The following is a 72,089-nucleotide window of genomic DNA, read 5'->3' as shown; positions in this document are numbered from 1 at the left end:
CTTAAAAAGTTTGTCATTGTTTTCATTCATGACATACTTATTTACTCAAAGAATGACCAAGAACACGGTGAACATTTGAGAAAGGTGTTAGAAGTATTGAGGAAGGAAGAATTGTACGCTAAGTTTTCAAAGTGTGCATTTTGGTTGGAAGAAGTTCAATTCCTCGGTCACATAGTGAACAAAGAAGGTATTAAGGTGGATCCGGCAAAGATAGAAACTGTTGAAAAGTAGAAAACCCCGAAAACTCCGAAACACATACGCCAGTTTTTAGGACTAGCTGGTTACTACAGAAGGTTCATCCAAGACTTTTCCAGAATAGAAAAACCCTTGACTGCATTAACGCATAAAGGGAAGAAATTTGAATGGAATGATGAACAAGAGAAAGCGTTTCAGTTATTGAAGAAAAAGCTAACTACGGCACCTATATTGTCATTGCCTGAAGGGAATGATGATTTTGTAATTTATTGTGACGCATCAAAGCAAGGTCTCGGTTGTGTATTAATGCAACGAACGAAGGTGATTGCTTATGCGTCTAGACAATTGAAGATTCACGAACAAAATTATACGACGCATGATTTGGAATTAGGCGCGGTTGTTTTTGCATTAAAGACTTGGAGGCACTACTTATATGGGGTCAAAAGTATTATATATACCGACCACAAAAGTCTTCAACACATATTTAATCAGAAATAACTGAATATGAGGCAGCGTAGGTGGATTGAATTATTGAATGATTACGACTTTGAGATTCGTTACCACCCGGGGAAGGCAAATGTGGTAGCCGATGCCTTGAGCAGGAAGGACAGAGAACCCATTCGAGTAAAATCTATGAATATAATGATTCATAATAACCTTACTACTCAAATAAAGGAGGCGCAACACGGAGTTTTAAAAGAGGGAAATTTAAAGGATGAAATACCCAAAGGATCGGAGAAGCATCTTAATATTCGGGAAGACGGAACCCGGTATAGGGCTGAAAGGATTTGGGTACCAAAATTTGGAGATATGATAGAAATGGTACTTAGAGAAGCTCATAAAACCAGATACTCAATACATCCTGGAACGGAGAAGATGTACAAGGATCTCAAGAAATATTTTTGGTGGCCGGGTATGAAAGCCGATGTTGCTAAATACGTAGGAGAATGTTTGACGTGTTCTAAGGTCAAAGCTGAGCATCAGAAACCATCAGGTCTACTTCAACAACCCGAAATCCTAGAATGGAAATGGGAAAACATTACCATGGATTTCATCACTAAATTGCCAAGGACTGCAAGTGGTTTTGATACTATTTGGGTAATAGTTGATCGTCTCACCAAATCAGCACACTTCCTGCCAATAAGAGAAGATGACAAGATGGAGAAGTTAGCACGACTGTATTTAAAGGAAGTCATCTCCAGACATGGAATACCAATCTCTATTATCTCTGATAGGGATGGCAGATTTATTTCAAGATTCTGGCAGACATTACAGCAAGCATTAGGAACTCGTCTAGACATGAGTACTGCCTATCATCCACAAACTGATGGGCAGAGCGAAAGGACGATACAAACGCTTGAAGACATGCTACGAGCATGTGTTATTGATTTCAGAAACAGTTGGGATCGATATCTACCGTTAGCAGAATTTTCCTACAACAACAGCTACCATTCAAGCATTGAGATGGCGCCGTTTGAAGCACTTTATGGTAGAAAGTGCAGGTCTCCGATTTTTTGGAGTGAAGTGGGGGATAGACAGATTACGGGTCCGGAGATTATACAAGAAACTACCGATAAGATCATCCAAATTCAACAACGGTTGAAAACCGGTCAAAGTCGACAAAAGAGCTACGATGACATTAAAAGAAAAGATATAAAATTTGAAATTGGAGAGATGGTCATGCTTAAAGTTACACCTTGGAAAGGCGTTGTTCGATTTGGTAAACGAGGAAAATTAAATCCAAGGTATATTGGATCATTCAAGATTATTGATCGTGTCAGACCAGTAGCTTACCGACTTGAGTTACCTCAACAACTCGCGGCTGTACATAACACTTTCCATGTATCGAATTTGAAGAAATGTTTTGCTAAAGAAGATCTCACTATTCCGTTAGATGAAATCCAAATCAACGAAAAACTCCAATTCATCGAAGAACCCGTCAAAATAATGGATCTTGAGGTTAAAAGACTTAAGCAAAACAAGATACCAATTGTTAAGGTTCAATGGAATGCTCGTAGAGGACCCGAGTTCACCTAGGAGCGTGAAGATCAGATGAAGAAGAAATACCCGCATCTATTTCTAGAAGATTCGTCAACACCTTCAACAGCTTAAAATTTCGGGACGAAATTTATTTAACGGGTAGGTACTGTAGTGACCCGAACTTTTCCATGTTTATATATATTAATTGAGATTGATATTTACATGATTAAATGTTTCCAACATGTTAAGCAATCAAACTTGTTAAGACTTGATTAATTGAAATATGTTTCATATAGACAATTGACCACCCAAGTTGACCGGTGATTCACGAACGTTAAAACTTGTAAAACTATATGATGACATATATATGGATATATATATAGTTAACATGATACTATGATAAGTAAACATATCATTAAGTATATTAACAATGAACTACATATGTAAAAACAAGACTACTAACTTAATGATTTTTAAACGAGACATATATGTAACGATTATCGTTGTAAAGACATTTAATGTATATATATCATATTAAGAGATATTCATACATGATAATATCATGATAATATAATAATTTAAAATCTCATTTGATATTATAAACATTGGGTTAACAACATTTAACAAGATCGTTAACCTAATAGTTTCAAAACAACACTTACATGTAACGACTAACGATGACTTAACGACTCAGTTAAAATGTATATACATGTAGTGTTTTAATATGTATTTATACACTTTTGAAAGACTTCAATACACTTATCAAAATACTTCTACTTAACAAAAATTCTTACAATTACATCCTCATTCAGTTTCATCAACAATTCTACTCGTATGCACCCGTATTCGTACTCGTACAATACACAGATTTTAGATGTATGTACTATTGGTATATACACTACAATGATCAGCTCTTAGCAGCCCATGTGAGTCACCTAACACATGTGGGAACCATCATTTGGCAACTAGCATGAAATATCTCATAAAATTACAAAAATATGAGTAATCATTCATGACTTATTTACATGAAAACAAAATTACATATCCTTTATATCTAATCCATACACCGACGACTAAAAACACCTACAAACACTTTCATTCTTCAATTTTCTTCATCTAATTGATCTCTCTCAAGTTCTATCTTCAAGTTCTAAGTGTTCTTCATAAATTCTACAAGTTCTAGTTACATAAAATCAAGAATACTTTCAAGTTTGCTAGCTCACTTCCAATCTTGTAAGGTGATCAACCAACCTCAAGAAATCTTTGTTTCTTACAGTAGGTTATCATTCTAATACAAGGTAATAATCATATTCAAACTTTGGTTCAATTTCTATAACTATAACAATCTTATTTCAAGTGATGATCTTACTTGAACTTGTTTTCGTGTCATGATTCTGCTTCAAGAACTTCGAGCCATCCAAGGATCCGTTGAAGCTAGATCCATTTTTTTATTTTCTAGTAGGTTTATCCAAGGAACTTAAGGTAGTAATGATGCTCATAACATCATTCGATTCATACATATAAAGCTATCTTATTCGAAGGTTTAAACTTGTAATCACTAGAACATAGTTTATTTAATTCTAAACTTGTTCGCAAACAAAAGTTAATCCTTCTAACTTAACTTTTAAAATCAACTAAACACATGTTCTATATCTATATGATATGCTAACTTAATGATTTAAAACCTGGAAACACAAAAAACACCGTAAAACCGGATTTACGCCGTCGTAGTAACACCGCGGGCTGTTTTGGGTTAGTTAATTAAAAACTATGATAAACTTTGATTTAAAAGTTGTTATTCTGAGAAAATGATTTTTATTATGAACATGAAACTATATCCAAAAATTATGGTTAAACTCAAAGTGGAAGTATGTTTTCTAAAATGGTCATCTAGACGTCGTTCTTTCGACTGAAATGACTACCTTTACAAAAACGACTTGTAACTTATTTTTCCGACTATAAACCTATACTTTTTATATTTAGATTCATAAAATTGAGTTCAATATGAAACTATAGCAATTTGATTCACTCAAAACGGATTTAAAATGAAGAAGTTATGGGTAAAACAAGATTGGATAATTTTTCTCATTTTAGCTACGTGAAAATTGGTAACAAATCTATTCCAACCATAACTTAATCAACTTGTATTGTATATTATGTAATCTTGAGATACCATAGACACGTATACAATGTTTCGACCTATCATGTCGACACATCTATATATATTTCGGAACAACCATAGACACTCTATATGTGAATGTTGGAGTTAGCTATACAGGGTTGAGGTTGATTCCAAAATATATATAGTTTGAGTTGTGATCAATACTGAGATACGTATACACTGGGTCGTGGAGTGATTCAAGATAATATTTATCGATTTATTTCTGTACATCTAACTGTGGACAACTAGTTGTAGGTTACTAACGAGGACAGCTGACTTAATAAACTTAAAACATCAAAATATATTAAAAGTGTTGTAAATATATTTTGAACATACTTTGATATATATGTATATATTGTTATAGGTCCGTGAATCAACCAGTGGCCAAGTCTTACTTCCCGACGAAGTAAAAATCTGTGAAAGTGAGTTATAGTCCCAATTTTAAAATCTAATATTTTTGGGATGAGAATACATGCAGGTTTTATAAATGATTTAAAAAATAGACACAAGTACGTGAAACTACATTCTATGGTTGAATTATCGAAATCGAATATGCCCCTTTTTATTAAGTCTGGTAATCTAAGAATTAGGGAACAGACACCCTAATTGACGCGAATCCTAAAGATAGGTCTATTGGGCCTAACAAACCCCATCCAAAGTACCGGATGCTTTAGTACTTCGAAATTTATATCATATCCGAAGGGTGTCCCGGAATGATGGGGATATTCTTATATATGCATCTTGTTAATGTCGGTTACCAGGTGTTCACCATATGAATGATTTTTATCTCTATGTATGGGATGTGTATTGAAATATAAAATCTTGTGGTCTATTATTATGATTTGATATATATAGGTTAAACCTATAACTCACCAACATTTTTGTTGACGTTTTAAGCATGTTTATTCTCAGGTGATTATTAAGAGCTTCCGCTATCGCATACTTAAATAAGGACGAGATTTGGAGTCCATGCTTGTATGATATTGTGTAAAAACTGCATTCAAGAAACTTATTTTGTTGTAACATATTTGTATTGTAAACCATTATGTAATGGTCGTGTGTAAACAGGATATTTTAGATTATCATTATTTGATAATCTACGTAAAGTTTTTTTAAAATCTTTATCTATGAAATAAAGGTTATGGTTTGTTTTAAAAATGAATGCAGTCTTTGAAAAACGTCTCATATAGAGGTCAAAACCTCGCAACGAAATCAATTAATATGGAACGTTTTTAATCAATAAGAACGGGACATTTCATATATATATATATATATATATATATATATGAAAGTTGATACATTAGATTTGTTATTATTGTCCATATTATTATTACCATTGTTAATATCATTATAACTAGTAGTAAAAATTATAATTTTAGTTATTACGATTAATATTAGTATTATCATTTAGAATCGTTATTACTATTATAGATTATCAATATTATTATTATTATAAAAATAATATAATTTATTAATATTATCATCAATAACATTATTATTAACATTTTTATTATTTAATAGAATATATTTATATTTATATACGTATAATGAAAACAGATATATCCAAAATCTGTTTCCTTTCCTTATCTTCTTTTTCCTAATCGATTCTTCTGTCCATTTCATCTACATTAGAGATCCAAAATCTGTTTAGAGTCAATTTCAACTTTAATAAATTTGTCTGCTCCAATAATTTTATGACAATTCATTATCTGATATAAATCAAGCAGCTCTATTGTTAACGAAACCATCAACAAGCATTAGACTCTCGGTTCATAATCACCTCCTCTCAACTATCGACCACAACAAACCACCATCTTCGTTACCACTAATTGATGTTCTGTTCGAATTATGTACCCACAACTATACACGATCACTTGTTTGAATGGACTCTGTACAACCATCGGTAAACACGCCTTCGATTTTTATTATTTTCTTCCTTACTAAACCTTTATCAAACCCACTTCCATTTTGCTTTCTTGTTCGAGAGCAACCAATCACCACCACTTTGATCATCTCCTAGAACCACCATAGTTCCATCACTTTATTTATTTTTGTGTCTTTGTTGTTTTTCGTTTAAAGACCATCGAACCCCATCAACTATGAGTTTCTGTGTCATGTTGCAATACCGTCACAAACAACCATCATCTACTCAATACCTCCTGTGTAAACCACGACCTATCGTTGATGTATGAACTACTATCGTGGTTGTTTCTGTTCAAAGAAAATAATCACCCTCATCAATCGCGAATACCACACAACCATCACAAGCAAACTGTTGTTATTCTTGGACTGTTTTTGAGTAAACCGGAACCAAAAACCATCTTCTCCTTCATCATACAACCCACACAAACCCATGATTCAACCTCATCACCAAACACTTGTTTGTTTTCTGTTTCTATCTCCGCCGTAATACACCACCATTAAAACTCGATAAAAGCATCACCACCACATCGTAGAATTGTGCTATTCTTTTCTTCTCTTGCTCCTTTCGCGTTTCTATATTTTTGTATCGGTCCTCTTGTTGCAGCTATTGCTCGAGATCGACTATTTCTATTTCAATTTCCTGGACATGAGCAAGTCTAGTATAACTATAATCTCTCTGTGGAGAAACTTAGCGAATAAAAAAAATGGAGAATATGATACAGATTAAAGTGGAGCATAATGGATGTTAATATATATAATGATGTATCAACTTTGCAAAAGTGGAACAAGTTGATTAATTGGCCGACCAAAGGGGGGCACGTAAAGTGGCACTTCTTATTTATTTATTTTTTTCTTTTTCGTAAAGCCTATAATCATGGGGATAAGATATATAGAACTAAGTGATATATTCGATAATGATAGCAATAGATGACGATAATGGTGGTTAATGAATTTATAAAGATAATTTGATGATGATGTTTCAAAGGTGATAGTAACAGGTTATTAAGAAAAAAAAGATGGAACGGAAAAAGGAGTTAAATAAAATCAATATTGAGAATTAGAACAGAAAATGAGAAGCAGCATAATGGTTTGGGTGTGAGTTGGGTTAACAAGAGGTCACGGGTTCGAGTCTCGTCTGGAGCATTTCTTTTTAGAAAAACAATTAAAGAGGGTATACACTTTTGATCTCTTTTCCATTATCATTATAATTATTATTATTATTATTATTATTAGCATTATTATTACTAGTATAATTATTTTTATGTTATCATTAATGTTAAAATTATTATTACTACTAAATGTATAAGTATTTTAGTATTATTATAACTACTATTACTAATATATAAATGATATATATAAATACATATAACATAACAAAAATTAATATTTTTATATAAAAAAAAATGAATACATGAAACATATATATTATATATACTATTAACATAAAAGGGATATAACTAATAAATTTATATATATATTTGTTCAATTACAATTATGTATATTAATAAATATACAAATGATATAGGTTCGTGAATCCGAGGCCAACCCTACACTTGTTCAATGTCGTCATATGTATTTTTACTACAAAATACAGTATTGTGAGTTTCATTTGCTCCCTTTTTAAATGCTTTTGCAATATATATTTTTGGGACTGAGAATACATGCGCTTCTTTTATAAATGTTTCACGAAATAGACACAAGTAATCGAAACTACATTCTATGGCTGGATTATTAAACCGAATATGCCCCTTTTAGCTTGGTAGCCTAAGAATTATGGAACATCTCTAATTTTGAGAATTAGTGCACCCCTAATTGACGCGAATCCTAAAGGTAGATCTACGGGAACTAACAACCCCCATTCTGGAATTTGAAATGCTTTAGTACTTCGATTTTATCATGTCCGATGGGTGTCCCGGAATGATGGGGATATTCTATATGCATCTTTTTAAGGTCGGTTACCAGGTGTTCACCATATGAATGATTTTTATCTCTATGCAATTTGTGAAATGCCTGATATGAGAATGATGTTTATGAAATATGAAAATCTTGTGGTCTATTAAAATGATGAAATGATTGATTATGATAAACTAATGAACTCACCAACCTTTTGGTTGACACTTTAAAGCATGTTTATTCTCAGGTATGAAAGAAATCTTCCGCTGTGCATTTGCTCATTTTAGAGATATTACTTGGAGTCATTCATGACATATTTCAAAAGACATTGCATTCGAGTCGTTGAGTTCATCAAGATTATTATTAAATCAATTATAGTTGAATATATTATGAAATGGTATGCATGCCGTTAACTTTCGATGTTATGAAAGTTTGTCTTTTAAAAATGAATGCAATGTTTGTAAAATGTATCATATAGAGGTCAAGTACCTCGCGATGTAACTAATTGTAATGTATTCGTCCAGATGGATTAGGACGGGTCGTTATACAAATCTCTCCCATTTTAGTGTAATCCTTGATTTACTAAAAACTTGAATAAACAGAACAAACTAATGCATAAATGAAAATGTTTTAGAAATTGAATTTTCACTTAGTATAATATTTACGAGAATTTGAGTATCAGGGTGTTTCAGAAATTGAACCCTTCCACTCATATGAAGACTATAAAATACTATACACATCAGTTTCTTACACCTCCCTAAGATAATCTTGACACTATTATAAGCCATGTGTCCCAATCCTTCAGTGAACATATTGGCAGCTAAGTCCAAAGCTCCATTGAAGTAGCAAAACTTCATGTTCACATAGGTAGCTCTTTTAGTCTTGCACCCGCATATGCAATTTTTCAAAAGAACTATTAAGAAGTTAAACTTCAACCTAACTCCACTTACGGGTCTAAACACATACTTTGGGATCAGTATATTTATGTATTTCAATCTTCAGAAAGTAAGCTTACCTCATTGAATTCAGCTCCTAGCGTTGTACTAGAAGGGAATTGGGCGTCTCACTTTGGAAGATTTGGTTGGACTTCAATCCCATATCATTAGCCAACTTGTGCGCACTTCCGGCTAATGCTTTTGTCAAGTGATTTAGTCGGACTTTGTTGTGACCCAAATAAATCCACATACATCACTTCATTCGTGATCAAAACACGAAACACAATTTGTCTAAGGCATAGTTGTCTAGACTTTCACTTATATACATGCCTTAGTCATATCACATCCCATAACTAGGGATCACCAAAACTTTAATCTTATTCATTATGACTTCAATCAATTTCTATTCTTTTGCAATCCTTTAAACCGAGAATTTACCAAATTCTTATTTACCATAAGAACTTGGGAGTACTCAATTCAATTGATTGATCCGTCATTTCACATGTTCACTTTCACAACTCACCAATGTAAACCTATAATTTGTACACCCTTGATAATTGATCCTTACTATCATTATGCACAAAATTATTACCATTACATTAAATAGTGAGATTATTGTTATAAACATACCTTAGTCAATCCACTTCTAGAAACAAAAAGTAATGACAATTAGTTTATAATCAATATTCTCAATATCAATCCTTTGATCCAAGATACCTCATCTATATCAAGTGTTAAATCCAACAACTTGTAGATGTATAATCCTCTTGACCAATAGTAAACTCAATACAATTTCAATATGCCTTAAGGATTCACATTGTGAACTAAACCATAGATCATGGTTAGCTTTTACAAGTACTAAAGTACTTAAGTCACATCACAATAAAATTATCCTAGACATTGCTTGGTCATTCCAGCACCATGCTATATTGGTCACTTGATGTCATCACATACATCATACCACCAATTCCTAAAGCATACTAGTATTTGATAACAATTAAGCAACATCTAATCCTCATTTCATATTAAACATATTTGTTCCATTAACTTGTACCATGTTATACAACACAACCGTCACAAAAGAAGTACTTGCAGTAATGAAAGAGTTAGAGAACTCATGATAGATTAATGCTCATGATTTATGTCACATTAACTTTGATCGATATGTAAGATCAAACGTATCCCAATCTCAAAGGACCGAGTGTTAAAATGATTATGCATTAAGGCCTCTTCAAGATCCATTTTAACATATCCTTTTAGTGGTTATTTTCTTATCGTCCGTTATCCGTTCCATTTGCAAAAATTGTTGAAAGTCGATCAGTGTTCATCACAAAGTAAACCAAGCGTACGGCCATCTATTCTTCTATTCTTTTTGTTGAATCACGTAAAATACACAAAGTAAACCAAGCGTACGGCCATCTATTCTTCTATTCTTTTTTGTCCCGTTTCACATATTCATCTTTATGATCATCACCAAATACTTTATAGATTTGTTAGAAATAAGGTTTAGAATTGACTGCCGGATTGATTCTTGAATCGTGTGTTCACTTTCTCTATAAAGTATTTCGACCCAACGATTGCCGTGGTTTCACAAAATCTTTACATGGATAAGACAAGAATCCAATTAGTGTTTTTGGCAATGAAATCACTAATCAAATTATCAGAGAGAATGTATATTTTATGTGTTTTAGAATGAAAGAAAAGTCCTCTATATATAAGAGGTGAAAAGGTGTGACGAAAGGATGTAACCCTTCAATGTAAATATGCAACCTTTCAACGAAAAGATGCAACTCTTCACTTACATCTTTTAGAAATAACATCACTCTTCATGAAGAGATGTAACCATTCGTGGTTACCTTCCCATGAAAAGATATAATTTCCAATACCTTATTGAATTAACTCGAATGAGCGTACACTCCACACTCTCCAAACTCATCATTGAGCTTAATTCGATAAGCCTTTGCTTTCTAGTAAATCCCAATTAACTAAAATAATTGTTGATAACACTAAAATCACCAACAACCCTAAATCAGCCTCCATCACCACTTCATTACACCATTAAACAACCACTACCTATGATAACCATAACCGGCCACACATCATCACCCAAAACCATCACCTTTTACTCTGGTTTGCTACTGCATCTTCGTTACTATTTTCGGGTTCGGTTCCACCACAACCACCATCGATACCATCTTCATTCACCAACCGTAAACACCATGAAACCTACTGCTACTACCATGTTCCTTTTTACATTCTTCATCTCTCTCCTCTCTCTCTCTCTCTCTCTCTCTTATTTCCGACTTCATTCGATCACCACTAACCATCGCCACCACCTTCACCCTCACCATTTTTCGTTTCCTGTTTTATCAAACTAAATCAACACCACCACCTGCATCTTCCTACTGTTCGAGACCTACTGCTACTATAGCTGTGGTTTCTGTTTCTGTCCAGTAACGAACCAAAACAAACCACTTGTTTGCTACTGTTGTATCGCGATTTGCAGCTAACTGAACTGCTATGATAACGTTTCTGTTTCAATGAACAACATGAACAACCTACTGCAAAAATCGAAAACCCAACACAATTAATCAACTTACTGTTCCAACGTGTGTCTTCTAAAACAGTGACCAAAGGATGATGAGAAGATGGCGATGATGATGAAAAATGAAGAAGACGATGAATAGTAATAGGTTACGATAATGGTGATGATATTACAGAAATGAGTCAGTGATGATGATGATTTCATGATTTTGATGATGATATGATGATGATGGTGAGCTTTGATAATGATAACGATGATGATGAAAGAAGAAGAAGAAGAAATAGGAACCAGAAAAAGATGTGTTATATATTTTTAATAAGGGTATAAAACAGAAAAAGAAGCAGCAGATTCATGGTTTAGGGTGTTGTCGGGTTACCGAGAGGTCACGGGTTCGTGCCCGGGCGACGACAGTTTATTTTTTTAAGCTTGTTTCCTTTAAAGGTAGTTTCATTATTATTTTTATTATATTATTATTATTATTATTATTATTATTATTATTATTATTATTATTATTATTATTAAAAATATCATTATTATTAAAATTATCATTTTTACTAAAATTATCATTTTATTATCATTAAAACTATCATTATTATTATTATTAGAATTATCATTATCAATATTATTATTTTTATTATCATTATTATTAGTAACATTATTATTATCATGACTATAAGTAATATCATTATTAAGTATTATTACTATTATTATTATTATAAAAATACAAATTTTTATTTATTATTAATATTATTTTATCAAATAAATATTAGTTACATAAAAATATATTTAATACATATAACATAATTATATTAATATTTTTAATAAATATTAATTATTTATTTAAAGTATATATAAAATAAATATATTTAATTAATTAATAAAACCTATAAATTGTTAAACATAACAATTATATCACTAATAATAATTTATGAATTTGTTCGATTACAATTATACGTGTTAATATATATATATATATATATATATATATATATATATATATATATATATATATATATATATATATATATATATATATATAAATGATATAGGTTCGTGAATCCGAGGCCAAACCTGCATTTGTTCAGTTCCATCGTATGCATATTTTGCTACAAAATATAGTATCGTGAGTTCCATTTGCTCCCTTTTTAAATGCTTTTTCAATATATATTTTTGGGCTGAGAATACATGCGCTGTTTTATAAATATTTGATGAAATAGACACAAGTACTCAAAACTACATTCTATGATTGGATTATTAGACCGAATATCGCCCCTTTTAGCTTGGTAACCTAAGAATTAGTGAACCAGTCCACTAATTGATGCGAATCCTAAAGATAGATCTATGGGCACTAACAAGCCCCAGTCAGAGAATTTGAATGCTTTAGTACTTCGAGGTTTATATATTATACAGATGGAATGATTCTGTATTGGGGATATTCTATATGCATCTTGTTAATGTCGGTTACCAGGTGTTCACTATATGAATGGATTTTATAGCAGTGAGCAGACCTGCAATTTGTACTAAAAATGAAATCTTGTGGTCTATTAAAATTATTGAAATGATTGTTTATGATAAACCTATGAACTCACCAACCTTTTGGTTGACACTTTTAAGCATGTTTATTCTCAGGTATGACAGAAATCTTCCGCTGTGCAATTGCTCATTTTAAAGATAATACATGGAGTCGTTCATGGCATATTTCAAAAGACGTTGCATTCAAAATTTTCATCAAGTATCATATTTGGAAATCATCACAGTTGTTACGTTGTAAAATATTATTTTTGATGATTGTCTATACGTAGAAGTCATCAGCTGTCAAAAACCTTGGATTTATATACGATGTGTCTTTTAAAAGAATGCAATGTTTGTAAAATGTATCATATAGAGGTCAGTACCTCGCAATGGGACCAGATGTTGATGTATTCGTCCATATGGATTTGGACGGGTCGCTTCATTAGTGTCTTTGTAGTATCTGGAACTCAGTTTTCTAACACATTTCAGGATGCCAGCCACTTGCATAATTCGTGTTTAAGATCTTGAGATAAAAAAAAACTTTTTGGTAGTGAATCTTTCGTCTTGCCAATAAATTCTATAGAATCATTATTCATCCTTCAAAATCAACAAACAAACCAAGTTATCACCAGATCCAAAACATCTTTCATTATAATCATAATCAATACCATGATTCATACAGATTAATAGTTCTAATATCAACGAACGCTATTTTATCTTGAAATTTATAACAAAACACTGATAAGTATTTGTATTTAACAGTCATAAGTAGCAAACACTAAAACAATCACATTGCAATACACATAACATTTAAATGGTAGGATTTCAGTTTATCCTAAATAAGATTCAGCAATATTTCAGTACGAAAAGAATATATTACCTTCAAGAACGATCTATCCAATTGAGATATTGACCTATTATATCCTTTAAAAAAATGATTTAAAAGGTTGACACGGTTTACCATGTTGACTAATTTAACTATACCTGTTTTGAAGTGTATTTATTTGACCCATTACTCAACCCACTCAATTTTGCAATTGTGAAAAAAGCTTTAAGTGAACTCAAAAACATACAAACTTCTAACCATGATAACCAGCTGATGTTATGCGAGGTGTATACGAAATAGTTATATTTTTATTGTGAAATACTATTAAATACGATACAATTTTACACAAGTTATTTATTTATTTATAGAGTGGATATACCTAAACCTTGCTACAACACTTATAGGCAGTGTACCTAATCGTACAGTAGTGTAGTTTTTAGTAAGTCCGGTTCGTTCCACATGGAGCTGGCTAAGTTTAACGCTATATTTTAAAAACTATAAATATATATAATTATATATAGTAATATTATTATAAAAGGGGGTTTTTACAGTTTAATGACCGGTTTGTCGATTTTAAATAAAGCGTAAAGATAAATGACGATAATATAAATGACAGAATTTAAATTGCGATAAAGTAAATTGCAGTAATTAAAATGACAGTAAATAAAGGTACGATGAAATATGAAATAAAAGTATTATGCTTATTTAAACATCTGTAATCATGATGTTTGACGTTTTGATCTTAATTTATTTATCTGGGTTAATTGTCCTTTGTCCTGAATTTATTTGATACCTATCTGGTTTTTGTCCATAATAGTCCATCGGTCATAATTATAAAATGCTCGTCAAATTAACCTTATTCCTGAAGTCAAATATTCCAACTAATTAGGGATTCAAACTGTAACAAGGTTTTAATACTTTGTTTAATAATTACACCAGGTTATCGACTGCGCGTAATTCAAGGTTTTAATATTTTGTTAACAATTACATCAATTATCCTTGTATGTAATCCACCCCTGTTTTAATGAGATATGAATATTAATTTACCCACTTGATCAGAATGAATAATCAATTACCCAATCCGAATAATTTATTAAATGATCGTAAAAGATGTCGTATAAACGTCACTAAATAGAACATACATAAACATTTTAATAATTATTAGATTAACTAATTTGAATATAGGTTCGACAGGTTCTAATGAGTTGTCATTCGATTAGACAATACCCCCATCTATTAATAGTCAATAGTCCAATGTCCACAAGTGTCGGTCTTTTGTCCAAACCTTAATTATGGTACAAAATCTAATAACCCAATCTTAATTTTTAGTCCAACATCACGATTACTTTGGCTTAAATAAGCATAATAATAACTTAGTTACGAGACATTAATTTAAAAAGGAAGAACATAGCTTACAGTGATTATTTATCGCGTAGCGTTATCCGGACAGAATTTCGACTTACAAACTTACAACATTCGCTAACATAACCTTATTATTATTAAACTTTATTATTAAAATTATAATATAAATATATATTTTGAGAGTAAGAGATAGAAAAAGATGTGATAAATTCGTCCGAAAAATGCTGAATTTATAGAATATGGCCTGCTACAGTAACTCATGCGGTCGCATAAGTTTTGTGCCTTCTGGCCATGCGATCGCATGGCCGTCATTTCCTGGTCACATACTTTTTGGCTCCTAGCTTGTCGACATATTTTTTTAATATATATAATATATATATAATTTTATATAAAAATATATATATATTATATTATATTCAAGTGCATAGTTGATTTGTAATTTTAGCTCCGTTGCGTCGCACATTGATAGTTGGTTCATGTCCCGGTTTCGGATTTTCGAACGTCCTTGCGTTCTATTTAATATCTTGTACTTTGCGTTTTGCGGCTTGTACTCTTATCATTTTTGGACGTTTCTCATCAATAAATTGAACTACTTGAATTATATCTTGTACATTTGAGCTTTTTGATCATTTGCGTCTTCAAATCGTCATTTTCTTCTTTTGTCTTCGCACTTATTTATTTAAACGAATTTTACATAAAAATAGAACAATTACAACTAAAAGCTTTACATATTGGAAGGATATTGCGCCTAAATATATGTTTATTTGGAGCACTATCAAATATCCCCACACTTGAGCGTTGCTTGTCCTCAAACAATACATAACTTGAAATAAATTCACACTTCACTCGAATCACTTTTTTATTCTCATACTTTATACATCAGTGATTTTGATACGGCGGTATAAACAATGATAGTAACAATGTGGTTTACAGTCCCACATGACTATGAAAATCTAGATCCTTTAAGGAAATTGGATCTTTATGAAAACATTTGATCTTTTGAAAATTCAATCTAGCTTTTACCCTAGATAAGTTTTCTGGAATAACCCTTCACCGGTGTTTGCAAAATATTTTTGTGGGTTTTGTGGGTTTCAGATTTGAAAATTTTAGCTCAAAACTTGTGGTTTTGTGTCACACACTTGCTAATCCTTGTATTAGGAAAGCACACGTCCAGTATACTTGCTCCGTATATTACCTTTCGGTAAACTACCGTCCGGTTGTAAAGGAAAGCATTGAACAAACAACTGTTAAGGCAATGTCTAATGACATGCATATGTTCATGGTCCACAACGTGTCGGATGCAATTACTATCCTTTGTAGGAGCAATAGTAAAGATCACCCTATAGTTTTTCGGTCTGGCACAGGGTCCTGCCTTCGATCATGCTATGCAACCACCGTTCTTATGGTTGACACCCGAATTGGTTCAGGTGACCTAATGAATTCCAGGTGAATTCCTAGAATTTTACGTTCAATGGTAATGAACGCATTGAAAATTGGGTTTTCAGAAAACAAATCGGTTTTAATTTGATCAAAATATTTTCTCGTTCAAGCTCGAGTTTAGATATCATTGAATTCCATGAGTTTGTAATTCTCAATCTTTAAAGTCAATCTCAAGGATTGAGTAATATCAGGCTTAAAAGCTGATTTTTAATCTTTAAGGAGATTATCCTTTCTGGAGGTCTGATTCATTAGTCTTATCAAGCTAATTTGCACGGCGCCCTCCCCATTTTACGAGACAGATCCTCTCATGGTTAGAATAAGTTTGACCACTTGGCGACCCTGTTTGATGTTGAGGTCCGTGGATTTCCTGAGGATTTTAGAGATGACTTTTCTAGATTTTTCGTCAACCTACAGCTGGTCTGGACGAGAACTTCCTGACCTAAATCAAGAAGCGCGTGTCTTTTTCGGAAGACTTACTTCCTTTTAATGATGGAATTGATTCATCGTGCAGATCCATCTTTCTTTCAAATATATTACAGTAAATTAGGTAAAACTGATTAAAATCGTCCAAAACAAAAGTACCTGTAATAATCTTGTACAAACATATGTGATATGTGTTTTAAATAACTTGGTAAATTCTTCTCACACTTAGCTTTTATTTATTTATTTTTTTATTTTTTTTATTCTCATCTATTCCATTTTAAATGAATTCTAACGTTTTGGGTTGTTTTTCTATTTATGTTCTCTCCGAGGTAACAATAATTTCAGCATTAACACCTAGTTTTATCATTTATAAATATGTGTAAACATGATTTTGAATTCATTTAGTTGAAAATTTTTCAAATTTTCACAAAATTTGGCAATTAAACTAAGTGTAAGCCTGAGAGAATTTATAACCCTTCCCCACACTTGAGATCATGCAATGCCCTCATTTGCATGAAATCAGACTATAATTATAAATTTATGAGGGTGATTAGTGTAGAAAAGTGATTAACAATACCCAGTTTGTAATTACTAAGGTCGTCGAATGATAGATGGCACGCCTCATCATTCATTCCTTTTGTTATAATTTCACATATGTTTTGCGTCTTATCGTCAAAATTAGTAGCTTTTGCTGAACTTTAATGTCAGTCTTTGAAAATGCGCTGTTTTACCCTGTTTTGTACATAAGATAAACTACAAACATATAATATATATATATATATATATATATATATATATATATATATATATATATATATATATATATATATATATATATATAAACCTTTATTTATTAAAACAATTTAAATGAATAATTTTTTTTTTAATTTTGTTTCCTTTTACTTTAGGTAGTTTCGGTATGTTTACCTAGTCCGTCCCTCGACAAAATTTAAAATTTGTCGTTTAAGCGATTGTTTTAAAAGTAAAGATTTTCGAGTTTTTTTTGGTATACTGTAGATCAATAAAATTAAAAATAATGATAACAAAATTTTTCGCCCAGCCCTCGGGTAAAGCAATTTCGGTTTCATGACCTAGTCTTCAACTTACGATGAATTTTAGAAATCATTTTTTAAACCTAATGAAATAAATTAAATGTTTGTTTTTTAAAATCACACAAAAAAATTAAATTTAAAAATGCGTATTAATTTAATACAAAATCTACAAAACAAAAATTCAGAATGGGGGGAGAAAACTAGTTCTTTAGTGTCAGCTAGTGGAAAAGACCAATCGGGTTCCATTCTCGGAACTACACGAGAACAGAACAACTAACTCTATACAGCATTTTCTTTTTAGAACATCTGAATCTCCCTACACTTAGGTAGCTGTGGTGTCGAATTTGTGATTAACTTCATTGTCAATTTCTTTTGGACCATAATCAACTTGCATATCTGTGACTTTTGCTTTAAACCATTGGTCGGATTCCTGTGTAATATCCACAAATTCAACTAGTTTTGCCTTTTCTTTAGGCGATAGATTGGATACTAACCGGTTACATAACTTAAAGTTCCCCTTGGTTCTAGCATCGCGAATCCGTTTAATAAGTTTCTTCATTGAACTATTAATAACGGGGTCATTTAATTTCGTATCAACAACGGGGTTCTTTGTTATCAAGTCATCATTAGGTGTTACTTCATCTTCCCCACACTTAGGCATTTTATTATTATTAAGCACTACTGTTGGAGTTGGTAAAACAATGTGGTTCTTACCAATCATTTTTGTTGGTTCAACGGTTTTAGTTGGTGGAGATTTAGACTTTCGACTCACAAAGGTGATCGATTTTTCATCATTACTAAGTGTCATTCTACCGTCTCTTACATCAAATAACGCCCCGGTGGACGCTAAGAATGGTCGACCTAAAATTAGAGGAATGTTTGGGTCCTCTTCTATGTCAATGACAATGAATTCGACTAGAAAGGTTAAATTACCCACTTGAACGGGTAGGTTGTCAGCAATTCCAACTGAGTGCCTAATGGTTTGATCAAAGAGTCGAACACTCATTTTCGTTGGACTTAACTCACCTACTCCTAATCTCTTATATAATGAAAGAGGCATTACACTCACACTTGCACCTAAATCTGCTAGTGCATCATACATGACACAATCACTAAGTAGACAAGGAACAATAAATTCACCCGGATTACCCAACCTTGGTGGAGGTTTTGGTGGAACTGTCTTTACCGGGTTTACTTTTACGATTTTTGTTTCTTGCACTTTCTTATTCTTCTTCTTCTTTCCAGAGGTATCACAAACTTTATTACATATCACTTGCTCATACTCAACTCCTTTTCTTGGAAACGGGATGGGTGGTCTGTATGGTGCCACCACTGGCTTTACATACTCGGGTGGTGGTGATGGTGTAACTTCTTCATTGTTACTCACATCGAAAACCTTCCCATCTTCTTGTGCTGGTTTTTCAGAATTCGTTGAAACCATATTAACATTCTCATTCCGAGGATTTACTTCAGTATTACTCGGTAGCTTTCCTTGTTCCCTCTCACTCATCATGCTAGCAAGAGTACCTATGTGTTTTTCTAGATTCAAAATGGAAGCTTGTTGAGTTCTTAATGACTGATCAAACCTCTCATTAGTTTGGGTTTGAGATGTAATAAATTGTGTTTGAGATTCCATTAGCTTTGCCATCATTTCTTCCAGATTTGGCTTTTTCTCTTCGGTTTGTTGTGGAGGTTTATACAAGCTAGGTCTTTGTTGATTGAAAGTGTTGTTTTGAGTTGGTTGGTTATTCGGACCTTGTTGGTTGTACGAGTTATTGTTGGGTCCATTTGGATTATAAAGAATGTTTTGATTTCGATTGAAGTTTGGCCTTGGCGGTTGATAATTATTTTGATAATTATCTCCCGGCCTTTGGTTCATGTAGGAAACATTCTCTCGTTGTTCCATCGTTTGCTCGATGTGACAATCTTGAATTAAGTGTGGTCCACCGCATTGCTCACAACTAATTCGTATTGCGTGAATATCTTTATTCATCTTTTCCATTCGTCTTTCGAAAGCATCTATTTTTGCGGAAACGAAATCAAAGTCATGGCTAGAATCGGCTCTAGCCGCTTTAGATGAACGATAAATATCTTTTTCCTGGTGCCACTCATGTGAATAGGATGCTATGTTATCAATAATTTTGTAAGCTTCAGTTGCGGTTTTCTTCATAATGGAACCACCAGCTGTTATGTCGATGTCTTTTCGTGTAGCAATGTCGATACCTTGGTAGAATATTTGTACTATTTGATAAGTGTCTAAACCGTGTTGAGGACATCCTCTCAACAACTTTCTGAATCTTGTTCACGCCTCATATAGAGTTTCATTTAGCTTCTGCATGAATGTAACAATTTCTCCTTGAAGTCTCACGGCTTTAGATGCCGGAAAGAATTGTTTAAGAAAATTTTCAACTAAGACATCCCATGTGTCAATCGCCCCTTCAGGTAACAATTCTAACCAATCTTTGGCTTCTCCCTTTAAAGTCCAGGGAAACAACATGAGATAGATCTGTTCATCCTCAACTTCCCTAATTTTGAATAGAGTACAAATCCTATTAAAGGTTCGAAGATGTTCGTTTGGATCTTCTTTTGGCATACCACTATATTGGCATTGATTAGTTACCATGTGTAGGATTTGTCCTTTGATTTCATAATCTGGTGCATTAATGTCTGGCTTAATAATGGCGTGACCTTGGCCTGTGCGTGTGGCTCTCATTCGATCTTCCATACTTAGAGGTTCCGTTACTTCCATAATTGAAATTGTTGAATACGAATCACTAGAGGATTCTGATTTAACGGTTTGTGGTTCAGGAGGAATGATTAGTGGTTCTGGATCTTGGAATTGTCCTTGAATATCCTTCGGGTTTTCAATTTTGAATTCGGGTTCAAAAAATGGATTATCGGAAATTTGAATTGGAGTACTTGGTTGACTAGACGTCTTGATCGAGTTACAGGTGGTGAACGTATGAAAGGTGGTGAACGTTTTGCTCGGTGCATTCACTGAATATCCTATTAGTTATAAAAGATAAAAATTATATAAGTTATCAAATTAATAGACTTTTCTGATTTTGCCCACGTTTCGAATAGCCAATAGATGCAGCAGGTAGCCAGGACCCTTTAAATCGGAAGCCCACAACTCGCCACTAACAAATCCAACTATTACTACGAACCAGAAAATTTTGGATGTCTATCAATTTAACCGCTTAAAATAATTTTTCGTTTTGAAATTTTAGAGAAGAAATAGAAAATTCTATGTCCTAAAAACTAGAGCGTCGAGAAATAAGAAAGAAAAAGAGCGCGTCGAAAAACGTCGAAAAATAAAAGGTTGAAAAATAAAAATAAGAAAATAAGCGTCGAAACTTAGAATTCTAAAAACTAAAAATTAAAACTTACGTCTAAAGGTATTAAAGCTTAAAAGGAATTCTATATCCAAAACGGCAATAACTTAAAAAGTACTAAAATCTTAAAACGGCGTCGCAAAATTCTAAAGCACCTAAATCTTAGTCTAAAGAAAAAGCACTTAAGGGATTTTACGGCAAAGCCTAAAAATCTAGAAATAAAAATAGCTACGGCAAAATACTAGTCTTAAAACTAATTATGAACGATAAATATACAATTTACGAATTAAACGATTAAAAAGATACGAAATATAAAAATAAAACTTAAAGTTTATAAAAGTACAATTTTTATAAAAATATTATTTTTATATTATTTATTTTATAAAAGTATTAATTTATATATTAATAAAACTAATTAAAACATAATATTACAAATTAATTAAAAAAACTAAAACTAAATATTAAATAATTAAACCCTAATCTTAATTAATAATAATAATAATTATTAATTACAACCCTAATTCGATGGATCCAAGGTACCAGACCTGTCATTTCAAGTCATGCGATCACATGAGTCTGAAGTTATAATTCCATGCGGTCGCATGAGTCATGGATCCAGGCCTAATTAGTTGGGCTGCTACAGTGTCGGCCCGAATACTTTTAATTATTATTATATTTTTTTCTGTTTTTATATTTATATAAAATATTTATATAAATTAAATAAAACTTATATTTAAAAACTAAAATAGAAATAAAAATACTTCATAATTTTATATATTTTGAACAACTCTTAAAAATATATATATTTTGTTTTTCTTTTTATATTTTTGTATTTTTAATATTTAAAACGTATTTTTACAAAAAGAAATTAAAACTTAATAAAAATCTTTTTTTTTATATAGCGTTTCGCTTTCGGGTCCCCGGCAGCGGCACCAAAAACTTGATGTTATGCGAGGTGCATACGAAATAGTTATATTTTTATTGCGAAATACTATTAAATACGATACAAATTTACACAAGTTATTTATTTATTTATAGAGTGGATATATCTAAACCTTGCTATAACACTTATAGGCGGTGTACCTAATCGTACAGTAGTGTAGTTTTTAGTAAGTCCGGTTCATTCCACAGGGAGCTGGCTAAGTTTAACGCTATATTTTAAAAACTATATTTGTATAAAATATATATAATTATATATAGTAATATTATTATAAAAGGGGGTTTTTACCGTTTAATGACCGGTTTGTCGATTTTAAATAAAGCATAAAGATAAATGATGATAATATAAATGACAGAATTTAAATTGCGACAAAGTAAATTGCAGTAATTAAAATGACAGTAAATAAAGGTACGATGAAATATGAAATAAAAGTATTATGCTTATTTAAACTTCCGTAATCATGATGTTTGACGTTTTGATCTTAATTTATTTATCTGGGTTAATTGTCCTTTGTCCTGAATTTATTTGATACCTATCTGGTTTTTGTCCATAATAGTCCATCGGTCATAATTATAAAATGCTCGTCAAATTAACCTTATTCACGAAGTCAAATATTCCAACTAATTAGGGATTCGAACTGTAACAAGGTTTTAATACTTTGTTTAATAATTACACCAGGTTATCGACTGCGCGTAATTCAAGGTTTTAATATTTTGTTAACAATTACACCAATTATCCTTGTATGTAATCCACCCCTGTTTTAATGAGATATGAATATTAATTTACCCACTTGATCAGAATGAATAATCAATTACCTAATCCGGATAATTTATTAAATGATCGTAAAAGATGTTGTATAAACGTCACTAAATAGAACATACATAATCATTTTAATAATTATTAGATTAACTAATTTGAAGATAGGTTCGACAGGTTCTAATGAGTTGTCATTCGATTAGACAATACCCTTTATCTATTAATAGACAATAGTCCAATGTCCACAAGTGTCGGTCTTTTGTCCAAACCTTAATTATGGTACAAAATCTAATAACCCAATCTTAATTTTTAGTCCAACATCACGATTACTTTGGCTTAAATAAGCATAATAATAACTTAGTTACGAGACATTAATTTAAAAAGGAAGAACATAGCTTACAGTGATTATTTATCGCGTAGCGTTACCCGGACAGAATTTCGACTTACAAACTTACAACATTCGCTAACATAACCTTATTATTATTAAACTTTAATATTAAAATTATAATATAAATATAAATATATATTTTGAGAGTAAGAGATAGAAAAAGATGTGATAAATTCGTCTGAAAAATGCTGAATTTATAGAATGTGGCCTGCTACAGTAACTCATGCGGTCGCATGAGTTTTGTGCCTTCTGGCCATGCGATCGCATGGCCGTCATTTCCTGGTCACATACTTTTTGGCTCCTAGCTTGTCGACATATTTATTTAATATATATAATATATATATATATATATATAATTTTATATAATTATATATATATATTATATTATATTCATGTGCATAGTTGATTTGTAATTTTAACTCCGTTGCATCGCGCGTTGATAGTTGATTCATGTCCCGATTTCAGATTTTCGAACGTCCTTGGGTACTATTTAATATCTTGTACTTTGCGTTTTGCGGCTTGTACTCTTATCATTTTTGGACGTTTCTCATCAATAAATTGAACCACTTGAATTATATCTTGTACATTTGAGCTTTTTGGTCATTTGCGTCTTCAAATCGTCATTTTCTTCTTTTGTCTTCGCACTTATTTATTTAAACGAATATTACATAAAAATAGAACAATTACAACTAAAAGCTTTACATATTGGAAGGATATTGAGCCTAAATATATGTTTATTTAGAGCATTATCACCAGCTTTAATAAAACTTTTTACTCAAATTCAAATCCTCCCATAAATAAAGATTCATTATTTGTATTCTTACTCACAGATCCATCACATAATTCACAATCTTTTGAAGGCAAAGTGACATTTATATCAATGGTTGTAGGAAGATGCACCAGCTCGGCTCTATTATCAGCGATTGCATCAACAATAGCCTTAGTTGTCGCTTTCTCACCACTATAAATAATATAAAAAAAATTAATAATGTCACATTTTTCTGAAGCCTCAATGTGATTATAATGAAATAAAGCTCACCATATATTCGAGGACGTACCTTCTTAACGTGTAGCTTTTCACCTGGTACTTGACTGTCCATGTGCCTCTACACATGGTACATCGTAACACATTCCATCCACTGAAAGTTTGACAATTCATGTGGTTTGAAGCACGATCAAAGTGAATTTCAGAAAGAAAAACGTTTTTGGTTTGGTATTGCTACCACGCATGACTTCGAGAGTCATGATGATATTATTGAGGAACGTCTTTATCAGAATATTTTTGCTATTGTCTTTTCTATCTTAAACACAAAATTATAAATCAATTTTTAGTTTAATCTCTGGGTGTTGTTTATATATTGAAAATATTCTTCATATGAACAATTGTAACAGAATAAGAAAGGTTGAAATGGTTATGTAAACAGTAAAAATAATGCAGTTGTTAATGATCGTGTAAGCAAAGCTTGAAATAAATCAAAATTTGAAAGATGATTATTCTAATTAAGATGTGAAACAAATGCTTCATACACAGTAAAGAAATAACAGGTAATGTACCTGGATGATAGTCTTTGAGCCTATAAAAGCTTCAATTTTCTTCCAATCACAGTCAAATCTGTAGATCAAAGTATCAAAGCTTCAATTGATCATGTCTTTGTTAATGCAATTAGACCCAAATCTTCAATTGTTGATTAGATTCGAGTTGCGAATTGAGATTTAGGGAGAAGAAGGATTCTCGTTGGGTAGAATTGTTAAGCTGAAGAAACCCTAATAACAAATATTAATCGAGAAGAAAATTAAAGGGATAAGGGTTATCCCGTTTTTTTTTTATTATTATTAGAGAGGGGTATTTTAGGGATGCGAGTATTTAAAATTGATTTATTACCTAATATTTTTAGGTAATGATTAATGGTCGTTGGATTAAGGGGTATTGTAACGTAATTTTTTAATCTAACGGTGATTATGGGGTGGTTTTGAAAACATTTATTACCTAATAAAGACTCTATAGTCTTTGAGCCTATAAAAGCTTCAATTTTCTTCCAATCACTGAAATGTCCCGTTCTTATTGATTAAAAACGTTCCATATTAATTGATTTCGTTGCGAGGTTTTGACCTCTATATGAGACGTTTTTCAAAGACTGCATTCATTTTTAAAACAAACCATAACCTTTATTTCATAGATAAAGGTTTTAAAAAGCTTTACGTAGATTATCAAATAATGATAATCTAAAATATCCTGTTTACACACGGCCATTACATAATGGTTTACAATACAAATATGTTACAACAAAATAAGTTTCTTGAATGCAGTTTTTACACAATATCATACAAGCATGGACTCCAAATCTCGTCCTTATTTAAGTATACGACAGCTGAAGCTCTTAATAATCACCTGAGAATAAACATGCTTAAAACGTCAACAAAAATGTTGGTGAGTTATAGGTTTAACCTATATATATCAAATCATAATAATAGACCACAAGATTTCATATTTCAATACACATCTCATACATAGAGATAAAAATCATTCATATGGTGAACACCTGGTAACCGACATTAACAAGATGCATATATAAGAATATCCCCATCATTCCGGGACACCCTTCGGATATGATATAAATTTTGAAGTACTAAAGCATCCGGTACTTTGGATGGGGTTTGTTAGGCCCAATAGATCTATCTTTAGGATTCGCGTCAATTAGTGTGTCTGTTCCCTAATTCTTAGATTACCAGACTTAATAAAAAGGGGCATATTCGATTTCGATAATTCAACCATAGAATGTAGTTTCACGTACTTGTGTCTATTTTGTAAATCATTTATAAAACCTGCATGTATTCTCATCCCAAAAATATTAGATTTTAAAAGTGGGACTATAACTCACTTTCACAGATTTTTACTTCGTCGGGAAGTAAGACTTGGCCACTGGTTGATTCACGAACCTATAACAATATATACATATATATCAAAGTATGTTCAAAATATATTTACAACACTTTTAATATATTTTGATGTTTTAAGTTTATTAAGTCAGCTGTCCTCGTTAGTAACCTACAACTAGTTGTCCACAGTTAGATGTACAGAAATAAATCGATAAATATTATCTTGAATCAATCCACGACCCAGTGTATACGTATCTCAGTATTGATCACAACTCAAACTATATATATTTTGGAATCAACCTCAACCCTGTATAGCTAACTCCAACATTCACATATAGAGTGTCTATGGTTGTTCCGAAATATATATAGATGTGTCGACATGATAGGTCGAAACATTGTATACGTGTCTATGGTATCTCAATATTACATAATATACAATACAAGTTGATTAAGTTATGGTTGGAATAGATTTGTTACCAATTTTCACGTAGCTAAAATGAGAAAAATTATCCAATCTTGTTTTACCCATAACTTCTTTATTTTAAATCCGTTTTGAGTGAATCAAATTGCTATGGTTTCATATTGAACTCTATTTTGTGAATCTAAACAGAAAAAGTATTGGTTTATAGTCGGAAAAATAAGTTACAAGTCATTTTTGTAAAGGTTGTCATTTCAGTCGAAAGAACGACGTCTAGATGACCATTTTAGAAAACATACTTCCACTTTGAGTTTAACCATAATTTTTGGATATAGTTTCATGTTCATAATAAAAATCATTTTCTCAGAATAACAACTTTTAAATCAAAGTTTATCATAGTTTTTAATTAACTAACCCAAAACAGCCCGCGGTGTTACTACGACGGCGTAAATCCGATTTTACGGTGTTTTTCATGTTTCCAGGTTTTAAATCATTAAGTTAGCATATCATATAGATATAGAACATGTGTTTAGTTGATTTTAAAAGTCAAGTTAGAAGGATTAACTTTTGTTTGCGAACAAGTTTAGAATTAACTAAACTATGTTCTAGTGATTACAAGTTTAAACCTTAGAATAAGATAGCTTTATATGTATGAATCGAATGATGTTATGAACATCATTACTACCTTAAGTTCCTTGGATAAACCTACTGGAAAATAGAAAAATGGATCTAGCTTCAACGGATCCTTGGATGGCTCGATGTTCTTGAAGCAGAATCATGACACGAAAACAAGTTCAAGTAAGATCATCACTTCAAATAAGATTGTTATAGTTATAGAAATTGAACTAAAGTTTGAATATGATTATTACCTTGTATTAGAATGATAACCTACTGTAAGAAATAAAGATTTCTTGAGGTTGGATGATCACCTTACAAGATTGGAAGTGAGCTAGCAAACTTGAAAGTATTCTTGATTTTATCTAACTAGAACTTGTAGAATATATGAAGAACACTTAGAACTTGAAGATAGAACTTGAGAGAGATCAATTAGATGAATAAAATTGAAGAATGAAAGTGTTTGTAGGTGTTTTTGGTCGTTGGTTTATGGATTAGATATAAAGGATATGTAATTTTGTTTTCATGTAAATAAGTCATGAATGATTACTCATATTTTTGTAATTTTATGAGATATTTCATGCTAGTTGCCAAATGATGGTTCCCACATGTGTTAGGTGACTCACATGGGCTGCTAAGAGCTGATCATTGGAGTGTATATACCAATAGTACATACATCTAAAAGCTGTGTATTGTACGAGTACGAATACGGGTGCATACGAGTAGAATTGTTGATGAAACTGAACGAGGATGTAATTGTAAGCATTTTTGTTAAGTAGAAGTATTTTGATAAGTGTATTGAAGTCTTTCAAAAGTGTATAAATACATATTAAAACACTACATGTATATACATTTTAACTGAGTCGTTAAGTCATCGTTAGTCGTTACATGTAAGTGTTGTTTTGAAACCTTTAAGTTAACGATCTCAATTAATGTTGTTAACCCATTGTTTATTATATCTAATGAGATGTTAAATTATTATATTATCATGATATTATGATATATTAATATATCTTAATATGATATATATACATTTAAATGTCGTTACAACGATAATCGTTACATATATGTCTCGTTTCGAAATCCTTAAGTTAGTAGTCTTGTTTATATGTATATAACTCATTGTTAATATACTTATGGAGATACTTACTTATCATAATCTCATGTTAACCATATGTATATCTATATATATATCGTCATGTCGTTTTTACAAGTTTTAACGTTCGTGAATCACCGGTCAACTTAGGTGGTCAATTGTCTATATGAAACATATTTCAATTAATCAAGTCTTAACAAGTTTGATTGCTTAACATGTTGGAAACATTTAATCATGTAAATATCAATCTCAATTAATATATATAAACATGGAAAAGTTCGGGTCACTACAATACCTACCCGTTAAATAAATTTCGTCCCGAAATTTTAAGCTGTTGAAGGTGTTGACGAATCTTCTGGAAATAGATGCGGGTATTTCTTCTTCATCTGATCTTCACGCTCCCAGGTGAACTCGGGTCCTCTACGAGCATTCCATCGAACCTTAACAATTGGTATCTTGTTTTGCTTAAGTCTTTTAACCTCACGATCCATTATTTCGACGGGTTCTTCGATGAATTGGAGTTTTTCGTTGATTTGGATTTAATCTAACGGAATAGTGAGATCTTCTTTAGAAAAACATTTCTTCAAATTCGAGACGTGGAAAGTGTTATGTACAGCCGCGAGTTGTTGAGGTAACTCAAGTCGGTAAGCTACTGGTCCGACACGATCAATAATCTTGAATGGTCCAATATACCTTGGATTTAATTTCCCTCGTTTACCAAATCGAACAACGCCTTTCCAAGGTGAAACTTTAAGCATGACCATCTCTCCAATTTCAAATTCTATATCTTTTCTTTTAATGTCAGCGTAGCTCTTTTGTCGACTTTGGGCGGTTTTCAACCGTTGTTGAATTTGGATGATCTTCTCGGTAGTTTCTTGTATAATCTCCGGACCCGTAATCTGTCTATCCCCCACTTCACTCCAACAAATCGGAGACCTGCACTTTCTACCATAAAGTGCTTCAAACGGCGCCATCTCAATGCTTGAATGGTAGCTGTTGTTGTAGGAAAATTCTGCTAACGGTAGATGTCGATCCCAACTGTTTCCGAAATCAATAACACATGCTCGTAGCATGTCTTCAAGCGTTTGTATCGTCCTTTCGCTCTGCCCATCAGTTTGTGGATGATAGGCAGTACTCATGTCTAGACGAGTTCCTAATGCTTGCTGTAATGTCTGCCAGAATCTTGAAATAAATCTGCCATCCCTATCAGAGATAATAGAGATTGGTATTCCATGTCTGGAGACGACTTCCTTCAAATACAGTCATGCTAACTTCTCCATCTTGTCATCTTCTCTTATTGGCAGGAAGTGTGCTGATTTGGTGAGACGATCAACTATTACCCAAATAGTATCAAAACCACTTGCAGTCCTTGGAAATTTAGTGATGAAATCCATGGTAATGTTTTCCCATTTCCATTCCGGGATTTCGGGTTGTTGAAGTAGACCTGATGGTTTCTGATGCTCAGCTTTGACCTTAGAACACATCAAACATTCTCCTAAGTATTTAGCAACATCGGCTTTCATACCCGGCCACCAAAAATGTTTCTTGAGATCCTTGTACATCTTCCCCGTTCCAGGATGTATTGAGTATCTGGTTTTATGAGCTTCTCTAAGTACCATTTCTCTCATATCTCCAAATTTTGGTACCCAAATCCTTTCAGCCCTATACCGGGTTCCGTCTTCCCGAATATTAAGATGCTGCTCCGATCCTTTGGGTATTTCATCCTTTAAATTTCCTTTTTTTAAAACTCCTTGTTGCGCCTCCTTTATTTGAGTAGTAAGGTTATTATGAATCATTATATTCATAGATTTTACTCGAATGGGTTCTCTGTCCTTCCTGCTCAAGGCATCGGCTACCACATTTGCCTTCCCCGGGTGGTAACGAATCTCAAAGTCGTAATCATTCAACAATTCAATCCACCTACGCTGCCTCATATTCAGTTGTTTCTGATTAAATATGTGTTGAAGACTTTTGTGGTCGGTATATATAATACTTTTGACCCATATAAGTAGTGCCTCCAAGTCGTTAATGCAAAAACAACCGCGCCTAATTCCAAATCATGCGTCGTATAATTTTGTTCGTGAATCTTCAATTGTCTAGACGCATAAGCAATCACCTTCGTTCGTTGCATTAATACACAACCGAGACCTTGCTTTGATGCGTCACAATAAATCACAAAATCATCATTCCCTTCAGGCAATGACAATATAGGTGCCGTAGTTAGCTTTTTCTTCAATAACTGAAACGCTTTCTCTTGTTCATCATTCCATTCAAATTTCTTCCCTTTATGCGTTAATGCAGTCAAGGGTTTTGCTATTCTGGAAAAGTCTTGGATGAACCTTCTGTAGTAACCAGCTGATCCTAAAAACTGGCGTATGTGTTTCGGAGTTTTCGGGGTTTCCCACTTTTCAACAGTTTCTATCTTTGCCGGATCCACCTTAATACCTTCTTTGTTCACTATGTGACCGAGGAATTGAACTTCTTCCAACCAAAATGCACACTTTGAAAACTTAGCGTACAATTCTTCCTTCCTCAATACTTCTAACACCTTTCTCAAATGTTCACCGTGTTCTTGGTCATTCTTTGAGTAAATAAGTATGTCATCAATGAAAACAATGACAAACTTGTCAAGGTAGGGTCCACACACTCGGTTCATAAGGTCCATGAACACAGCTGGTGCATTAGTTAAACCAAACGGCATGACCATAAACTCGTAATGACCGTAACGTGTTCTGAAAGCAGTCTTTGGAATATCATCTTCTTTCACCCGCATTTGATGATACCCGGAACATAAGTCAATCTTTGAATAAACAGACGAGCCTTGTAGTTGATCAAATAAGTCGTCGATTCTCGGTAGTGGGTAGCGGTTCTTGATGGTAAGTTTGTTCAACTCTCGGTAGTCGATACACAACCTGAATGTACCATCTTTCTTCTTGACAAACAAAACAGGAGCTCCCCACGGTGATGTGCTTGGTCGAATAAAACCACGCTCTAAAAGTTCTTGTAATTGGCTTTGCAGTTCTTTCATCTCGCTGGGTGCGAGTCTGTAAGGAGCACGAGCTATTGGTGCAGCTCCTGGTACAAGATCTATTTGAAATTCAACGGATCGATGTGGGGGTAATCCCGGTAATTCTTTCGGAAATACATCGGGAAATTCTTTTGCGACGGGAACATCATTGATGCTCTTTTCTTCAGTTTGTACTTTCTCGACGTGTGCTAGAACAGCATAGCAACCTCTTCTTATTAGTTTTTGTGCCTTCAAATTACTAATAAGATGTAGCTTCCTGTTGCCCTTTTCTCCGTACACCATTAAGGGTTTTCCTTTTTCTCGTATAATGCGAATTGCATTTTTGTAACAAACGATCTCTGCTTTCACTTCTTTCAACCAGTCCATACCGATTATCACATCAAAACTCCCTAACTCTACTGGTATCAAATCAATCTTAAATGTTTCGCTAACCAGTTTAATTTCTCGATTCCGACATATATTATCTGCTGAAATTAATTTACCATTTGCTAATTCGAGTAAAAATTTACTATCCAAAGGCGTCAATGGACAACTTAATTTAGCACAAAAATCTCTACTCATATAGCCTCTATCCGCACCCGAATCAAATAAAACGTAAGCAGATTTATTGTCAATAAGAAACGTACCCGTAACAAGCTCCGGGTCTTCCTGTGCCTCTGCCGCATTAATATTGAAAACTCTTCCGCGGCCTTGTCCATTCGTGTTCTCCTGGTTCGGGCAATTTCTAATAATGTGGCCCGGTTTTCCACATTTATAACAAACTACATTGGCATAACTTGCTCCGACACTACTTGCTCCGCCATTACTCGTTCCGACACCATTTGTTCCTTTCGTTCTATTAACCCCTGGTCCGTAGACCTCACACTTCGCCGCGCTATGACCATTTCTTTTACACTTGTTGCAAAATTTGGTGCAGAACCCCGAGTGATACTTTTCACACCTTTGGCATAGCTGCTTCTGATTGTTGTTGTTGTTGCGGTTATTATTGTTGTTGGGATGATTGTTGTAGTTGCTGTTGTTGTTCTTGTTGTTGGGCCGTTTGTTGTAGTTGCGATTGATGTTGCGATTGTTGGGATAATTGTTGCGATTATTGTTGTAATTGCTGTTGTTGTTGTATTGGTGATTCTTATCACCGTTTTCCTTCCACTTTCTTTTGACTTGCTTCACATTGGCCTCTTCAGCAGTCTGTTCTTTAATTCTTTCTTCAATCTGGTTCACTAGTTTGTGAGCCATTCTACATGCCTGTTGTATGGAGGCAGGCTCGTGTGAACTTATATCTTCTTGGATTCTTTCCGGTAATCCTTTCACAAACGCGTCGATCTTCTCTTCCTCATCTTCGAATGCTCCCGGACATAATAGGCACAATTCTGTGAATCGTCTTTCGTAGGTGGTAATATCAAATCCTTGGGTTCGTAACCCTCTAAGTTCTGTCTTGAGCTTATTGACCTCGGTTCTGGGACGGTATTTCTCATTCATCAAGTGCTTGAATGCTGACCACGGTAGTGCGTACGCATCGTCTTGTCCCACTTGCTCTAGATAGGTATTCCACCATGTTAACGCAGAACCTGTGAAGGTATGCGTAGCGTACTTCACTTTGTCCTCTTCAGTACACTTACTTATGGCAAACACCGATTCGACCTTCTCGGTCCACCGTTTCAATCCGATCGGTCCTTCGGTTCCATCAAATTCCAAAGGTTTGCAGGCAGTGAATTCTTTGTAGGTGCATCCTACACGATTTCCTGTACTGCTAGATCCAAGGTTATTGTTGGTATGTAGCGCAGCCTGTACTGCGGCTATGTTTGAAGCTAGAAAAGTACGGAATTCCTCTTCATTCATATTCACGGTGTGTCGAGTAGTCAGTGCCATTTCCTTCAAAATAGTCAAATGGAACAAGTTAATCATACAGAATATTAAGAGTAGTTAATAGTATTTCGTAGCATAATATGAACTCATTTATAAAAGCTTTTTCTTCATATTAGCGTTTTATAAGTTTAAATTCGGGTAGTACCTACCCATTAAGTTCATACTTAGTAGCTAATATACAATTCAACTACTACAATTCTATATGAAAAACTGATTATAATAATATTTCACGTTCAAACTTTTACACAATATTTTACAAACTTACAATACCGCTTATTTTACATATAGCATGAAATATAGCACACAATAAATTTGATACAAGATGGTTGTGAAGATAATTCTAGCTAGTACACAAGTCGTTCAGCAAAGGCAATAAAGACACGTAATTCATACGTCCAGAAACAAGTCATGCATTCTGGTTTTACTAGGATTACTTCCCATCCTTGGTCTTGTGAAACATAACCGTTATGGCCGTTGATAAGACAGCGTGTTGTAACGTCGTCAAAGGGACGAGGGTTACGTAATGTCCAACAGTCCCGTAACAATCTAAAAACCTCATTTCTTACCCCAATTACCGACTCCGTCACTTGTGGGAACGTTTTGTTTAATAGTTGTAGCCCGATGTTCATGTTCTCACTTTGGTGAGAAGCGAACATTACTAATCCGTAAGCATAACATGCTTCTTTATGTTGCATGTTAGCCGCTTTTTCTAAATCACGAAGTCCAATATTCGGATATATTGAGTCAAAATAATTTCTTAACCCATTGCGTAAAATAGCATTTGGGTTCCCCGCAATATATGCGTCAAAGTAAACACATCGTAACTTATGGATTTCGTAATGTGATATCCCCCATCTTTCGAACGAAAGCCTTTTATAAACCAAGGCATTCTTGGAACGTTCTTCGAATGTCTTACAAACTGATCTAGCCTTAAATAGTTGTGCCGAAGAATTCTGACCGACTCTAGACAAGATTTCATCAATCATGTCTCCGGGTAGGTCTCTTAAAATATTGGGTTGTCTATCCATTTTGTGTTTTTATACTGTAAAATAGACAAGAGTTAGATTCATAAAAAAAATACTTATTAATACAAGCAATTTTTACATATATCATAAAGCATAAGCACACTATATTACATATATTACACCACACGAATACAACTATCTTATTCCGACTCGTTTGTTTCTTCTTCTTCGATTTTGGTTCGTTTTGCCAAGTTTCTAGGGATATATGATGTTCCCCTAATACGAGCCGTCGTTTTTCACATTGGTTTAGAAAAACCTGGTGGTTTAGAGGTTCCCGGGTCATTGTTACAACTTAAGGACTTCGGGGGTTGACGATACATATAAAGTTCATCGGGGTTGGAATTAGATTTCTCTATTTTTATGCCCTTTCCCTTATTATTTTCTTTTGCCTTTTTAAATTCAGTTGGGGTAATTTCTAAAACATCATCGGAATTCTCGTCGGAATCCGATTCATCAGAGAATTGGTAATCCTCCCAATATTTTTCTTCCTTGGCGGAAACACCATTGACCATAATTAACCTTGGTCGGTTGGTTGAGGATTTTCTTTTACTTAACCGTTTTATTATTTCCCCCACCGGTTCTATTACTTCATCCGGTTCCGATTCTTCTTCCGGTTCCGACTCTTCTTCCGGTTCCTCTTCGGGAACTTGTGAATCAGTCCACGAATCATTCCAATTTATATTTGACTCTTCATTATTATTAGGTGAGTCAATGGGACTTGTTCTAGAGGTAGACATCTATCACATAATATCAAACGCGTTAAGAGATTAATATATCACATAATATTCACATGTTAAAAATATAAAGTTTCCAACAAAATTTGTTAAGCAATCATTTTTCAAGTAAACACGGTCGAAGTCCAGACTCACTAATGCATCCTAACAAACTCGATAAGACACACTAATGCAAAATTCTGGTTCTCTAAGACCAACGCTCTGATACCAACTGAAATGTCCCGTTCTTATTGATTAAAAACGTTCCATATTAATTGATTTCGTTGCGAGGTTTTGACCTCTATATGAGACGTTTTTCAAAGACTGCATTCATTTTTAAAACAAACCATAACCTTTATTTCATAGATAAAGGTTTTAAAAAGCTTTACGTAGATTATCAAATAATGATAATCTAAAATATCCTGTTTACACACGACCATTACATAATGGTTTACAATACAAATATGTTACAACAAAATAAGTTTCTTGAATGCAGTTTTTACACAATATCATACAAGCATGGACTCCAAATCTCGTCCTTATTTAAGTATACGACAGCGGAAGCTCTTAATAATCACCTGAGAATAAACATGCTTAAAACGTCAACAAAAATGTTGGTGAGTTATAGGTTTAACCTATATATATCAAATCATAATAATAGACCACAAGATTTCATATTTCAATACACATCCCATACATAGAGATAAAAATCATTCATATGGTGAACACCTGGTAACCGACATTAACAAGATGCATATATAAGAATATCCCCATCATTCCGGGACACCCTTCGGATATGATATAAATTTCGAAGTACTAAAGCATCCGGTACTTTGGATGGGGTTTGTTAGGCCCAATAGATCTATCTTTAGGATTCGCGTCAATTAGGGTGTCTGTTCCCTAATTCTTAGATTACCAGACTTAATAAAAAGGGGCATATTCGATTTCGATAATTCAACCATAGAATGTAGTTTCACGTACTTGTGTCTATTTTGTAAATCATTTATAAAACCTGCATGTATTCTCATCCCAAAAATATTAGATTTTAAAAGTGGGACTATAACTCACTTTCACAGATTTTTACTTCGTTGGGAAGTAATAAGTAACATCACCATCAGCCCGTAGTATGATATTGTCCGCTTTGGACACAAGCCGATCACCGACGGGCTACCCGCGCACGAGTACAACCCCGGATCGCACTTCTACCTCACGGATTTGCTTCTCGGGTAAACACCCTCAAAACGCGTCATACTAGAAGAGGTATCCACACCCTTATAAGGAGTGCTTTGTTTTCCTCTCCCACCAATGTGGGACGAGTCTGTTACAACTCTCCCCCTTCGGGACACTGCGTCCCCGCAGTGCACATCGATGCGGGCCCCAGCTCTGATACCATAAGTAACATCACCATCAGCCCGTAGTATGATATTGTCCGCTTTGGACACAAGCCGATCACCGACGGGCTACCCGTGCACGAGTACAACCCCAGATCGCACTTCTACCTCACGGATTTGCTTCTCGGGTAAACACCCTCAAAACGCGTCATACTAGAAGAGGTATCCACACCCTTATAAGGAGTGCTTTGTTTTCCTCTCCCACCGATGTGGGACGAGTCTGTTACATAAGACTTGGCCACTGGTTGATTCACGAACCTATAACAATATATACATATATATCAAAGTATGTTCAAAATATATTTACAACACTTTTAATATATTTTGATGTTTTAAGTTTATTAAGTCAGCTGTCCTCGTTAGTAACCTACAACTAGTTGTCCACAGTTAGATGTACAGAAATAAATCGATAAATATTATCTTGAATCAATCCACGACCCAGTGTATACGTATCTCAGTATTGATCACAACTCAAACTATATATATTTTGGAATCAACCTCAACCCTGTATAGCTAACTCCAACATTCACATATAGAGTGTCTATGGTTGTTCCGAAATATATATAGATGTGTCGACATGATAGGTCGAAACATTGTATACGTGTCTATGGTATCTCAAGATTACATAATATACAATACAAGTTGATTAAGTTATGGTTAGAATAGATTTGTTACCAATTTTCACGTAGCTAAAATGAGAAAAATTATCCAATCTTGTTTTACCCATAACTTCTTCATTTTAAATCCTTTTTGAGTGAATCAAATTGCTATGGTTTCATATTGAACTCTATTTTATGAATCTAAACAGAAAAAGTATAGGTTTATAGTCGGAAAAATAAGTTACAAGTCGTTTTTGTAAAGGTAGTCATTTCAGTCGAAAGAACGACGTCTAGATGACCATTTTAGAAAACATACTTCCACTTTGAGTTTAACCATAATTTTTGGATATAGTTTCATGTTCATAATAAAAATCATTTTCTCAGAATAACAACTTTTAAATCAAAGTTTATCATAGTTTTTAATTAACTAACCCAAAACAGCCCGCGGTGTTACTACGACGGCGTAAATCCGGTTTTACGGTGTTTTTCGTGTTTCCAGGTTTTAAATCATTAAGTTAGCATATCATATAGATATAGAACATGTGTTTAGTTGATTTTAAAAGTCAAGTTAGAAGGATTAACTTTTGTTTGCGAACAAGTTTAGAATTAATTAAACTATGTTCTAGTGATTACAAGTTTAAACCTTCGAATAAGATAGCTTTATATGTATGAATCGAATGATGTTATGAACATCATTACTACCTTAAGTTCCTTGGATAAACCTACTGGAAAAGAGAAAAATGGATCTAGCTTCAATGGATCCTTGGATGGCTCGAAGTTCTTGAAGCAGAATCATGACACGAAAACAAGTTCAAGTAAGATCATCACTTGAAATAAGATTGTTATAGTTATAGACATTGAACCAAAGTTTGAATATGATTATTACCTTGTATTAGAATGATAACCTACTGTAAGAAACAAAGATTTCTTGAGGTTGGATGATCACCTTACAAGATTGGAAGTGAGCTAGCAAACTTGAAAGTATTCTTGATTTTATGAAACTAGAACTTTTGGAATTTATGAAGAACACTTAGAACTTGAAGATAGAACTTGAGAGAGATCAATTAGATGAAGAAAATTGAAGAATGAAAGTGTTTGTAGGTGTTTTTGGTCGTTGGTGTATGGATTAGATATAAAGGATATGTAATTTTGTTTTCATGTAAATAAGTCATGAATGATTACTCATATTTTTGTAATTTTATGAGATATTTCATGCTAGTTGCCAAATGATGGTTCCCACATGTGTTAGGTGACTCACATGGGCTTCTAAGAGCTGATCATTGGAGTGTATATACCAATAGTACATACATCTAAAAGCTGTGTATTGTACGAGTACGAATACGGGTGCATACGAGTAGAATTGTTGATGAAACTGAACGAGGATGTAATTGTAAGCATTTTTGTTAAGTAGAAGTATTTTGATAAGTGTATTGAAGTCTTTCAAAAGTGTATAAATACATATTAAAACACTACATGTATATACATTTTAACTGAGTCGTTAAGTCATCGTTAGTCGTTACATGTAAGTGTTGTTTTGAAACCTTTAGGTTAACGATCTTGTTAAATGTTGTTAACCCAATGTTTATAATATCAAATGAGATTTTAAATTATTATATTATCATGATATTATGATATATTAATATATCTTAATATGATATATATACATTTAAATGTCGTTACAACGATAATCGTTACATATATGTCTCGTTTCGAAATCCTTAAGTTAGTAGTCTTGTTTATATGTATATAACTCATTGTTAATATACTTATGGAGATACTTACTTATCATAATCTCATGTTAACCATATGTATATCTATATATATATATATATATATATATATATATATCGTCATGTCGTTTTTACAAGTTTTAACGTTCGTGAATCACCGGTCAACTTAGGTGGTCAATTGTCTATATGAAACATATTTCAATTAATCAAGTCTTAACAAGTTTGATTACTTAACATGTTGGAAACATTTAATCATGTAAATATCAATCTCAATTAATATATATAAACATGGAAAAGTTCGGATCACTACAATCACGGTCAAATCTGTAGATCAAAGTATCAAAGCTTCAATTGATCATGTATTTGTTAATGCAATTAGACCCAAATCTTCGATTGTTGATCAGATTCGAGTTGCGAATTGAGATTTAGGGAGAAGAAGGATTCTCGTTGGGTAGAATTGTTAAGCTGAAGAAACTCTAATAACAAATATTAATCGAGAAGAAAATTAAAGGGATAATGGTTAACCCGTGTTTTTTTTAATTATTAGAGGGGTATTTTAGGGATGCGTGTATTTAAAATTGATTTATTACCTAATACTAGTCAAAGACCAGCGAATTCGCGGGTTTTATTTAAAAAATGATTAATAAATTATCTCAATAAATAAAAAGTGTGTGTAGATTCAAATGGTGTACATGAAATAACGTGAAAGGATGTTCACATAAAAACAAAAGGTTGTTGAGTTTACGTATACATAATGATAATATAAATAAAAATTCTGTAGAGAAATAAAAAATTATTTATACAAGTATAGAATCTCATTGGTGATTAAAGAAACTTAATCGCTTTTGGTAGTTGTGAAGTGTAAGCAATGCCAAAGATCTTTGTCTTATCTTTAGTAAATCCAGCATCTTCTTCAAGATATCAATGCGTAATTCATCTGCCTGTAAAAGTATACACATACAACCAGATGACATACATGAGACACTCAGCCAGCAAACTCTAGGGGATTGCTTAATTCTAATTGAATCGATCAAACAAATTCGCTAGAATGAGGAAGTTAAAAAAGGTCGCGAGAGTAAGATATTTAAGGGATTTGACTCAATTATAACGTAATTGACGGATATTGATTGTTCACTTTCAAATTTAAAAACCATATGCCCATAATTATTTCCTGTATAAGGGTTTGAAGTTTTTTAGAAAAATCTGTTTCCTAAAATAATTGGCTAATTAAATAGGGGTAGTGCGGTAATGTGTAATTAAAATGAAATTTGTATTAGGTAATATTTATTTGATATTTTAATCTAAGGGTTGCAATTAATTTTAATTTATTTGATTAAATGAATGGTCATGATCTCCTTATTGAAAACAATATTACTTATTTTAGCTTTTCTTTTAATAAGAAGAGAGATTTTTAGGTAATGATTAATGGTCGTTGGATTAAGGGGTATTGTAATGTAATTTTTTAATTTAACGGTGATTAAGAGGGGTTTTGAAAACATTTATTACCTAATAAAGACTCTCTTTTAATGTATAGCATGATGATATGATATGATATGATATGATATGATATGAGCTATGATAGGATATGATATGATATGATAGGATATACTCTTTTAATGTATAGTATGATAGGATACGATAGGATATGATATTTTTATTTGAGTAGTGATATATACACAATCAATTTTTACAAATACACAACTAAATATATTTTACAGTGTTATACTGTATAACACTGTAAAGCATGTTTAGTTGTGTATTTGTAAAAATAGGTTGCTTATATATCTAACACCCTTTTTGTTTATAAAAATGACTTTCAGAAAACACACGTGCATACGTGTCAGTGGCTTGTAGCAGCAACTCATTTCTTCCAGTTCTCATTTCTTCATTTAAAAACCCTCGAAAAGCCCTGTTTCATATTTTGCTAACGGAAGGAAGCTATGGCACCGGCCTGTGGTATTTCGCCGGTGGAAGAATTGCATACGATAACAAGCATTTCTATGAAAATCGAAGCTCAAACTAAAGAAGGCGATACATTTTGTTTAGTTAGTTCAAGGTAATATTATTTCCTACTTTTACTCTAGAGTTTAATTTTAATTTAATTTTATTTATTTTCGGTGATTGTGTATCCAATCGCAATGACATATTTAATTTCTAGGTAAGTTGTAATTGAGTGCAGAGGCTTGCTGTAAAAATATTAGGGGTTTAGTGAGAAATGGTGCGATATGCGTATGAATTTTGGGTCTATGTACTTAATTTAGGGTTTAATTGATGGTCGGTTTTTCAAGTAGATAGTATATAAAGTGGACCTGCTTAAGGTTATTATCTACAAATTGAATGAATTTTGTGTGGAATGTAATTGGTTCAAATGAGAATTAGGGTTTCGTGTTATCTAAAATTGAAACATGCAGTGATCTGAATTCCAAGTATGTGCTAAGTTGATTACTGGTATATTATATTATATTTAGGGATTGTTAGACGAATTCAAGATGATTTACGGCCCTAAACAAATTTTGGATTTACGGAGATACGTTTATATGGTTGTGCAGTTGTGCATGACACATTAGTGTGATCATAAGTTATCTAAACGCATATGAAGCAGGAAACGAGAATTGTATTGTGATATTGAAAATCCGCTAAAGCGAAACGAGCATGAAACATGAATGTTTTGTGTAGATCAGTAAGTATGAATATCCTTAGTTATGACGTTCAATCTATTCTTGAGTGAATTGCAGGAAGGTCTCTAGCCTGATGGTTACCGTTCATGTTTTGTGTTTTACCTAAAACTATGTATTATCAGGACGCACCATCATAGAATGTCAATACGTTGTGATTCGTGACGAATAGGTGAATCATAATCTGCTTCATATGTTTATTGTTTAGAAATGTGCTTATAGATATACACAAATAGATTTTACGTGTCTGATTGACATGTTAAGTGTACCTGCCCTTACAAACCATGACTTGTGTTTCACACCAGTGCCTTATGTACATACCTGGATACAATTAGCAGTGCGAATTTATACAGAAGTAGTTGGCGTAAAATGATACTATCCCGCTAGGATGTATGACGTAGGGAGAAAACCAAAACAGAAACAGAAACCAATGGATTTTTAGTTATCACTTACATGGTGCCGGTGTTGCAAAAGTAAAGTTGGCCGTCTCGGCCGACTAATCGTATTGGTGATTAGTCCATCCCGTTTCACCAAAAAATGTCGAAAAATTCGGTCAACGCTAAAAAGTTGGGGCAAAGTCGGTTTGACTCGGTTAAAGTCAAGGTTGGTCAGATTTAGGTCAAAATTGTAATATTTTCTAAAATTAGATTGTGTGCCTTATATATAAATGTTTGAAATATTTATGATTGATATATTCATGCGCGGCGCGAGTGCTGGCGCGTGTGTTTAATATATTTATTACTAAAAGTCAAAGTTAGTCAACGACTGAACGTCCGATTAGTCCCCGACTCAACCGACTAGTCGTTCCAAGGTCCCAATCGACTTACCTCCGTCTCACAACTTTTACAACCTTGCATGGTGCATTCCTAGGTCCCAATCGACTCGTCTCCGTCTCATGACTTTTACAACCTTGAATGGTGCACTTTGCAGCTAATCTAGATCTACAATTATAATTAATTCACGTATATATTTCTGTAGTGGCATATATACATATCAAATTGCAGTTATCGTGGATAAACTTTCTGTATTAAAGTTTGAACCATCATTCATTCTTGGCGATGTATAAACACACTTACCCCTGATATTTAAAACATTCACAACTACACTTGCCTATACTTTTAGGTCCAAACTGTAGGAATATGTAGACTTATCTTTTTGCCTTTTTTGTAAGGAAAATGTTAAGTTTAAAAGTCTTTTTTTGTAAATTTATAATGAAGCAGTATGTTCGAATATGATTATATATATGTCTTTGTTGATTGCTATAACTTTAATTTATTGCTCTTAGGGCTACGTGTCGTAGAGATGCCAGTATGCCCACTTAATCCGGTTAAATTTGTATATTTAATGGACAATAGATATATATGAAACCTTAATGTAAAGTATGTCTGTCCAATTATCAGCATATAGATAGAGCCATGATCCTTCAGAGTTAATATAGTAGCTTAGAGACGCCACTTAATTTCAAGCAGTTTGCCAGTTTCCATCATTGTTTTATGTATTTAGTATGCTAATAATGTATCTTTGCAAGATGTCAAATAACTTATCTGTGGTAATCTATATTTACTACTGATCTTTTAGAAGTGAAGGCCGAATTACAAGAAATTTATAATTTTGCCAACCTTAATTTCTGTATAGTTTATAGCCTAGCATTTGGCAGTTAGATCGTGTATATCACGCCTATCTATTGAAGTTGGTACAACATTTCTTTAAGGTGCTTTTTTCTTTTACCCATCATTTGAATATTTAGTTTCTTTGACTTTATATTTGACAGATGGTGGGAAAATTGGATTGCTTATGTTACTCATCATAAGACAGTTAGCACAAATGATGGATCATCTTCAGATTATAAGAATTTAGGCAGCTCAAGTGCACCAAATAGGCCATCAAGCATCGATAATTCTAATTTAATCTATGATGGGAGTTCAAATATGGGTATTGAGCTCCATGATACATTACAGGAACACACAGATTATATATTGGTCCCCGAAGCAACATGGGACCAGTTTTGCGCATGGTTAGTTTGAACTTGCTCTAAATTTATATGTTCTATTCCGTTATATATTTACAAATTTTGTTTTACTTGACTTAATGGAAAGTGTCTCTTCATAATAAAAACGCGTGTTAATAACAAAATCAGCTATCAAAGACATAACGATGCAACTACATCCTTTTATATAGCCCTACATGATACATCGTTATCATACATTGATAAAACGCTGCTCTTGATATCAAGCAATGAGTTAGGGAGGCTGTATATATAAGAAATGACACTAGAGGCGCGTAGGGTTGCTGTTGCATCTTGTTTTCACCAGCTAGGACACGAGACCTGAGAATTTCATCTGAGTTGGCAAGATGGGTGGGTTGAGTAACGTGTCAAAATGGGTGTTGGGTCAGTTCTTACTGGTCGAAACGGGTCTGTTTAGTTTGATCGATGTACAAATACTTTCTTGATTTTTTTTTATTTTTTCATTTTAATAATGTGTTTTAAAGATTTTAGCCAATTTTCTACTTGTTTGATTTCTCAATTCATATGACCAGTTCTCCCTTTAGATCAAGTTTTGATTTTTGTTGTCTGATATAAGGCACGACCCTGATTAATCAACCGAAAAGTAAATGGGTCACAATTGCTTGCTCTAAGTTTCATGCTTATAGTGATTCTTGAGGTGCAGGTATGGAGGGGGGCCTAAATTGGCACGAAAAGTGATAAGCTGTGGTGAAGCGCAATCTGAATTAACTGTAGAAGTATATCCTCTACGCCTTAGACTACACCTGATGCCAAACAACAACCAGTGTTCGATAAGAATTAGCAAGAAGGTATATCTGTAGCTCACTATATTATATTTTATTGTTGTACTTAACATTTTAAGACCCGAACTCTTTTGAGCAGGAAACAATTGGAGGCCTACATAAAAAGGCTTGTGAGATATTTCAGCTTAATAAGGAGCAAGTAAGTTTTCAATGTATATCATCAAATTTGAATAAGCATATCTTGACTACTGTATATGTTATAAATAGTTCATGATTTGTTTCCTTTTTTGCTCCATTAGGTAAGCATTTGGGACTACTACAGTCTTCGAAAACATGCTGTGATGAATGACTTGGATAAGATGCTTGATGATTATAACATACAAATGGATCAGGATGTGAGTAACTTCATGTGTGTCAATTTCCTTTTGCATTAAAGATTATACCAATGATTTCAACAATATACATAATACATATGTGTATACTTTATTGCTGAATGTCAGAATCACGTTCTCTTTTAACAATGCCTTCATACTATGGGTCATAAGGGGCTAGATTATTAAAATAGATAGTTTCGAATTTTACCCTCCCTTTTTTTATAATATGGTCACTCTTCCATATATAATCTTCCCCATATAGACAATTTTTTGGTTCATGATTTTGTTATCGTCTAGTTTGTAAAAACAACTACAAAGTGCTACTTTGAATACATGTAATGTGGAGAGAAATAAAATCAAACACTTAACCCCATATTACTTGGTTTTTCTTGTTAATTAAGTTCAAAGAACATATTAATGCCAGGGGTGGCAATTTTGACCCATTTACTCATGAATGGGTTAATGTTTTATCCACCAGTGGTCTAATGGGTATTATTAGAAATTAAAATAATGAACATAAAAGGAAACAGTCAAATGGGTTAATGAATCATTCTTATTCTAAATTTTTTAAAATTATTTATAACATATATTTCTTCAAAAGATATAAATATTTTTGGACCCAACATTTTGACTGTTAACCGCCCCTATCCTTTGCACTCCATCAATCATCATGCTATCTGTTTGACTTATCTGCCAGATTTTACTTAATGTTTTAATATATTCTATATCTATATCTGTATGTGTAAATTCTGAATGCAGATCATGGTGGAAGTCATTGACAATGGTGGTGCTTGTACAAGTAATCTTCATGAAAATGGCTTTGATAAAAAAGAGCCAATGGCACCTGTAGATCCGTCCAAGTCAAACTATTCAACTGCTATCGGTTCCTCTACAAGCAAGGTTTTGGCTATGAACAACAATTCAGAGTTTCAGAGTTTGTCTTCTTCAATCAAAGAATCAGAAGATAAGACACCGCTGACCGTTGGTGTTAGTACACGGGGATCTTCTGTTGGTCTAACTGGATTGTTGAATTTTGGGAACACTTGTTTTATGAACAGTGCTATACAATGTCTTGTTCATACACCAGAATTTGCAAGATATTTCAGAGAAGATTATCATCAAGAGATCAACTGGCATAACCCTCTAGGGATGGTGGTAAGTATAGGTGGCAATTATTACCCATTTATATTAGAGTAGGTTGATCAGGGTTGCACTTTAGAGATTTCATGTCAAACGGGTACACCTGGCAATCGGATCGGGTTGGGTGTGGGTTAAATTGTTTGATTCATTCAAAAAAATACTACCTGCGTACTAAATTGGTTTTTTTTTTATTTGTTTATTTATTCAAGATTATCAGTATTTTGTAAAGATAAGAGTTGTAAATGCAGTTAACGCGTGTTGCTAGGAAGATTTTTATAAAATCCTTACAAATGTGTTGGCGGGCCAAACACCAAACTCGTTTTGACTTATTACGTATGTAGGGTGAGCTTGCTCTAGCATTTGGGGAGTTATTGAGGAAGTTATGGGCCCCAGGACGGACTCCGTTTGCCCCTCGCCAATTTAAAGCAAAGCTTGCTCGTTTTGCACCACAATTTAGTGGATACAATCAGCACGATTCTCAGGTTTGTTTTGACCCTTAAAACTTCCTTGAAATTAATATAATTTTTTAAATGAAAAATATTGTTTTTATTTACTTTAGGAACTTTTGGCATTTTTGCTTGATGGACTTCATGAAGATCTGAACCGCGTCAAACACAAACCTTACATTAAGTCCAAAGATGCTGATGGTCGACCTGATGAACAAGTTGCTGATGAGTACTGGGCAAATCACATTGCGCGCAACGATTCAATAATTGTTGATGTCTGCCAAGTAAGTTTTTTTCCGTCTTTAAAAACTGTTTTACAAGTATATTATTATTTCTTATAATAATTTAAAGCATTAACTGAATAAGTCTTAGGAGCTTGTGTAATCGTAAGCAGTTCATTGACTGTCAGTTTTGTTGTTTATGTCCGGTAGTTAGGACCTAGTATTTTTATTTAATCTTTTGACTAACAGGGTCAATATAAGTCAACTTTGGTTTGCCCAGTATGCGAGAAGATTTCTGTAACATTTGACCCGTTCATGTATCTCTCTTTGCCGCTTCAATCAACTACCACTCGTAGTATGACAGCGACGGTTTTTAGTTGTGATGGAAGTAGCGTGCCGACTACCTGCACGGTAACTGTACCAAAACAGGGACGTTTAAGGGACTTGATTCAAGCACTTAGCAATGCATGTGGTTTAAAGCACAATGAAAAAGTATTTATAGTTGAGGTAAACATTTTATTCAGTCATTGGTTGTTAAATATAAGAGTAAATGAGTGAGTTGATTTGCTTACTGACTTGCTAATTGATTTTTTTTTTTTGTTTACAGATAAAGAACCATTTGATTCATCAGTTTTTAGAAGATCCTCTAATGTCATTATCATCTATAAAAGACGATGATCATCTTAGTGCTTATAAGATCCCCAAATCTATGAAAAACATTAAATTTCTTCAGTTGATACACCGTCGAGAAGAACTGTAAGTTTACATTACCACTCAAAAGTCAAAAGTAGAATCTATTCGTTTTAATGTGAACTCTGAAGAAAGCATATTTAGGATAGTTCCCAATACTGTTTATTAGATTAGGATACAAGAAAGAAGTTGTGTGTGATTGTTTCAAAGTTTACATCTTATGTTTTTGAGGTGACAAAATGGGTCCAAATGGGTAATTTTCGATACAAGCTGGTCTTATTGAGTTGATCAGAAAGATTTATTGAGTTTGATCTATAACGTATATAGTGTCAAGTTACATATATGATCGTAACAAGATAATTGTAACAATAGTATCATTTCAATAGTGTAACCTCTTAAGTAAAGTGATTTAGAAGGATTTTTGTTTTAACTAGAATTGACCCATTATTATGAAAATGGGTCAAAATCGCCACGTTTATCCTTTGTCCACCCATAATCTTATTGTTTAATAGTTTTACTCCAGTGTGTTCCATTGTTTGATGAGTTTTATATAATTAAATTTATTTTTCAGCATGTATCTTACCTACATATGTGCTTGTTAGTATATATTTGGAATCTGTCTCATCATTTTATTTTTATTTTTTGTTTTTAAGGGAGACCGGAAATGCACGAGGCACAACCGGATGGAAACCGTACGGAACCCCACTTGTTTTCCCCGTATCTTCAGATGCAACTATAACAAGAGGCGATCTTCAACTCATAGTTAACACAATGCTCTCCCCAATGTTAAGATCCGAACCAGACCAACCTGATAGCGACACATCATCAGTAGATGATTCAACTTGTAAAGAAAATAATGACAATGATATGGAGACTGAACCTTTAAAACTTCCTCTAAAATTGGTTGATGGAAACAATGCATGTATTGATCTTTCGGTTGGAGAAGAAAGAACTGTAAGGTTACCTTCAACATTGATGTCCGTACTGCTTTTTATCGATTGGTCACCGAAACTGTTGAGAAAATACGATACACAATACCTAGAAAAGTTGCCAGAAGTTCACAAATATGGTCCCTCAAAGAAAATGCGCTTAGAACCTTTATCTTTGTACGCATGCTTAGAAGCTTTCTTACGTGAGGAGCCATTGGTACCTGAAGACATGTGGTAAGCATCTGTTTAATTCTGCTATCTAATTATATTTTAATTATATTATATATTTTTATATTTTGTTTATTATTTGTCATTGGTGCAGGTACTGTCCTCAATGTAAAGAGCGAAGGCAGGCAAGTAAAAAGTTAGATCTTTGGAGGCTTCCTGAAGTGCTTGTGATACACTTAAAAAGATTTTCATATAGCAGATCAATGAAGCATAAGCTAGAAACATTTGTCAACTTCCCTATTCGTGATTTTGACGTGACAGATTACGTTGCAAACAAAAACAACACTAACCGTCAAGTATATCAACTTTATGCCTTAACCAATCATTTTGGCAGCATGGGAAGTGGCCACTACACTGCACATATTAAGGTCAGCTCATAAACCCTACAATTTTTTATTTTTGGAAAGCTGGGTTGGGAATCACTGACGGGAATAGAAACCACCCACCCGATCATTTTCCACGCGCACACGCGTTTCTGGGCGGAAACTCGAGCCGCATAACAGGGACCCCTGATCCATCAATCCATAAGGGCATGTGGATCAGTTGGAATTCTTGTGTACGGGACAGTTAAACCTCCCTCACGGACTTTTTTACGGAGCCAGGGATCGAACCCTGACCTCCAACCGTGCACCATTGGGCCACAAAGGCGGTTTTTAAACCCTACAATTTTAATGTGCTTTTAGTTCTTGTTTTCACCCATATGTTTTATTTTCTAAATATAACCCGACTTAATGTGTTAAGTTAAATCTTATAGCTTAATACATTTGGCTCGTTGGAGATACAGCATCATCCAATCGATATTGTCATCTCTAGTTCAATGGTTTGTTCTTGTTGGTATTTATTGTGATTAATTTTGGTTGTCTCATGCAGCTTGTGGATGAAAACCGTTGGTATAACTTTGATGACAGTCACATATCGGCGATTAACGAGGATGAAGTGAAGACAAATGCTGCTTATGTGTTATTTTATAGGAGGGTGAGAACTGAAGATGAGGCTGCCAATAATGGACCTCAATCTTTTGCAGGTCCGAACTCAACTTTGTACAAGTAACCTTAGTACATTCATATACATTGATCACAAAAGGAAATATGTGCTATTACATTCAACAAATACTAGGGTTCTTGGTGCTTTGGTAGTCTTGAATGATTTCAGAGTCTAATCTTTTAATCCATCTATCATGTACTTAGTTTATATGGTCCAACTCTAATGGGTCATGGTTTTAAGTCAAAGCAATGCTAACTGGGCCATGTGTGGTAGGAAGTTCGAGTCAAAGCAAAAGTAACTAAATAATCAACGTAAGATAAGTGTTTGCAAAGGTGCAGATCGGTAGAGATACTCAGTCTATGTTGTTTCTATGAAAGCTCATCGAATTCACCATGTAAGAGTTGAATGCCTCTCAAATACCTTAACCTAGTGGCGGAGTATCTTGGAACACGTAGGGGCACCCGCCCCATCTGAATTTTACAAAAATAAAATAAAAAAGATTACTAAAAAAAGTGTTTATTAGTGTTTACCCTTTATTAGATTTGGGCAACCGCTCTATCTGTAGTTGGGTTCAAGTTCTGTCTGTGCCTTAACTGAATACTCCTTATGTGCCGGGAATGGGATTAACTTCGTAGTGGCAAAAGGTGTAAATTCATGACATGAATGAGGCTCGAACCTGCACTCAGATTCGTAAAGAGCTTCCACTCAGCGACTGACTCCTAAGGCAACAAGTACTATTCGCGCCGAAACACGTTGGGTGTCATTATTTAGGGTTCTTTTCAAATGTACGTTTTTATGGCTTAGCTTAAAATATGGATTTTTATAAAATGTCAATTTTACAAATAAACTGAAACTTGATGGAGCTGCGATTTTTTGAGAAGGGTCAAAAGTCGAAACAACCTTTTTCTGAAAAAGTTCTTATATTAGCTAGAATCTTTTTGAGTGAATAACAAATTTTTGGATTGCAATATAAAGAGCAACTTCTTTTCTCAAATCTATTTTCGATAATCATATATTCATATATGGTTTTATATAAATATATGTTATTATATTTATATTTATATTTATATTTATATGGTTCTCATAAAAGAAAATGAAAATTACTAGAAAAATGTGGACATTACTCCGAATAAAACTGATGTGTGGCCAAAATTACAAATGTGATCTACTGATCTAGTATTGACTTGCGGTCACAACTTCTTCTTTACGACAATTTCAATAAAGTTTTTTGATTATGTTATTTTTGATTTTTTTCTTATTATGTATCATTACCAATTACCAATTATTATATTATTATTATTGGAAAATTCGTGTTTGAAAAATTTATTTATTTTCAAATAATAACAATTTTATTAAACAAAACTGTTAAACGGATCGGAGTAGATTTTATTAAATATAGATTCTCGTAAAGATATTACGTCATTATCTTATGATGGTTAACATTATTAAACAACATACTTTAAACTTGTTATATTGATATCTACCATATTCAAGTGGTCCTAAAATTTGAATACAATTTTAATCACACGACAGTTGGGCGATGCTTACCAAACAAATATTATCAAATTCATTCATATTCATGTTTATACATTATTATTACATTTCTTTTATCTATTTTGCTTTTTAAAAAAAAAAAAAAACTAAGAGCTAATATTGAACAAACAATAGTACATAACTAACCATTAGCTTATAGATGATTTTTCCATTATTTAGGTGTTGTTTGTTTTTCTGTCTGCAGATCTTATTATGTCTTATGTCTTCGTGCTCGCAGACGTTTTTACTGCAGACAGTTTGTTTTTCTGAAGACATAAAATAAAATAATGTGTTATTATGTCTGCAGCCTCGCAAACTTAGAAATATGCTTCTAAGTGCTGCAGACAGAATTAAGTTATTTTGCAGACATAAAAACAAACAGTCTTCACAATTTAGCATACAGACCTTTAGACCGCATCTTCTTTACAGACATGGGCCGCAGATATTCAGACCAAAACATCTTAAAAAACAAACAGCACCTAAGACAAAAGTGACAATTAAATATGGATGATTTAATAGGTTACCAACTAGTTAAAAAAGGGTAAGAGTTGCTCACTGCTTTTTCTTACGCTACCTCGTGAAGGTAAATTGCCTTTCCATACTATTTTTTGGTTAAAAACTACTAAGAAGATATTATCAAATACTTATTGTTTAGAACATTACTACACTCACAATATTTGTCTTTCTTATATCTCCATTATAATTATAATTGTAGTTACAATATAATGCTTAATGAAAATTCATTTAATTAGATTTCATTGTTATGTTGAATTTCCCTATTTTAGAGTTTGGAGGTTAACATATATGGGCAATTGGAATTTAGCACATAAGTTTATTATTGATAAGATAATAATTTTAATTTATAAAATAAAAATAAAATTAACAGTTGAACTTTTAATCTTTACCATAATCTCCACCACATATCCTATACGACTACTATATATGTTTTTCCTAAAAATCAACTCCAAATTACAAATACTAACCACTCATTTATAATAATTTATCAAGCCAAAGTCAACCACTCCATAGTATGTAGTCTATATCTATATCTATTTCCTTAAAAGACCAAATGCTTGTGGAAAATCATCATTTTTTATTTACCATTATGCCCTTTCCATCATGCCCTTAATATCATGATAGATTTAACATGTAAAGTGGGAGAGAGAGATGTATGTGAACAAGAAAACACCCATCATGAATATACTCTCAAACCTTCATATATTGTTGATTATAAGCTCTTTAAATGTGATTAATTCACAAATAATTCAAGACTCATGCACAAGTTCAATTCTTCAGAATCTTAATGCTCAAATCTTTTTTGATACATCTACACTTATTTGCTCCAATGTTTGGTCCTCTGAAGGCTTCATTTTGAGAGTAAGTCATCATTCATAACCATGGTTTTTAATGTTAATAATTTTAACTTGTATAAAACTTTATACGTTTTCTTACTAGCTTTGTACACCTCGAAATTTCTTATTGTCTATCTTCTAAGTTTTGAAGATGTTTTCATAACTTGCACACATATAATAGAAAATTTCAAAGTCAGAAACATATAATAGTAAAATTTGTAAAGTTATACACTTTACACCATAAACATACTTTAAATGAAACATGTGTTGGCTACTTGTTGATATATATTATTTATTATTATTATTGAAAAGCAAACTTATACACCCATTACACGAATATTTACAATAATTCACGAAATATGTTCACGACAAGACTTGAACCATCAATCTTGGTTTAAATGGCACCACTATACCCTCAACCTCTTGGTTGAAACTAATTTTCTTATATTTTTAAAGAGTTACATTTACGTGTATGGCAAATAACTCTAATTTTGCATTCTAAAGAGTTCTATTTTGTTATATGCACACGTGTATTAGTATATATTTTTTTTGGGTAAAAGGTTTCCCCGGCGAGCTTTTATTAAAGATAATAAAAGAATAAGAAAATTACATCACAAAAGAAGCACGAGTGTTACAAGCATGCCTTCTAACCTCACTAAAACCAACCTCTACAAAACACCAGACATTTGGACACAGAAAGAAAAAAAATAACAACCAGGGGACCTACGCCTAACCAATGTTCCATGCCATCTTTAATTCATTTACTTGCCTTGATTCTTTAAATCGAACCGACATAAGCTTCAACCGAACCGTAGCATATATTTCCCTGAAGAGAGCATCAGTAGACCTTTTACGACCTTTAAACATTCGATTATTTCGCTCTTGCCAAACAAAATAAACCGTAGCTGCAAACAAAAGTTTAGTCACCACCATATTCGCACTCTTCTTCAACCGAAACGTGTATTAGTATATATGTATTCAAAAGAGTTTTTGTGATTTTATTAATGATTATCTGAACATAACCATAACCACTCTAAGAAAAAGCAAGCATATAAATTAAATATGAATAAAGTTTAGTTAAAGCTATTAATTAAAACAATTAAAATCTCATAATTAAAACTATCGTGCTACTTAGAAAAAAGAAATTTATAACGTTTAGTTAATAGTATTAATTCAAAGGAAAGTAGATAAAGATATGTTTGTGCATTTGATTTTGATAGTTTATTCAAAACACAGAGTAAATAATGTTGATAATGAAAAGACGAAAATACACCGAGTACTGTTCATGAGATTTTGTGTTTGAGATCATAAACGGGAAATGATAATTTATAAAAAATAATAATTGAAGTAGAAATTTATGTACTCATAAGTCATAATCAGAATACCAAGTTAAATGTCTCCCCAGCAATCAAATTTTTAACTTGCAGAAAATTAACGTAACATATGTTTGTGGTTTGTGGAGTATATAACTTGTATATTACTCCGATTTTAGTGTTTTATTATTAAGTTCTTAAGTTATTAATTTCTATATTCTTGTAACAGACCTCACAAGCAGGGCCAAGTTTATGGAGCTTTGTTTTATCAGCACCCAACACCAATTCATACGTGGCAATCGGGTTTTCGCCAAATGGCGGCATGGTTGGGTCCACTGCCGTCGTCGGTTGGGTGGCAAATGACGGTTCTGCCACCATGAAAAAGTATTTTCTTGGTGGAAAAACACCAAGTCAAGTAGTGGTTGATCAAGGAAACCTACAAATAATGAATAGTACATCTTCAATTATTTCATTATCGTCTCGAATATATTTAGCATTTCAATTAGTCATTAATCAACCAAGCCAACAGCTAGTGTTCGCAGTCGGTAGTAACAATAACCAGGCCCCTGCACCGCCAAGCTTCAGATTAACAGTACATAGAAATCAAATCTCGGTAGCGTTTAATTATGCTTCAGGTTAGACACTTTCTTATATCTGGTTCATATTCATTCATTATGTTATGCATTTGAGTGCATAATCTAATACAATACGTCGTCGTATGCTAACTACTACATCAATAAATAAGTTATTTTTTTGGTGGGGCTAGATGAGCAGTTTTGTTTTTGCTGAATTGTGAAGTTATTACAAAGAAATAATGATAGAATTGACCAACAATAGTTTTAGTATCACAATCATCATAAACATAAATCATGCCAATGTTGAAATAAGTTTTGTGATCATCATCACAACTAACGACTGATCAATGTTGATTTTTGTTAATGATTATGATGTTTAGCTTCAAAATCATAAAGACTAACTTGTATGAAATTCATTGGATTCTAATGTATATATTCCACATATATCAAGCCGAACAAGTCTCTCTTAAATAATATTAATAATAACTATGATAATTTGTATGTCCAAAAAATTAGTCATATTTAATACTCCATAGTATTTATATTTGTTCCAAATTAAGTGTTTACTTGAAAAAAAAACTACTCGTACTAAATATCGTTGAAGTATCCAATTTACCCTTATTTATTACTTTGATTCATTTGTCTTAAATAAATTTAGTTAAACTGAATTTATAAATAAGGGTAAAATTGACATTTATCGAACATTTTATAACTCAAAAAAATTACTAGATGATACTTTTTTGGAAACGAAGGACGTATTAATTATAACTATTAATTATTTATTTTCATATATAATTGTTGAGTGTAGTGTAATAACAATACTAAATACCAATGATATTAAACGGCTCCATTTTTTTAATTTGTTTAGTCTTATGAAAAGATGGCTCGTCAAACTAACTTGTATTTTGGTTGAGTTGTTGGTTGAATGGTTGTTGAATGAAACATTAGTCTTATTAATTGTCCCTACATAATTGAAAGCTTGAAATGGACTATCTGATTCATGATTTACGTTTGTAAGAGTATGAGTAGTGAAATGAGTTTTGGATAGTATCTTTAGAACATTGTTTCGCAGAGCACTCTGAAAAAGTGAGAGGTTCCTCTAAATTTATATGCATACATCTCTTTCTATCAGTTTTCAATGTGGTACTATTTTGCATTTCTTTAACCGATTATCTCCAACAGTATTTGACTACTGTACTTAATAAGAACTGGTCAATCAAAACACATTTAGATCTTCGGATCTTTCTATTAATTTAATTCTTGTTTCTGTAAAAGAAAAATAATAATAATAATTAGTCGTAGTTGATAAGTTTCCTTATTTTCGTGATGTTACATTTTCGTGATGTTACAGGTCAAGGTAGCCAGGTAAGCACTTCGTATTCGAGTTTAAAGAGAGTTCACGGGATTTTGAATGCAGTAGGGTGGGGCGTCTTACTCCCAATCGGTGCTATGATTGCTCGTTACTTGAAGCATATAGGCTCCTACTGGCTTTACGCACATTCAAGCATCCAATTATCAGGCTTTACTATTGGATTGGCGGGCATTGTATCAGGACTTATCTTAAATGATCGTATTGACATCAATGTGGCCAAGCACAAAATCATTGGCCTAATCGTCATTACTCTTGGTTGTTTACAGGTTTGTTTATTGTTTGTGTAATTAGCCTCTCATATTTTATGATACTCTTTGTTGTTCATTGTTTTTACAAACTAGTTCTGTTTTTATTCTCTATCTATTTTGTTACGCAGATTATTGCCATTTTGATCAGGCCAAGTAAGGATTCGAAGGTGCGAAAACTTTGGAATTGGTATCATCACAACGTAGGACGAGTTTTGATCGTATTGGCAGCTTTTAACGTTTTCTATGGCGTCCATTTGGCACATGCGGGAAGTGAATGGAATGTTACTTATGGAGTGTTTCTTGGAATCATTGTTACTATTGCTCTAAGTTTAGAGTTAAGGTTGTTAACACAGGAAGATTAAAGCACCCTTTTCCTTGTTATATATTGTGAAATTGTGGGAAAAAATATATATTATATATACTTGTTACAATATTTATTTTTAAAAGTTTATAATGAATGAATCTTGGTTATAACTTGTAAGGTAGGATTCCTTGAGGTTATATGTCTGATATGCCCGAATCGGACGGTTTATTTATGCGGTGTCGTTAGGTCGCAAAACGTCAATTCAGGATATCAACAGAAGAAATTGATTGTTTAATTTATATATGCTGGGCCTAAATCTATTATTCCTTTCTATGGGTTAGCAAGGGCAAATATGACCTAGGGTCGTTCCTTGAGCGGTCGAATTTGAAACGGAGCTTAATCAGATAATTTAGTAATTAAGATTGAGTTTGTACACAATTTAGTATCCAAGACTAGTGGCCAGGTACACCTTGTGTGGAGAGGCAGGATTCTTTTGGTCCCAATAAATTGGTGACTGTTCGAAAAATCCAATAACCAAGTCCAACCGGTTTATTCAAGACACCACTTTATCCGAAATATCAAATTTATGTAAAGGCAATAGTTGGGTTGATTTGATTTATAATTGTAATTAAAATATTAAAGTAATATAATTAAAGTAAGCTAAGGATAGAGAAGACGTGGTTCACCATGATTTAAGATAACGTAGTGTCGGGATGATTATGAGACACTCATTGGATAGATATACCTCAGTGTGAACACTAAATTCCCTACTATGCGGTTTCCCGATTAGCATGTCACGAGGAACTAGGCTTTAAAGATTCTGATCGGATGAACTATGCTCAACTCCCGGCGCTTTATCCGGTTTAAGGATATAAGTGGCCCATATTGGATGCAATGCATACCTTGGGCGCACGAATAAAGTAGCATAGCCATATACATATAATATCCAACCTTTCTTAACACCTTAGTGTATTACCTAAATGGGTGGTTATGGTTGTGTTTCGAATTCCTTTCTGTCAATGGTTTGGTAAAATCTGAGGGTTTGTAGACAAATTAGAACCTCTGATGGTTCTCAGTCATCCTTAAAGATTTATAAGCTTAGTTTGTATTGTAGTGCGTTAAATTCCCATTTATGATTTAAACCAGCCCTTACTTAAATCTACCCAATAAATCCCTTAGTTATCCACCATGTACTAGACTTATAGTGGTTCCATAGCTTCTAACCTTGACCGTGCTCAAGTGGTCCTATAGTACATCAACACTGTACTCTACTGTAGCAACAGTATTTCCTGGAGTCTTATACTCTTGACCAATGTCTTGATCTGGTCCTACGGTAATTTCCCATGTACTTTATAGTATTTTCGATGGGTTCATACCTTGACCAATGTAGAAACACAGATAATTAATTACCTTATAATTGTCGACTTTATAAAAGGTTTTAATCACGTTTATTGGTTGAAGGACGATAATAACGAGGTTTAATATCATAGACAGAAAGCGAGTACGAAACGATAATCATCCCTAAATAACATTATTAAATCATGGCAAACAATCAAGCAATTACTCACACATCATGGCAACAAGCATTTCTAATATTAATAAATCACAAACATCGAACAAGAATATTATAATGAATTAATAAAAGAAAGGATAGATATTACCGAATAATGTCGGCAGAATAACACTTGTATTTCTTCATAATATCCATAGCGTTACAATGCTTAATAGCTTCTACTACTAACTACATACTAATCTCCTATTGATCACTAGAGAGCGACAATAGAGAGATAATTATTTTCCTAATCTCTGTACTTTTCTCTCTCTAGAATCTAGAGAGAAAAAATAGAGAGAAAACAAATCTCCTATAGATCACTAGAGAGTGACTATAGAGAGATATTTAGAGAGAGAAGTGAGAAAGGTGTGTGTTGAAATGGTTGGATGAAACCCCAATTTATAGGAAATGCTTGGTGGCAAAATTATAATTAAATGGCTGAAAAACTCCTGGCAGGCCGTTTGACAAGGCCGTTTTCGATGCCCGTTTGCCAAGGCAAGCCGTTTTTGGTGCCCGTTTGCTGGCAGGCCGTTTTTCCTTATGGTAAGCCGTTTGGCAAGCCATTTGCTGGATCGTAACTTGTCTTTCACCGTTTTCGCTCTAGAATCTTCGTTTTAGCTCCGTTTTTGACGATTCTTGCGCCCACGCATTCGTAATTGAATATCCTACAACATGAGATTAAGTAATTAAACTTTTCCAAAATTTATAAAATAAGTTATTTAAACACGAGTTAATTGTCTTAGCCGGTTTTGCTCCTTTTTTCTCGTTTTTCATCCGTTTTTAGTGATTCTTGAAACATAGCCTTTGTAATGACATAATCTACCAAATGAAGCAAATAAATGCTTATTTAGATGATAAAGTCAATTAATTTATCATAAATGAGGCTAATATCGAGAGTAAAAACATGACTTTTTAGCCGATATCAATGTCATGTATGTCTTTGAATATGTTGATGATTTATATTTTTTAATTCAAGCATGATGTTATAAATATGAAGTAACATCAATGGAAAGGGATGATTAGCGAATTTGTAAAGAGATAATGATCAATCAAGTATTCCATAGCCTTTGTTGGTTGATAAAAGAACTAGCAAGTTGCAATGAAACATACAACAAACCAACTTTTTAAGTTTTTATGTTCATTCTATTCAACAAGTAGATGTTTGTGTCCTAAACGGGTTAATTTCCCTATTTACTCTAAAATATGTTGTTAATGACAGTTGAACATGATGTCTAGTATACCATGACCAATATTCAAAGCAAGATACATTTGATTCACAGGTTTTTATAAAATTCAATGAAACGACTATCAATTCCATAGTGATTGGACTAAAAGATATATTGAATTGATTGGCGTAAAATTTGGTTACTTACGTTTTTTTAAAGGTAGGATCGAGTCAAGTGGCGTAAAATGTATTGAAATAAACTACCCAGTCAAGAAAATTTTACTAGTAAGAAACATGCTTCTTTGTTTAGATTATTCGGAGAGGATGAATACGAGTGTACACGATCTAATCGAGTTATTATGTGATCCTTTCTGACCATTTTCATGTCCACCTCAACTATGAAACTTTATTATCATACATGCTATTGAACCTCCTTTCTTAACATCCAAAGCTAAGTTGATTTTTAATTAGTCCTGTTATTTATTTCTAACGAAATAGTACGTTTTTTTAGTGTTGTGTAGTTTTATATAAAAATAAATTATCATCGTCAAATCTATAAGAGTATTTTTGTCATTTTAATTATTTCTCTTAGTTGTTGCTCCTTAACTTTGTTTAAATTTTTTTTTTCATGACTTTCAAGCTTTATTCGATTTTATTCAAAAGTAAAACTAAAATCTCAAATCAAAATAAAGAACAAAAACTAATTAACTAACTGCTCACTAATCCAAATCAAGAGCAATGCTCTCAACCTAATATTTAAATCAAATTCCAAATTATATCACATTTACGTCGTTTGATTAGTCATAAGCAAAAACTGATTGATTCTTTTATATCATTGTTGCGATTGATGCTCTACAAAAGTATCAACTCCGACCTCTCTCGGTGATTGATATCGCTCCATTTATATATGTTTTATCTCGCGATATTTCCCTCACTTTGTTCGGTTTTTGATGATCTTGGAGTCTATTTTGTGTGATATTGAGCTAAATGGCAATTTGGGGGCTAAGGACTTAATTTGGTGTAAAATTGACCAAATCTTGATCAAAAGTGGCTAAGGAAATGGCAAGTGCGGAATTCAGCATGAAAATCGCCGCTCCTTAACTAAGAGCGCCGCTCCTGTGGAGCAAAAGCGCCGCACCTACATTAAAAGCGACATTCTTATGCACATTTTGGCTCCATTTTCCACCAGTGGCTAGAAGCGTCGTTCCTACAGCCAAAAGCGCCGCTCCTATCCAGCTAAAAGCGGCACTCCTAAAGCAAAAGCGCCGCCCCTGAATGTTGCCAAAAGCGGCGTTCCTGATCAAAAGCGCCGCTCCTCACTTAAGCCAAAAGCGCCGCTCTGAGTCAAAAGCGGCGCTCCTGTCGCTGTTTCAGTCCAGATTTTCAGCACTATAAAAGGAACAAGATTAGGTTATTTTTCATATGTATCTTTAGAGAGCAGCTACCACAACTCCGAATTTCACATACAAAACCCTAATTTCATCATCCATTGGTGTTTAAGGGTGGATTTAAGTAAGCTAGCTCAAGATTCATCTTAGATTTACTCTAGATCTTCATCATTTACATTTTGGGTTGTAATCTCCACTTTTCTTCATTTACTTTGCATTAATTACTTGTAATAACTTTAAGATGATGATTGTTTATGTTTCTATGCTTATTATTAGGTTGATCTTAGCCATGATTGGCTAAATCTCTTGTGTTTGCTTATCTATGAATCTCTAATGCTAGTGTTTGTCTCAAAATCAATTGAATAATGTTGTTTGAATGAATTACATGATCATGTGTCATTGAGTTAGCTAAAGATCCATTGCTATGAGTTTGTTTTAGGCTTGACTTTGATTACATATGTTGAGTAGTTCTCTTAGTGATTTGAGAAGTGAATTGTAAGATCATGTGTTTTGTGTATCAGAAAATGTTCCTGAAAGTGTCAGTAAATGTGTGCATCAGAAAGCGCCACTAAAAGTCTACCTAACACTTATGCATTTTCAGAATTTACATCAGAATCAAACTCAGACAATTTCAGTCCTTGAAAGAAGTTGCTGTTTTCAGTTTCAGTTATAGTGGACGCCGTCCAGAATTTGGGACGCCGTCCACTAACAAAAGGTGGGACGCCGTCCAGCCATTTTGGACGCCGTCCAAATGGCCTGACGGACAGCTGTTGGAATTTTAATATTTTAATGAAGGGTATTTGAGTCTTTTCACTTGGGGGGTCGGTTTGGAGCCTTCAAAGATGATCCATTGATCAACCTTATCCTCATTTCATCCACAACTCTCTCATCTTCAAACCCTAGAGAGAGGAAGGGTTTTTAGAGAGGGAAAGCTCCATTTGAAGAAGAAGAAGGTTAATTCGGGTTAAGGCGCAAGAGGCAAGGTTGTTCTACTCGTCAATGGCATCATTTCAGTGGTATTGGTAGGTCTCAACTCCGAATTTCATCTATATGATTTGATGTTCAAGTTAGGGTTTTGAGTTAGTTAATGGTGAAACCCATTTAGATGATGAAGTGGGTTTATGGTGACTAGTTATTGTTGATACTTGGCGGGTTTTGAGTTGGTTGATGATTTGGCCATTATTAGGCTTTGATTTTGAGTATAATCACTTAGTTTAGTGATTACGGATGTATTGGAACCCTTTTAGGTATGTTTGAAAGACTAGTTTTGAATTGGGTCAAAATTAAGGTTTATGTGTCAAATTGGGTAAGATAAGTGTTTAACACTTGTGATTTGATTTAATTGGTGTATTAGGGCCATTTTCACTTGTGTTAGTAATTATTGGTTAGTTTAGACATTTTTGGGACTTATGTCAAAATGGGATGACTTTGATTGGGTCGAATTTGGTAATGACACTAATTTAGATTAAATGGATGTTAAACGCTTTTGTTAAGTGTTAAATGACGTTTTTGAATGGGTCGGAATTATCGCCCATAGTGGTAATTGGTGAAGTCCACTTTAGGTGTCTAAATGGGCGGATTGTGGAGGTAGGTATAAACCCTTGGTTAAGGGCTTTGGCGTCGAATTCTCTTGTAGAGAATGTATGTTGATTATTTGTATATCTATATGCGTATTATAGGTAAAAGGTTTGCTCGGTTGCGTTTGGAGGCGATTTACATACATGATTTGTGCGGGCGTTTCGAGGTGAGTGGACTATTTATGCATGTATGTATATAGTATATTTATTTGTATGCTATGGCATGATCCACGGAGCTGAAAGTGCCATAGTATGTGCGAGTGTGCTATGATGTGAACCATGGAGCCGGTAGCATCATGGTACGTGTATTGTAGTGTGAACCACGGAGCCAGTAGCACTATGGTACACGTGTTGTAGTGTGAACCACGGAGCCGGTAGCACTATAGCACGAGTGTTGAGGTGTGAACCACGGAGCCGGTATCGCCTCGACAAGAGTATGACTCGAGTTGTGATGTGAACCACGGAGCCGGTAGCATCAAAGTGTGAACCACGGAGCCGGTAGCACTATAAAGTGAGGTGTGAACCATGGAGCCGGTAGCACCAAAGTGTGAACCACGGAGCGGGTAGCACTATAAAATAGTATGACTCAAATGCCTAGTGACGTGAACCACGGAGCCGGTAGCGTCATAGCATTATGTATGGTGTGAACCACGGAGCCGGTAGCACCATGACGCGAGTATGGTTAACCATATAGTTTGTGTATGTATTGTAGTGTAGCTTATTATATTTTGGGAGTATATGCTATTGTTTATGCCAGTTGCGGTAATGGAGTTTATTAGCTTTATACTTGGAGTTCGTATGCTAATATTATATTGCTAGCATGTTTGTGGTATTTGAGTAGGTGGTTGCAAGTAGGTATATTATATATGCATGTGTATACTTATTGCACTCACTAAGCGTTAGCTTACCCCTCTCGTTGTTTACCTTTTTACAGATATTGTGTTATGAAGCTAGCTAGTTGTTAGACTAGATGTGTAGGAGCGCTTGGACTCGATGGGGTAGCTATTGGATATTTGGACGCGGATTGGGGATTTGGTAGTCCCCGGGATTATGCTCTTGGTATTGGGTTGGGTTATTGAGTCTTAACCTGTATATTGTAATGTAAACACTTTTATTTAACGTTTTGTGATGTAAAACTTGATGTGGATGTTACAAAGCGTTTGGGTGTGGATTTGAAGTGTTAAAACATGTTTTGAAGTGAAATGGGACTGATTAGGTGTATTGGACGCCGTCCAAGCTTCTTGGACGCCGTCCAGTATAACGTGGGTTGGGTGAATTCAGTCACAGAACATTTTAGTGTTACTGGACGCCGTCCTGCCCTTTGTTACTGGACGCCGTCCAGAGGTCTGGACGCCGTCCAGATGGTCTGCTAAAAAAATAATAATTTTAAGTCGAGTTTTTGGTAAAACGAAGTTGGGTCGTTACAAGTGGTATCAGAGCATAGTCTAAGGGAATTAGGTGACCTTGGGATAGGTGCCTAGTCTTAGACTTATTGACGTTATGCATTATATGCAGGACTTGTAGGAATACGGGTCAGACTGAGAATTTGAAAGTACCTAATGTAAGTAGGTGAACCTGGACTTTGTTTTAGTGATAGTCACCTAGGTTGTGGTTGACTTGTTGTTGTGGTGTACTTATGTACATTATTATTATATTGTATATAGGTGTATATATATACATGTATCTATTTGTACGGTGTCCTAGGGACGAATCTATTGGAGAGATTCGAATGTTTGACGGTTTTGAGTGATCAAGTTCACGGTAAGGACTTTGGTCATTTGGGTACTAGGAGTTATCGTGTGTTATTTGGTGTGAATGTTGCGTCAATCCGAGTAAAGTACTTTGCGTGACCATGTGGAAATGGTAAGATACGCATTTGTAATAGTGATTGATCACCATTATTACAAAAGTGTATCTTGACATCAAGCATGACATAACGAGTACCGAACGGAGTAAACGTGGCATGGTTGGGGTAGATTAGGGATAAATAAGGAATCTTTTATTGGTTCCTAGGATATAGTTGTCTCGGGTGATGTGCTTGTAGTCACATCGAGTTCGTTGCGAGTTGGGAAGTGTTATGGTGGATTCGGTTAGTTAAGTGAGTGAGCAAACTTACGAGTTTCAGCGCGTACTTAGTCACCCTACGTAGTGGGTGCATTATTGAGATTGTCGTTGGTTGTAGTCACTCATCGTGACTGGGATGATCGATTAGCGAGTGTGTGTGCGACGAAGACTTAAATCCCGTAATGGGACGTAGCAAGTCTAATGATTGTGAATTGGGTTACACTCCGTAGAGTGTGTGATTAGAGAATCGCGTAAGGATTCTAGTTATGAGTCGTCATGGAATTTGCGAATCGAGGAGTCTTCGGGTCATTAAACTCATGGGAGTGAGATCCGTATGATGATGATTGTGATAGTGTGTTAGCGTGTTATGGATTATAGGGTAACATTCCTAACGGAATATCCCTTGTTGTAGTGGTTGTGTCGATATTTGGAAAAGTGTAAGACTTGGTGTTCCAAGCACCTCTTAGCGTTAGACGGAAGTTTTCGTTAGGCTATATCGTTTGGCCTTGTGGAAATTGCGGGTAGCGTGTGATCGGTAGAAACGTTCGATAAGACAATAAATCGTAAGGTTTTTCCGGGAAGGTATGACTTCAGGTCATTATTATGGAAAGGTAGGTGACATCGGTTGTATGGAACCTAAAGGTCGAGTTTAAAAAATTCGGTAGATTTGCGGTGGGAGTTTGCATGACACTGCGTCAGGTGCCCCCTTATACCTTGTGACAACCCATAAATTTCCGACCAAATTTAAACTTTAATCTTTATATATTCCCGACACGATAAGCAAAGTTTGTAAGTTGAATCTCTAGAATTTTAAACTGTGTTCATACACTCATTTAACCTCGACCAAATTCCAATGATTCACGAACTATTATATGAACGAATATGATTATACATGTATATGTGTATATATTATAACTTGAAAACATTAACAAAGTATTAGACGTATAATACTTTATATAAACGTATTTATTTCAAAATATATTCTAATAGTTATCAATGGAATTAAAAGATGATATCAGATGATTAAATTATTAGATACATTGAATTATAATTACGAGTCTCTGTTAAGAGGTCCACTATGATTTGAGAAATCTATTTCTTTTTAACGGTATTCGGAATAATTGGTAAAGTGATTTATTAGAAGGAACAAAAGTGTCAATTAACAGGAACTAGACAAGGGTTAGTGGAGATTCTCGTTTGATTTTTTCAATTTATGCTTTACAATAATTGTCTTAAGATAAACTATTAAACTTGTATATTAATTAACCTGGAAATAAATTGTAGAATATAGATAACTTAGAAGATGGATATCGACAAGTTAAGTAAATTAACGTTTTACATTAAAATGATTTTTATATGTTTATCTAACCTTTAAACGTTATATCACGTTGCACCAACAAACGTTAAAAAAACTTGAAATCTATTAAAAGTATATTTAATCTTACTTTTCTAAAACATTTTTACGATATAACATCTTCTTCTATTTTAACCTTTTAATAAAATGATTATTTTATATATTTAGTTTTAGAAAAACAAAGTTATCATATTTGATTTAAATGTATAAAAACGTTTCAATTTAAAAAGAACTTTATTAATTAGGACGTTTTATAAGATAATTTGTATATGACTTTTGAAGAATTTAAATAAAGTTGATATTATAAATTACAAGTAGAAAAAGCGTTTCAAAAATGTAAACGTGATTGATATAATATTTTTCTACTATCTAAACGATTCCAAAATAAACTTTAAAAATATAATTAGTTTTGAAAAACTAAATATTGTATTATTACATATTTCAATATGAAACAAATATATATTTTAAATAAGGATATATATATATATATATATATATATATATATATATATATATATATATATATATATATTATACAAGTGACAAAATATAATATTTTAACAAATGATTTAAAATGTTACATTTTGATAAACTACGAGACTCTGATTTATAGAAGCAAATGACCACAACGCTCAATTTTATAGGTTACATTTATTATAAGGTAAAATTTTGATGAGTAAAGTCAAAGTATTAATAAGTGTACATGTCGCGTAACGTAAAAGGCTAGTTTTCTAAACGTACGAAAGTGCGCTCGAAAAACCGAAAGTGGTACATGAGTCGAGTGACAACGTCCAAGTCATTTGAGTAAAAGGTACATTTTTACCATGAGCGTAAATATAATATAATATATAAGTAATTATATAAATTAAATATATTATATATATAATAATAATTAATACTACGTAAAGCATAAGAAACATGTAAATTACGATTAACTTTAATGATTGACTCTGTAATTTATGGACTTTTAATTCAGCAATCCTCCGAGATTGCGGAGGTGGGGCCAGATTTGGGACTATAAAAACTCGAGCTCATCATTCTTCAATCTATCTTCTATCTCTCTCGTTATATATATATATATATATATATATATATATATATATATATATATATATATATATATATATATATATATATATATATATATTATTATTATTATTATTATTATTATTATTATTATTATTATTATTAATATTATAAAGATTATTATCATTAAACTTCTTATTATTAAACTTATTATTATTAAACTTATTATTAGTAGTACTAGTATTATTATAATTAGTATTATACATAAAATATTACGACGAGGTCATGAGTGCATTATTTTCAAAATGAATTTTTATGAGCGGGATAAAGCTAAGGAAATTATGGGCCATAGCTATGGAGGTTATGGGTATGGGTCGAGGGTATGCCCATGAGGTCAACCTAGTATTTATCGTCTCCGTTACGTTTACGTACCTTTCCTGCAATATTAAATCTCAATATTTATACGTGAGTACTCATAATTTAACTTTTACATACTAATAGTGTATCCCTGACTAGTGCTCGAGTATATAGAATTATGCATGTTTGTACTTTTGATATTGCCTTTAGTTAGGTTATGTTGAATCCTGAATTAGTTATATATGCGGTTGAGATAAGGTATAAGATATGCATGTCATTGGAAAGCTAGCAAAAAATTAAGAACTTTTCCTTTAGATATCGAATGGTTTCGATGAACGGATTTGAAGTTATAGTCAATCGAATTTTTGTATTATTATTAAAAATGATTATTATTATCGTCGTTATTATCGTCGTTCTAGTTTTATCTTATTATTATTATTATTATTATTATTATTATTATTATTATTATTATTATTATTATTATTATTATTATTATTATTATCTTTATCAATAAAAGGATTTATCATCAAAAATTGTTATTTTTATTATTATTACTATCGTTATTATCGTTAAAGTTATAATTCGTATTATTATTATTATCTAATTATTATTATTATTATATTATTATTATTATTATTATTATTATTATTATTATTATTATTATTATTATTATTATTATTATTATTATTATTATTATCATATATATATCATTATTTAAAAATGGTTATTGTTATTGTTATTATTATTATTATATTATCATTAAAATAATTAATTAGTATTATCGTTTATAATGTCATACTAATTATCATTATTAGTATTATTGTAATTAACACTAATATTAGTAACACCTTATTATTTTGATTAATATTATTATCATTATTATGAACACGATATAAAAGACGATTAAAAACTATTAAACGAAACGATTAGGAAATAATGAGTAAGAGTATCATGATGAAATTAAAATATTATAAGATATTGATTTAGATAAAATTATCATTCTTATTATTTTTATTATTACTATTATTATTAAAAGTATCGTTAGTATTAAAACTATCATTTTAACAAAAATTATCATTTTAATAGAAATGTCATTGTTACTATAAAATATCATTATTATTATCATTTTAAATAGAATTATTATTTAAAAAAAATATATTAAAAAGTATCGTAAATATTAAAGTTATCATAATTAGAATTATCGTTTTATCATAATGTCATCTTAGTAATTATAAATATTGATATTTTTATAATAATAATTATTATTACAAAATAATACAACTTTTACTTACTATTATTATAGATATTATGTTATCAAATAAATATGTGATACAAACATATTTTTCTACGTGTAATAAATTAATTTAATAATACCTATCATACTATCTTTATGATATTAAATGAACTCTATAAATTTTATTACTTAATATATATATAAAAGTATATTTTATTATATAAATTTTAATATAAAATTTTATTTATTAATAAATGAATTATATTATTTACTCTAATAAATCTTTTAAAAATATTTAAAAATATAAAACGACGATATTTAAAATATATTATAATCATGTATAAACTTTGGAAATCATTTTGAGTCAAATTGACTTTTGTTGACTTTTGCATATTAGTCTCGAGCATTAGGATTGAGATACACTATGACCTAACCTAAATTGTTAGACAAATATTGACCAACATATATATGTATATTTATAATTAATATAGGTTCGTGAATCAGAGGTCAACCTTGCACTTGTTCAATGACGTTATATGTATTTTTACTGCGAAATACAGTATGGTGAGTTTCATTTGCCTTTTTACCCTTTATATTTTTGGGCTGAGAATACATGCGCAATTTTTATAAATTTTTTACGAAATAGACAAAAGTAATCGAAACTACATTATATGGTTGAATGATCGAAGCCGAATATGCCCCTTTTTGCTTGGTAACCTAAGAATTAGGGAACATCACTAATTTTGAGAATTAGTGCACGCCTAATTGACGCGAATCCTAAAGATAGATCTATTGGGCCTAACGAACCCCATCCAAAGTATCGAATGCTTTAGTACTTCGAAATCGTTTTTATCATGTCCGAAGGATTTCCCGGAATGATAGGGGATATTCTTATATGCATCTTGTTAATGTTGGTTACCAGGTGTTCAATCCATATGAATGATTTTTGTCTCTATGCATGGGACGTATATTTATGAGAACTGAAAATGAAATTCTTGTGGTCTATTAAAATGATGAAAATGAATGATTTTGATAAACTGATGAACTCACCAACCTTTTGGTTGACACTTTAAAGCATGTTTATTCTCAGGTATTAAAGAAATCTTCCGCTGTGCATTTGCTCATTTTAAAGATATTATTTGAAGTCTTTCATGGCATATTTCGAAGAACGTTGCATTCGAGTCATTGAGTTCATCAAAGATTATTATTAAGTCAATTTATAGTTGGATAGTGGATATTATGAAATGGTATGCATGCCTGTCAATTTTCGATGTAAAGAAAGTTTGTTTTTTTTAAACGAATGCAATGTTTGTAAAATGTATCATATAGAGGTCAAATACCTCGCGATGAAATCAACTTTTGTGAATCGTTTATAATGTATATCAACGAGTCCTTTCAGTTGGTATCAGAGCGGTGGTCCTAGCGAACCAGGTCTGCATTAGTGTGTCTAACTGATAAGTCGATAGGATGCATTAGTGAGTCTGGACTTCGACCGTGTCTGCATGTCAAAAGTTTTTCTTATCATTTTGTGTCGAAAATTAACTAGTTATCATCCTCAGGAAATTACCTGCTTATCATTTTTAGTCTAAGACACGTCTTACTGCACTGATTGCATGAATAGTGTATAGACAAAATTTCATATCTTGGCGTAACTGCTAAATCATATCTTATAGTATCTATTACTGTGAACTTTGCCTGACATATCCCGTAAATTCCTCCGTAATCTACGAAATCTTTGCTCTATATATGTATAGATATTCTATGTAATTAGAATACCACACGATAGCCGGAAAAATCATTTCATATAAAAAAATCCTTTATTCAATCGTACGAAATGGAATTCGTCATTAGTTCAAGTCACTCAGATTCCGAAATGGAATCCCACTCAAGCTCCGAAAGTAGTGTGACCGGAATGGAACAACCAATCAGCCATCATCTATTCTGGATGAATTGGGGATGAGTTCGTAGCCTCCTCATTCATTGGAGATAAGAAGAAGGCGATCCTTTCCATCCACCACATTACCTTCTTGACGAAGAACCTGAAGCACTTACCGGCGAACCTGTCCGAAACACCATTTTCTCTCTCATTTCCAGAGTATCTCGTCACGATTATATATTACATCAAATTTTAGATTTTATTTATCCGATCGTCCGAACCGACAATCACCCCGGTGTAATAGAAGAAGTCAACGAGCTTCGCGCTCGGGTAGTGGCTTTGGAGAATATGGTTCAGAGATTACGAACACCAGCAGCAGCACCAACAGCATAACCAGTACCACCATCATCAACGCCAACAGTACCATTACCACCTCCAACCACAACCGCGTCGTAAACCTCAACTTCACAATCTGTCCCATGAGCATCAACGTCATACGCACCATAGATACCAAGGAGTACCAACAACAATAACTGATGAAGTATTAATTCATAACTTCATTGGAGAAACATTCCGCGGTGATTATGTAATCTCTAAAGTCTTAGAGATTATCTAATCTAGCCCTAACCATAAATCAGTTAAGCAAACCAAAATGATAGAAGGAAGAGTAGAAAACCCTGACAAAAATGGTGTGTGATTAACAAGCTAAACTTGCTTTACCAACAGCATCAACAGTACCGTCAGCGTCACCAGCATCGTCAGTACAGTCAACATCAGAATCAACAACACCTATAACATCACAAACTCCGTCAGTTCAAGAATCACTGTGGACATCATTATGAATCAATAACGTGTATATTGTATCAATGAGTTATGAAGAATTAACTCATTCCTTCTGAAGAAATTATATGTGTATTTATATATATATATATATATATATATATATATATATATATATATATATATATATATATATATATATATATATATATATATATTTTGAAATAAATCTTTCCGTGCTAAGCTATTGTGTGTGAATCTTAACTACTCGGTTAATTCATATTACAAATATGCAATAATGTACGTCCTTCGGCCGTAACTTAACCAGCGTTAACTACAATCTCTATCGCAATTCAACAAATTCCAATTTATAATAAATCAAGTATATAATTGATTTTACACTTTCATCATCGATGTACCCGAAACTTTTCAGATAACATCATTCGTACCTTGCGAAGTTCACAATAATTTAACAAAAACCAACATCACATCTCAACAAATAACGAAGTATTGATTCATAATTTCAATATTATTGAAGAAATACTTATGTAATCTCTAAAGCCTTCATGGGATTTTTTTCAATTCTGGTTTCAACCATAAATCGAATGAGTTTAATTTAGTATTGACTCATTGAAATCTATGTTACATCTGAAGAGAATATATACATATATATTTTCATAAAGACTGTAATAAAATTCTTTTGTACAAAATATTAATTGTGAAATTTTTTTAACGGGTAGGTAATACCCGAGATATATATATATATATATATATATATATATATATATATATATATATATATATATATTCACAATTAATATGTTACATTCTTCGAATCTGATTAAGCAAATTATCAACTATACTTCCTACTTTCTCAATAATATACATTCTTTCATAGCAATCAAAACAACAATACTCATTCAAACCCAATTACATATTCTGATTTTGAAACCTCAGAATTCAATACGAAATATAACTGGTACCATCACTTTTAGATTCTTACATCTTTCAAAGCTATACTTTGACTTCAAAACTGTGTTAGAACTTTAAATGTATATTAACGATTACAATCTGTATTCAAACCCTTCGAAAATTTCTGAAGACACTTCAAATAATGGGCAATCGAGATGATGATTCAACCACATATTATCCACAGTTATGTACTTAAAAAGCTCTCGAAACTAAAGTCACAATTCAACACAGATCTGTGTAAGATCCTTTGGCATTTATTAGCAAGAATAACTTTGCAATTCCTTTGCAAAGTAGCAAATTATATCACAGCTCCAGCAAGACAACTTCGATTTTTCATTCGGAGTAGCTTTATCATAATCTTGATATATATGATTACCCTTTTGTTACCGGAGAACTTTTCATATTCCACCACATTAGTAATAAACTTACCAACTTCACTGATCTTGGGCATTCCGAAGAATCAGTATATTTATCAAAACCTCATCATTTACTCATTCGCATCTTGTAACGAGAATTGCTATACGAATCATTGGGAATTAGCAATCAGTATTTTGAAATCTCGCAGCATGTCTACGCCAACAGTTATATGTG

The 72,089-nt window shown here is 32.9% G+C and overlaps 2 protein-coding genes across 2 annotated transcripts; both read left to right on the top strand.

Moving 5' to 3' along the window:
* The first annotated feature begins 40,960 nt into the window (after nucleotides 1-40,960).
* LOC139882958 (ubiquitin carboxyl-terminal hydrolase 5-like) lies at nucleotides 40,961-49,706 on the top strand. The gene is made up of 13 exons (XM_071867207.1): nucleotides 40,961-41,077; nucleotides 43,468-43,710; nucleotides 44,366-44,510; nucleotides 44,584-44,643; nucleotides 44,744-44,839; nucleotides 45,578-45,973; nucleotides 46,300-46,440; nucleotides 46,518-46,688; nucleotides 46,875-47,132; nucleotides 47,233-47,381; nucleotides 47,969-48,478; nucleotides 48,567-48,840; nucleotides 49,343-49,706. The coding sequence occupies exons 1-13, from the start codon at nucleotides 40,962-40,964 to the stop codon at nucleotides 49,520-49,522; spliced, it is 2,739 nt and encodes a 912-aa protein (XP_071723308.1). The 5' UTR covers nucleotide 40,961; the 3' UTR covers nucleotides 49,523-49,706.
* A 2,391-nt stretch (nucleotides 49,707-52,097) lies between these two features.
* Nucleotides 52,098-56,329, top strand: LOC139882948 (cytochrome b561 and DOMON domain-containing protein At3g07570-like). The gene is made up of 4 exons (XM_071867197.1): nucleotides 52,098-52,366; nucleotides 53,884-54,289; nucleotides 55,581-55,867; nucleotides 55,978-56,329. Exons 1-4 carry the CDS (start codon nucleotides 52,157-52,159, stop codon nucleotides 56,209-56,211), a joined length of 1,137 nt encoding a protein of 378 aa, XP_071723298.1. The 5' UTR covers nucleotides 52,098-52,156; the 3' UTR covers nucleotides 56,212-56,329.
* Nucleotides 56,330-72,089: the final 15,760 nt, after the last annotated feature.

The sequence above is a fragment of the Rutidosis leptorrhynchoides genome, chromosome 1 (assembly GCF_046630445.1).
Source record: "Rutidosis leptorrhynchoides isolate AG116_Rl617_1_P2 chromosome 1, CSIRO_AGI_Rlap_v1, whole genome shotgun sequence".
In the NCBI taxonomy this organism is placed as follows: domain Eukaryota; kingdom Viridiplantae; phylum Streptophyta; class Magnoliopsida; order Asterales; family Asteraceae; genus Rutidosis; species Rutidosis leptorrhynchoides.
Note: the sequence above shows the minus strand (reverse complement) of the source record. Positions and strands in the feature narration are given on the sequence as shown.

What these genes read in the sequence shown, in the direction of transcription:
- LOC139882958 (XM_071867207.1), top strand. Translation starts at nt 40,962, where the DNA reads ATGGCACCGGCCTGTGGTATTTCGCCGGTGGAAGAATTGCATACGATA. An exon ending in ACATACAAATGGATCAGGAT is followed by an intron (nt 44,840 to 45,577) that starts GTGAGTAACTTC and finishes TTCTGAATGCAG; the next exon opens with ATCATGGTGGAAGTCATTGA. An exon ending in ACTACACTGCACATATTAAG is followed by an intron (nt 48,841 to 49,342) that starts GTCAGCTCATAA and finishes TGTCTCATGCAG; the next exon opens with CTTGTGGATGAAAACCGTTG.
- LOC139882948 (XM_071867197.1), top strand. Translation starts at nt 52,157, where the DNA reads ATGTATGTGAACAAGAAAACACCCATCATGAATATACTCTCAAACCTT. An exon ending in CTGAAGGCTTCATTTTGAGA is followed by an intron (nt 52,367 to 53,883) that starts GTAAGTCATCAT and finishes TTCTTGTAACAG; the next exon opens with ACCTCACAAGCAGGGCCAAG. An exon ending in AGCGTTTAATTATGCTTCAG is followed by an intron (nt 54,290 to 55,580) that starts GTTAGACACTTT and finishes GTGATGTTACAG; the next exon opens with GTCAAGGTAGCCAGGTAAGC.